At 36.7% G+C, this 72,089-nt stretch overlaps 4 protein-coding genes across 5 annotated transcripts in view; 1 reads left to right on the top strand and 3 right to left on the bottom strand.

The window, feature by feature from the left end:
- Positions 1-4,558: 4,558 nt before the first annotated feature.
- On the bottom strand, positions 4,559-21,257 carry LOC125660787 (receptor-type tyrosine-protein phosphatase mu-like). Of its 2 annotated transcripts, XM_056146742.1 has the most exons (19): positions 21,239-21,257; positions 20,827-20,938; positions 20,550-20,653; positions 20,055-20,248; positions 19,842-19,929; positions 18,950-19,026; positions 18,833-18,869; positions 18,468-18,565; positions 18,201-18,332; positions 17,560-17,702; positions 15,321-15,456; positions 15,056-15,205; positions 12,769-12,868; positions 12,000-12,073; positions 11,062-11,187; positions 10,703-10,825; positions 8,590-8,714; positions 6,703-6,838; positions 4,559-5,070 (listed from the first exon to the last, which is right to left on the bottom strand). In XM_056146742.1, the coding sequence occupies exons 2-19, from the start codon at positions 20,829-20,831 to the stop codon at positions 4,999-5,001; spliced, it is 1,920 nt and encodes a 639-aa protein (XP_056002717.1). In that variant the 5' UTR covers positions 20,832-20,938; positions 21,239-21,257; the 3' UTR covers positions 4,559-4,998. The 2 variants fall into 2 exon arrangements, with proteins under 2 accessions (XP_056002717.1, XP_056002716.1); XM_056146741.1 differs by lacking the exon at positions 21,239-21,257 and having other exon boundaries at positions 20,827-21,105.
- Positions 21,039-44,851, bottom strand: LOC125660806 (multiple epidermal growth factor-like domains protein 10). The gene is made up of 11 exons (XM_056146751.1): positions 44,780-44,851; positions 44,375-44,572; positions 31,099-31,326; positions 29,949-30,080; positions 24,668-24,802; positions 23,879-24,016; positions 23,419-23,550; positions 23,181-23,315; positions 22,405-22,539; positions 21,427-21,561; positions 21,039-21,342 (listed from the first exon to the last, which is right to left on the bottom strand). Exons 1-11 carry the CDS (start codon positions 44,835-44,837, stop codon positions 21,329-21,331), a joined length of 1,440 nt encoding a protein of 479 aa, XP_056002726.1. The 5' UTR covers positions 44,838-44,851; the 3' UTR covers positions 21,039-21,328.
- Positions 44,852-48,497: 3,646 nt separating this feature from the next.
- Positions 48,498-65,873, top strand: LOC125660807 (uncharacterized). Its single transcript, XM_056146752.1, has 3 exons — positions 48,498-49,022; positions 59,132-59,338; positions 65,007-65,873. Exons 1-3 carry the CDS (start codon positions 48,527-48,529, stop codon positions 65,642-65,644), a joined length of 1,341 nt encoding a protein of 446 aa, XP_056002727.1. The 5' UTR covers positions 48,498-48,526; the 3' UTR covers positions 65,645-65,873.
- A 5,591-nt stretch (positions 65,874-71,464) lies between these two features.
- The window catches only part of LOC125660819 (multiple epidermal growth factor-like domains protein 6), a 6,954-nt gene continuing 6,329 nt past the window's right edge, over positions 71,465-72,089 (bottom strand). Inside the window, exon 8 of the mRNA XM_048892642.2 lies at positions 71,465-72,036. Coding sequence (XP_048748599.2) covers positions 71,741-72,036 — 296 coding nt within the window. The 3' untranslated portion in view covers positions 71,465-71,740. The remainder of the gene's footprint in view (positions 72,037-72,089) is intronic.

A 72,089-nucleotide genomic window follows, 5' to 3' on the forward strand; every position in this document is an offset into this window, starting at 1 on the left:
GAAGCGACTTAATGGGGCAACACATTGTACGAGACCGCAAAATTCCAGGCCCTGTGTCAATGCAGGTGTGGCACGATAAAAGACACGTCCTGTTCAAATGCTGCAATAGCTCTCACTGGACCGCTGTGGATTAGAAATAATTATGAAGGTGTACACTGAAACCATTCCGCTCTATTGGTATGAAGAAATTCAAAATATTCTCCCTCTAGTTATTCATCAATGTTGTTCTGCCTTTTTTATACTTTCTATCTATCGCCTACTTTCTAAACACAGACTTCATAAGCATTTTTTTCCGATTTATATATCATTTTTTACCATTCCTTTCTCACAATTTCTATTGAAAATGTCCAAAGTTTGTCCCATGTTCTTTTCTTTAACAATAGTTTGCATTCTTCAACAGAACCCTGCTCATACCTCAGACATGCACGTAGAACCCAGCAATCGTTCTGTATAAATGTTTGATCAGTTTTCACCAATCATTCAGAAACATATATATCACTACGATTATTTAACATTTCCAGACTGAATGATGCAAGGTGAAGATAACGAACAGTGATCAATCTCATAACTCCTACAAGCAATACAAAATAGATAGTTGGGCAAACACGGACCCCTGGACACAACACAGGTGGGATCAGGTGCCTAGGAGGAGTAAGCATCCCCTGTTGACCAGTCACACCCGCCGTGAGCCCCATATCCTGATCAGGTAAACGGAGTTATCCGCAGTCAAATCAGTGTGCCAAGAACGGCTTAACAATCGGTATGAAACACGTCAGACAGCATTTGACCCAATGCGAGGTTGTATTGACGAACTAAATCGTTATAACGACCATAGAATTTGCGAAATGCTGACTTCAATCGAGACTGTTGAAATCCCTGTACCATCAACTTCTTTGACAGTAGCTTACCTCGATTTAAAAACTGACTATACCCAGAACAAGCTCTTGCATATCGAATGAGTTGAGGTATATAAACACCATATGCAGGTGATAATGGAATATTGCTACATAAATGTGGGAAGTTGACGATGGAGAAGCTGAAATCATCCCGTTTGTCATACAGTTGAGTTGTCAGTTTGCCGTTAATGTCTACTTTCAATAAAATATCTAAGTATGAAGCAGAAGTGGACGACTCTGTGGTGTCCTTTATTTCGAGCTCACAGGGATATATCAAATCGACATATGAATGAAAGCTATCATTGTTAATAGACAAAACGTCATCGATATATCTAAAAGTCGAATTGAAGGTCACAGCGAGAAATGTTTTCTTCTCACGTAGAAGTTTTTGAATAAATTCTGCTTCATATGAATATAAAAACAGGTTAGCTAACAAAGGAGCACAATTCGTGCCCATGGGAATTCCAACATACTGTTGGAAGACCTGATCACCAAAGACCACGGAGATATTGTCAATGAGGAACTCCAGCATATTTTTTATTTCAACTTCAGAGTACTTGTGCGTGGAATCAGAGTGGTGTTTAACAAAGTAAGTTTTTGAATGACTGATCACTAGATATGAATATTTCCGTTTTCCGTTTTTGTTGAAGAAGCAACTGTCTATGATGTCAAAAAGTCTAGTCTTTAATTTATCGTGAGGAATGGTCGTGTATAGTGTTGAAAAGTCATAGGTTTTAATGCTATTGATTTGGGAAGAAATCTGTGATTTCAAGTTTACTAAAAGTTCTTTAGAATTTTTTAGAATCCACATTTGATTAACACCACTTCTGGCATATGTAGTCGCACAGTAAGTTTGAAGTTTCTCCTTCACAGCTGTTAACATTTTCGTGAGGAGCAAAGATAGGGGATTGGTAGAGCACTTACTAGATCCAGCAATGTATATTTGTTTGTAAGGGTTTTTATGTAGTTTAGGAATCCAGTATAGGTACGGTAACTCATATTCATTCGACCCATTGACTGGAATATTAAATGTGTCTAAAACTGAAGCATGGTTTTGAAGAATTTCGTCTTTTGATACATCACCACATAAGTCGTTTGTCACTTGTTGATTCTTAAAGAAAGTTTGAATGGAAGCTACTACCACCCAGACAGAAGAGTAAACGGATTCTTACTGAAAACTGTTGCAAACTATATACACCTTAGATTATAAGTACATATACCCATGATGCTAACAACGTTTTCAAGAAGTCGCTGATTGGATTTATCTTTAAGAAATCATGATCATCTGGGGGAAAAAACTATAATCATCGATATTTGTTTTCCACTTTTATATGTACAACAGTTTTCATGAAGGCACATGTGTGAAATGGGATGCGTCATCATATGAAAAGGTGATCAACTTCAGCTATCTTATAAAGAATTTTGAATTTGTGAGTAGATAAACACTTGTACACGGCGGAGCATAGTGCAAGTGGAAGATAACGAAAAGAGATCAATCTCATAATTGTTATAAGCAATACACAATAGAAAATCGGAACCTGTGTAGAGTTATAGGTCTGTTACATGTACCATAAGCTTACATCAATGTCATGAACTCGTTATTTGTTAGATTGGGATTTGTCTTCATGATGGTATACAAGAGACACGTACAATCAACCCCTCCACGTTTTACAGTATTTATTCGAGTTTTACTGTACGAATGTTGAATATGTTTAAGGATGAATGGTACATCGTCATAATGATGTCATTCCTTTCCAAAATTCAATGACAATAACCAAGTATACTCCGCTCTTTCAGAGAGCACCAGTGATTCAAAATTATTTGTTTTATTTCTATTCTTACCATCCGTCATATATTTAATTTGAATTCAATTGAGATAAAAGAAATCAATTAACTTATATGGATCATTTAGATAGAAATAAAACACATCTATACATTTAAGAAACGTTGACTATAGGACAGTACCAATACTGTTGTTCATAAATTGACAGCATAAATAGTTTGGGGGTACCTAGAATACAGCCATATGTAAGGTGCTCCCTTACTGTCACAATTCGGTTCACTCTAGTGATCATTACATACATCTATTATGCTGTTTCAGACCGTCCTTGGGTCACATTCACCGCATGATTTTGAACAATTTGCCCATAGAGCCCGCCTTTACAAACTAAATAAAAATATAAAATCAGTAGTTTTAAGTCAACCCACTAATAATATGGAAGCCAGTGTCATTTCATATTTATTTCGAAGGAATCTGGACTACGCATGTTTGTGAAAGTGGCAAAGAAGGAAATAAGTATATCTAATACAAAGCACGTCAGACAACACTTGACCGAATGTAAGAACTGGTTATTCGTATGAAACAGATGCGTACGTAATATGAGTATGCATGACAAATATTATGAACCCCGACGATTTTCTGAGCTCCAAGCGAAAACATGAATTGACGTAAATGTCTCTTTCACAGTAAGAAGTAAAGGAACGTGAACTATTTTCATGATGCATGAATTCATGAACCTTGGGCGTTAGGGTTTGTTTTTTTTCGTATTTAAGAAATTCCAGAATATAAGCACACTAAAACTGTTTGAGATACCATCGTTACATTGGAGAGTCAACTTTTCGCAAATTCTATAGTCGTTAAAACGATCTAGTTTGCCAATACAAGGTATCATTGGGTGAAATGCTGTCTGGTGTGTTTCATGCCGATTGTTAGTTTACATGGATATATCTGATTTGATAGTCGAGAGCTTGTTTTGCCTATGGTCAGTTTTGAAATTGAAGCAGATTACTGACAAACAAGTTGATGGTGCAGGGGTTCCAACAATCTCGTCTATAATCAACACTTTGCAAATGATATGGTCGTTATAAGGAGGTATGTTGCCAGTATTGCCTATCATTGCGTCAAATTTTGTCTGACGTTTTTCATACCGATCGTTAGCCTGTTCTTGGCACATTGGTTTGGACTAAGGATAACTCCATTTACCTGATCAAGATATAGGGCTCACAGCGGGTGTGACCGGTCGACAGGGTATCCTTACTCCTCCTTAGCACCTGATCTCATATCTGGTATATTCAGGGTCCGTGTTTACCCAACCCTCTATTTTCGATTGCTTTGGGTTATTAGATTAATAACTGTTCGCTATCTTCACCTTTCATGTTTCATATCCAGGCATAAATGAAGGATTGTGTGATTTCTAATTCAGATAAAGGGTATCATTAGAAAATATTTATCGGGATGTAAACACGAAATGATCGCATAATCAAATCCCGTAAAGCCTGAAGGGATTCATGAAAAAATTGATTACGTACCATCCCAGGATTTACACCCCGATATATATTTTGAAATGATACCGTATAACTTTAATCTACATTTTTGGTGGAAGAACAATAAGAACTGGGCGACATTCGTCAGGTGTAGGCAAATCATTCATAGACAGGACAGAGGACGCAGATGAATCGCTCTGAGATCACAGATGAAATGCAAAAGTACATTTGGATTTGGATCTGTAGGCCTGATTCCCTAAATGCTTCTGATGACGCGATACATCTGTCTTATAGGTTTTCATCATCTAGCAGTATATACAATTCCGCATCACCAATATCAAAGTTGCCAAATTCAGTCATTGTTTACATTGTGTAGCATACGAAATTTTAGACATACATTGGTTTACATAAATGTTTTTATTATTGCTCGGAATACAAATAAAATCATAAATACGGTTTGTGATGTTGACTTCATCATATTGATAAACTTCTATAGTCAGTGGGAAAGATGGCTAGCCTAAATGTGTATTGCCTTAGTAAAAGTAGTACCTATAACCTACTTTTATTAAACATATATATGTACAGTTGACCCATATAGATATTCATACACTGATATATACGTTTTGCTCCTAATAGAGTTATATGAGAGAAAACGGTTGGAAATATGAATATATAGTAATAAATAAAACTAGTAAACGTTCATTAAAAAGTAAGGTGCATTACGTCCTGTCTGTTTTATGATTCCTTTCAAATGTACACATCATGGCGTGTTCTAAACAGCACTATATGATACGGTTCTGGTTTAAATCTACATAAGATGTTACTGTCTGTTTGCGTATCAAAGATTCACATAAATGTTTTCTGTAGTCACAGCATTCAATACGATCTCGAAACACCTGGTGTACTCATCCTGCAAAACGCAAGCTATATAATAAGACATATTCCCGATCATAAATGAATGAATTATGTGTACAAATCACACAATGTATAAGTGAAATTAAAAAAACGGTACATACGTGTTTTATTAATGAAAATTTTGTAAATAATCCCAGTTAAAATTATTTGAAACAAAGAGTTAGTCAGTATAAACGTAAGATACATCTGCAAATTTGCGAAATAGAACAATAATACATATGAGTAATGAACATTGAGCATATCTGAATAACACATGATAAAATGTTTCACATCAATCGGATGGATTTTACATGTGTTTGGTTTCTTTTACTTGATGTGTAACGCATTGAATGATGTCACATATTTTGGTAAATACTTTATTTTTGATGTCGTGACAGTGAGGGTTTAGTATATTTTTCTGTATTGTGTCGATGGCTATCACAACACTAAGTACCCGTATTAAGGTGAAATCCGAGATACACCTAACGCCCACTTCCTATGACAGGTGCTAATAAAAGGGACATTGTTATATCTTGTTAAACATGATGCGGCTTGGGAATCGAACATCGAACTGGTCAACCGTTTCCAGAGTAAGGCTTAAAATTACTAGGCATCGGTAACCAGTGAATAGAAAACATAATGTCATTTATATCTTATAGAGAACACTGTTTATTAGTGTAAGCAACGATTTTGTTAGCGATGTATCTTATGATTCATATTAAATTGAGACTAGAGGTCAACCTTAAATGGTTGAGACCGACTGTCCTGAAAAGGAAATGACTTCCCAAATATTTAGTTCAAAGGTGCTGTCCATCAGCAAAGATGCAAGTTCGACGGTTAAATGAATGGCGAAAATAATGAATAGTGATCAATATCATAACACCTATAATGTAAAACTTGTACGGTAGCAATTTTGATGCACCGGATGCGCATTTCGACAAATAATGTCTCTTCAGTAATGCTCAACCAAAATGTTTGAAATCCGAAATAGCAATGAAGTTTTAGAGCTAAATATAGCCAAAAACAGTGTGCCAGAAAGTGGAGTCAAATTCGTCTAAGAATAAGAGCTATGCATGAGGGAAATAATCCTTAATTTTGAAATGAATTTCTAAATTTTCTAACAACAATTAAATATACATCCGTATTTTCAAGCTAGTAGCAAAGTACTTAGCTACTGGGCTGTAGAGACCCTGTATAACGAATACAAAATAGAAAGATGGGCAAACACAGACTGCTGGACATACTAGAGGTGGGATTAGGTACCTAGGACGAGTAAGCATTCCCTGTCGACAGGGCACATCCGCCGTGAGCCCAATATCTTGATCAGATAAACGGAGCTATCCGTAATTAAAATCAGTGTGCCAAGAACGGTCTAACAATTTATATGGATATGGACACTAAACAAAAACATACGCCCCTACCCTTCATCATATACGGTTCAAACCCAACTTAGATAGTGTGTTGTACATTAAGATCTATTTATGAACATTGTATTTTTCGCGAAATTTTAGTAATGTTTTTCATTGGGTTTTATTTTGATATTACCATGTGAAGGACCATGTTTTTAAGACATTAAAAGTTCATATACATTGCATTACAAAAAAATGGTTGGTCTTAGTTTCAGTGCACCAAGGCTACAGTTTCTTACCAATTTGTCGATGGCTTCAGGCCTCCTGGTATGTATCTGTCGGACAATGGTGAACATATCAACTTCTTCATCTCTGCGCAGTTGCTCTAAGGCGTTATAGACTGCGCAAAATATCCCAGCAGGACCCGCACCGTTCCTGTAAAATGTTTATCACCAATCATCTTAATCTATGTATAGTTAATTATACGTTTGCCTTAAATTTATCATCGCTACATTTCTTTCAGATAAACAACTAAGTGTTTTGAAGTAATGAGATGAAAATCCGTTTAATCCCAAATACAATCGGAGTACAGGAAAGGCTATATATACTTTGGCAAAACTGCAATACAAATGATAAGGAAAAAGGAAACGAGCAGTTGTCGATCTCACGATTCTTATAAGGAATACAAGATAAAGAGTTGGGCAAACACGGACCCTGGACACACCAGAAATGGGATTAAGTCTCTAGGAGGAGTCCAATTTCCCCTTCGACTACTCACACCCACCTTGATCCATATCTTGATCAAGTAAACGGAATAATCTGTTGTGAAAATATGATTTGGCTTTCGTTTTGTTTGTATGGTTTTTTCTTCGTATTTATTAAAAGAAAAATGAAAAAGGTGAAGATATGATCAACCCCACAACTCTTATAAGGAATACGAAAAAGAAAGTTGGGCCAACACAAATCCCTGAATTTACTAGATGTGTAATCGTTTGCCCAGAAGATGTAAGCACCCTCTATCGACCGACAACAATGGTCGCGAGCCCTATATATTGATTAGGTAAACGGAGCAATCCGCAGTCAGAACAAAATATCCCCAGTACGGCCTAGCAATCGGTATGAAAAACTCCCGGGAGCATTTGATCCAATGGCAGGTTGTGGTGACAAACTAGATCGTTATAATGACCATAAGATTTGCGCTGCGTTGTAACCTCAACTTTTATTCTCCTTGATTTAAAAACGGATCATATGCCGAACGCAAACGTTTATCCAGCTTTCCAATTTAAAAGTGTTTCAAATTACATCCCCCTCTAATGAACTACATGATATGGGTTAGAACGCGTGAGTAAGAACATAAGCACTGGAAACTGCAATTTGTTCATTGAGGGAAAAGATTCGATATCGATTTGACCAATGCCATTGTTGTGTTTCATACAAAATAAGACTACCATGCTGCAGTACTAGTAGGAAAATGGTTGTGCCCCTGTATACGACAAAAAGCTATAACACACTCGTATATCATCTACTTTAAGATATGTAGGAATATACACGATACAAACATCATCAAATAATAAAATAAAGCATTGTAAAAAAAATCTTAAGCCTATGCAATAAGCCTAATGGAAGGTGAAGATAACGAACAGTGATCAATCTCATAACTCCTACAAGCAATACAAAATAGAGAGTTGGGCAAACACGGACCCCTGGACACACCAGAGGTGGGATCAGGTGCCTAGGAGGAGTAAGCATCCCCTGCTGACCGGTCACACCCGCCTAATGGAAGGTGAAGATAACGAACATTGATCAATCTCATAACTCCTATAAGGCATACAAAGTAAAGAGTTGGGTAACATAAATCCATATAGGATGAGGATGTCTTTTACACCTTTCAGCCCATTTTAGCTCCGCCATACAATTAACGATAACAATTGAATCTCTGTCCAGTCAATATGCACATTTGCAAATGGCAAAAAAACTGATCAAATGCAGCACATCATTTTGAATATCGTACCAGTTGTGATAGATAAATACCATGTTCTGGAGATGGTGAAATATTTATACAAAACGGTCAGATGAATTTCTTTTCAATTACCCGTTCCGTGTTTATGTTGTTACCTCTCTCAAATAATGAAAAACAGAATGTATATCGGTGTTATTCAGCATGCATTACATGTGAATGTACTCACCTGCTAACTACTACAGTGGTGAACTGGCTTGTTCTTGTTTTTTCCTGCAGTAGATCGATTGCTGTTGAAAACGCTGATGCATCATTAGATGGCAATTTGATGATTTCCAGGGGCTTCTGTTGATCCTGGAAAAAAATAGATTGATTTTACATTGTTAAATGTCCCTCTAGAGATTTTTTCACTTATATGGAGACGTCACTATTGCCGGCAAAGGACTGTAAAATTTAGGCTTATGTTCAACGCATACGCTCTTTGAGCAGGGAGGGGTCTTTAACGTGCTGTGACACGGGGCCTTGGTTTTTGCGGTCTCATCAGAAGGAACCCACCATTTAGTCGCCTCTTATAACAAGCAAGGTGTACGGAGGACCTATTCTAGCTTGGATCCCTAGCGATTGCTCAGTAGTAGGTACAGTTTCTATAGTCATATGGCCCAGAATATGGATTATATGACTTGGAGCTCAAACCCTGGCATTCAAATGAGGAATATATTAGCAAACCCAAAATGTGCTCAGTTTGATCAGCAAAACGATTTGTGTCATATGACGAAAGCTTGAAGTTGGCATAAAATTGCAAAATGCCATTTTCAATGAAAATATCCACAAATTCAGGTGGTTTTCCTTTCAGAAAACATACAGCGCATACGTCGAGCAAATTCATATTCAAGCATGTTTTTCATCTTAACATAATACACACTATATATCATTTTCATTTTACTCGTCCAATGCGCACATCTTTTCTTGAGCAATAAGTTGTATGATATTTGACAGTTTTCAGGCTTATTTTGAGAAAAAGGCGGGATATATTTTATTCATGATGTCATAATGCTATCCATTTCAGAATAGCATTCTGATTTTGTTGACATAATATACCTGGCATATATTTTACTTTCTTAAAACGCTGATTAAAGTTTATTCCAGACATATTTTATACAGAGAAATGTTGGGGCCTTTTGATGTATACAACCGTACCTTGCAAAATACAGGCATAGGTGCTAGGCATTATGTTTACACACAGAAGATTGAAAAAAGAATGTATGTACAACCTGTTCCCACAAATCTTTTGCACAGTTTGGGAATTGGAAACAAATCATCAGCATTTGAAAATAGTTCACAATGTTATCAATTCAAAGTGTCGCAAGTCTATGTAAACCTTGAAGGCGATGTTATGTCTTCTACTGTAATAAAAGCTTCACTTTTTATTTGATAAAAGCAGTGGATATGTACGAATAACACGAACGATAATCTATATAGTAAACATATCAAGACCTTATATGATGTATAAAACGCGCGTGTTTGATATCAAGTTTGGAACTCTTACAGAATCACGCCAGAAGTCTAATCATTTATGCTTTATACCCCACTGTATTTCACATTGCAGTGGAAAGAAACTGGTGCTGCAAAATCCCCATAGCTGAATTGGTTTAAACATACATAGGGCAGGGACAAGAACTAAAGTATTGTTCAATGGATTCTGATACTTTATAAAACAGTAACATAGAGGATACGAAATACAATATGTCCACATCATGTGAGGTTTCTTCGCATTGGGTCAAATGCTGTCTGACGTGTTTCATACCGATTGTTAAGCCGTTCTTGGCACACTGATTTTGACTGCGGATAACTCCGTTTACCTGATCAGGATATAGGGCTCACGGCGGGTGTGACCGGTCAACAGGGGATGCTTACTCCTCCTAGGCACCTGATCCCACCTCTGGTGTGTCCAGGGGTCCGTGTTTGACAAGATATCTATTTTGTATTGCTTGTAGGAGTTATGAGATTGATCACTGTTCGTTATCTTCACCTTGCATTGAACCGAGGTATGGGCATGATAATGTTGATTTGTGAATTCACACAAAGTAAAAGGCCTTGATATCATTTCAAGATTTTTGCTGTGTATTTTCACATTGTATATACCCAGGAATATAATCACTGAAACGTGGAAAGTTTCTACTCAATACCTTAATCTTACAGGTAGATGTGCTTTCATTGTATGGGAAAATTACCTTGTAAATGGAGGCGACCTTAATTTGAAGATCTTAACGATAAGTTAAATGCTTAACACCCTCCCCACACGTAAATAAGATAAATTTGAAAACTGAAATATAATAGCTTACTTCACTTGATATCAACATGGTATCCTGCGTTACAAGATCCGTCGTGCTTCCGGTTTTCTCGCATGATATTCTGTATGGGGAACACATCTTTGGTGATCCTCTTCGAGGAAGCCATGTGTCTTCCTTTGCAAAATAGAGGACGGATATAGTTATCTTTATTTTTCACAAATTGACGTCTTATCTGTCGACCCATCATTGTACAATCACTTACTTAAATTTTGAGTATAATCATCTTCATAACAAGTAGACACGCCCTGATTAAAGGTATTACACATTAATGTTTATGTCAAAAAAATCATTATGCACAGTGCAAAGCCACAATGATATGGAATTTTAACATTCATTTTTTCAATACTCACTGCAGCTTCTTCAATTAACATCACCACTGCATCAACATCATGGTCCAGGCACATCGTCCAGAGATCTACTTCCGTGTCTGGGAGGGGTGTCTGAGTTATAATGAATCCAGTTTTGTTCGTGAAACTCTACAATACATAACGGGTGTAACTGAGTTTGTTATATGTCTTCCTATCCATTGGAGAATAATAGAAGAAATTGTTTACATCTAATGGGGGTGTGTCTTCGTGGAGTTAATTACATTATCTTTCATCAATATAGAAAAGAAACGTGGATAAAACCTCCTCTAGTTCTTTATACAGCAACATCAATTCACTCATTTTGTCAAATTCACAAATGTTAAAAAAGAAGAAGAAAACCAGTTGATCAAATGTATGAGTGTCCTAACAATATACATGTAAGCAATAGCAAACATTCTATAACTTTGCCTAAAAGTTTAGATTTTGAATAATTGTAGTGATAAACTTTGATTGACCTTGACAATAGTTTTAAAACTCCCATATAGCATGGGATAAATATGAAATTTAATATATATGTTTAATAACAAATAATTTAATATTTATTATAATATTATATTTATTTATAATGTTATATTCATTTAAAATATAAATAAATAATTTATATAAATATGTAATAAATATCTCGAATTTCATCGCAATCATGCTGGCTATGTAATTTTGAATTATTGCCGAAACAATTAAACTGTATTTGTGTAACTTCAAATCAAAGCATTTCACTTTGACATTAATCATTGTCGTTTATGAAGGTTTCATCTTTCCTACGAATATGTAACATTAAAAGAAACTGGTGCATCTAACGTTTTCTTAAAAACAACAGAGTATAATGCTGTTGAAAATTCACTTTTCGGTAGGTGATGCTCGTACTAAGACACACAGACTAAGACTCCTGATTGGATGATTACTAAATCTTTATAACATACCGGGATAAACACAGCATTTATGTAATCGTTTCTTCCTTCCACGATCGTCATCAAATAGGGTCTATATTTGGACACTGAAAAAATGCAAGCAATCTAAATACAAATATTGTTTACGTATTAACATCCATCAAGTTACTGCTCCTGGTTAGGACGATCGCTTCACAATCAGTGGTAAAGAATTGTTTTCAGATAAAGTGCCGTGCCAAACATCCGGACCTTAACATAGTTCTATTGCCAAGAGTCCTCTATTGAGAGGAAATGTAACTTGTTATGGATGGGATTTCGAAAATGTGCGCTCTGTGTCAAGGTATAAGCTGATTCAGTGGACCTTCATTGCCACAGCCATAAGGGTTACACAAAGGTTAAAATCGATGACCTTTCACCCGACGCGGGTGTTTATATACGTGAAACATTTTGAAAGGGGAGAATATACAAACATCCCCTGAGTATTTCATAATATTTTTTTTTTCTTTATGGGTTTGTGTAAGGTGAAGATAACGAACAGTGATCAATCTCATAACTCCTATATTTTTTAACTTTTCTTTTTTCTATTTTTAAGGGAGGTGAGTATTTTCCCAGTTTGTCATTTTGATTTTCTTCTCTTCTTTGGTTGATGTTTGGTTTTTTTCCAACGTTTATCATCATAACGCAATATCTGCATATCAGGAGAATTTCAACTTCCATTTGTTAAATTCGTCTATTTTTTCAAATATTTGATGTATTGTAGAGTTATTGAAATGTTATCACTGCATTTATATCTTATTTTTACCTGGTAAAATTTCCACTATAGCGTTCTTCTTGAGATTCTCGGTTTTCCTTGCATCGCATTTGTCATCTTCGTCATAAGTTGGTCTTAACATGCAAAGCCTCTACAATCAGATCAGAGTATAAAAACGTCAAATGAACTGAAATAAAAAGTTACACAAAAAATTAAAATATTTCAATTTATTACGCATTATTATAAGTTAAAGTAGATCTAAGCAGTTATATGTAAAACTTATACGGTACCAATTTTGATCCACCGTATGCGCATTTCGACAAATAATGACTCTTCAGTGATGCTCAAACCGAAAAATTGTATATTTGTTTTCTAAGAGACGTGAACATGGAAACTATAAACAAAAATATGATAAAAGGGCGCCACAACGAAGATTGTATAATAATACAGCACGTGGCCCCGTACAATTCAACTAATACACAAAACGATGTATAAATGTAATAAAAAGGATAATTCATTATCTACTCATGTGAGATAGTGAAATGCCATAACTGGGCAAATTTTCGTCCTAGACTGGGAATGTTGTCCCAATGGACCACTTCTACAATGGGACATTTGTAATAATGAATAATACTTCAAGACCTACAATGCCAATAGTTCATTGATAGCATATCCTTTTATCACATACGTGAAACGGTAAATTTCGTGTTGTATTCTACGATTCTATGTGATAATTCGTTCCATGAGACAGACTAACATGTTGTACCTGATGTATAAAGTGTACACTTCTTACGGATATGTTATTCTGACTAATCAATAATCGTATTTACGTCAGCATTATAATTTTTACAAATATGAAGTATTTGCATCCATGCACAAAAGCCTAAAATTTGAGACATTTGATCCACACCTCGGGAAACAATCCGCTGTCTAGTAAATAGTATATCCTCCCATTGAAGGATTACATTTATCTCACGCCGTTCAAAATTGATTCATGATTTCAATTCCACACGGACAAAGTTGAATAGCGATGATCATTTAAGTTCAGTTACCATAACAGATTACTCTGCAAATCAAATGTATGTAAATCATCATTTAAATGAATGAATGAATGAATAGTATCATATCTAGTTCCATACCTTTTCCGCCTGTTTTTAAGTTAAATATATATGATTGATTGAATATTGTTTAACGTCCCGCTCGAGAATATTTCACTCATATGGAGACGTCACCACTGCCGGTGAAGGGCTGCAAAATTTAGACCTATGATCGGCGCTTATGGCCATTGATCGGGGAGGGATCTTTATCGTGCCACACATGCTGTAACACGGGACCTCGGTTTTTGCGGTCTCATTCGAAGGACCATCCCATTTAGTCACCTCTTACGACAAGCAAGGGGTACTGAGGACCTATTCTAACCCGAATCCCCACGGGAGAGTTACCTATATAAGAGTACTATGATCCTTTTTAGTGTGTGTTTCAGTTTTAGCCCAGTGGATAGAATGTAAACGTTTTTCGTCCTCAGCGCTGCTACAAATTTTTGATGTCCAATCTTGGTTTTGGGTGTTGTGGGCGAAGGCCAAACGTTCGAGATTACAAGCGAAAATCACCTGTCTTTTCGGTGTGTACTTAAAACAAAGAGTCTGATTCACAGATGGAGATGATACAATAGAGAACTATCACTGTTAAGATCATGGGTGCTATAGTTCTGTTCGGAACTTTACCCAAGTTGACAACGTCTCTATATTTGAATACGATATTAGATAATCTACTGTTGGTCACCTTTTTACACGCCATGTCAGAAATGGGAAAATAATCACAAAAGATGAACTAGCATTCGCTGACTATAATTATATAAGGGTGGTTTGTAACCTCTCCATATTTGTGCCCCTAAATGTTTTGTATCGATCATATTTTTATCTCCGAATCCACTTAGACTGTTCCTTGAACTAAAATGAATAGTGAATTGCCATTGAATGAACTAACGGAATCCCCGTACCATCGGACTTCGGCGTATCAAACCATCATACGTTCACGTAGCGTTTCTATATAGGAGAGAAGCCATCACAATTTGACGCAGAGCATCGCACTTCGTAATGACCCTTGTACTTTAGAGTATTACATATGTATAACATATCACCATCATATAGATGAATGATTCCTTGCAATATACCATTGCTGTCAAAGGTCCCGATTCGAAAAGATTGTTTATGCTGTCGTTGAGAGAGTTAATGGCTTTAATCATACGAAGCATCCCTTTGGGAATTTGATAAGTACGGTAAATGAACAATTCAACATCATCCGTTTATGTCTTCGTTATATTTACTCGCGCATTTACCTTGAACTCCTGGTATAAGGTGCTTTGGTTTTGTCGCGATATGTCATCGATGAGGTCTCTTGCTTTTCTGGAGAAATCATTTAACGCAAGAAGGGTATCCCTAGTCTGAAACCCATGCAATAGCGCCTTATGTAAGAACACGTACTGGTCCTGTAAAAATGATATTCAACAAAACTGGCATTCATTCATAAGTATGATATTTGTATGACGACGTATGAGATCAGCAAATCATACACTGATGTAATGAATTTAACTATAGTCTTACTCGAGTCTGAACCATTGTCATTCGATCGCCTCTCATCCGTTTCACAAAATTGAAAACGTCTATCTTTCCCTGTTCTGTTCCGTGCCGCAGTAATGAATCCAGACCAATGTACGTTCCCGTCCTCCCCACGCCGGCACTAGTAACATAAATATTGTCTACATATTCTATAATATCTTCACTCCGGCACTAGTAGCAGAAAAATTGTCTACATATTGTATGATATCTTCACCAATTCGTAATTTTCACTATTGTTAAACTAAAACATCTAATAGGTTGAAATAAAAGCGAACTTGATATCACGAAATTAAAAGACATATGCACCGTTACAGAACAAGTATATCACTGAAGAGACATTATTTGTCGAAATGCGCATCTGGTGCATCAAAATTGGTACCGTATAAGTTTTACATTATATATATGTATCATTCCTCAAATTATCGATACAACGAGAGAAGCAGGAGTTATATATGATTCATTGATATTATACTAATGATATTATTGATGTTTTTATCACTAAGCCAGCAATTTTTAAACTATAACATTTAGCGATTCTGCGGAGCATTGCATCATTGTATTTCTTTACTGTATATCAATACGTTAGAATGTATATCATATGCTACATAGAACAGCATCAGTTCCGTTTTTAAACATACCATTAGGCCACACCAATTTGTAAAATAGTTCTTCGAATTTTCAAACAAAAAAGTGAGGAGAGAGGGCGAAATTATTTTACAAATATTATTTTTTTATTTTAGAGGTAAGAATTATGAAGCGAGCGAATGCAAGAAATATAAATAATTGTAATTGAATCAAGTGTAATTTTAAAAAGCGAGCGCTCAAAAATAAAGATCTAAAATCATCAGATATCATTTGTTTACCACAACTTAACATTTTTCAGTGTGTTGATATAGTTTACTTTTAATATTTTTCAACATATAGTTTACAATAGATAAGAAGTATTTCAAAGACTTTATTTTCTTCATACCTTACTCATATACTTTGCAACATTAACTGATAAGGTCTTTTAAAGAATGTTATTTTTGTTTCATTTCTGTAACCTTTTGATTCCGTTCTACGCATATTGCTAGATACATGTCCAATTTTGAAATCTCCAATGTATCACTTGTAGCATTTTCTTGAGTTTTAATCACGTGGGGATCGGGGTTAGAATAGATCCTCAGTACCCCCTTGCTTGTCGTAGAAGGCGACTAAATGGGGCGGTCCTTCGGATGAGACCGCAAAAACATAGGTCCCGTGTCACAGCAGGTGTGGCACGGTAAAGATCCCTCCCTGCTCAATGACAATAAGCGCCGGGCATAGACCTATATTTTGCAGCCCTTCACCGACAGTGGTGACGTCTCCATATGAGTGAAATATCCTTGAGAGTGACGTTAAACAATATTCAATCAATCTAGAATTTTAATAGAACACACGGAATTAATAATCATCAAAAACCTTTTGTGAATTTATTGTTAACTGTCGGTCCTATTTAGAATAGTCCTTAGTACCCCTTGCTTGTCATAAGAGGCGAATAAATGGGGGCGGTCCTTCGGATGAGACAGCAAAAACTGTCAGAGACCTGTGTCACAGCAAGTGTGGCACGATACAGATATCTTCCTGCTCAATGGATATAAGCGCTGAGCATGAGGCCTAAATTTTACAACCCTTCACCGCCAATGGTAAAGTCTTCATGTCAGTGAAATATTCTCCAGAGAGACTTTAAACAATATATAATCAATCAATCGTACGCTGTCGATGTTCTCTAAATAGTAGCATCAAATAGCGCATTAAGATTTTCATCGACTTCCAGTTCGATTGCAGCATAATGAACAACTTCCAATCCGGTGTTATGAAGTATCGCACATATTAAGATAGACTTAATGAATACCTTAAAAATCCGTATCACACTATTAGGAGATTTCTCAAGAGCCCGCGATTCTGCAATTTGTCAGTCATATGCATCAAGGTTGTTTGTGCGCTTGTTGTAAAAAGTCAAAAATATTTTACGCAGATATTTTTGGTCACGCGGGCGGGTATTATTCTTTTTATATATAATATAATATAATGTAATTTGGATTTATTACAAATAGAAGCGGCGAATCCGACGAACTAGATTACAAATTGGCATGGCCCAAGGCTTATTAATATATATTATTCTCATTTTTAGTATATTAGCAAATATTCAAAAACAATTCTGTGTATTTGTTGTTGCATGATCTACATTTTCCGGGAGATTTACCTGCAATGTACCAGTAAGGGGTTGCCAGGACGGTATATTTTGTTGACCGCTCTGTGGAACTGAATCAGTCCCGCCTCTTCCGGTGTACCGTGGTCAGGCCAAGCAGTGTAATGGAACTGTGTGATTGCTCTTTTGTCAGATGTCTGGTAATATTGAAAATATAGAATGATAAATGTCATAAAACGTTACTACCAGAATAACGCAAACTTAATTTATTTTATGCCAAGAAATCAAAGTGGTTAAAAACGGTGAAGCTGTGTTTAAGTTAGATGATTATTCAACCTAAATGTGTTTGATTTAAAACTCGAAAGTGATTTACATTCCTTATTAATATCATTCCCCCTGTTCCTGGAAAATTAATTCATGATAGATTTCATGAAACGTTAATATCAGAATAAAACAAACTTCATTTATTTTAAGCCTTGGCAAATAAATCGAAATAGTTAGGAAATGAAGGAAAAATTGTGTTTAAATGCGATTTTTCAAAATAGATATGTTTCATCTAAAACTCTAAAGTGATTTAGATTCGTTTTCTTATATTGTTTATTGTGTTCCTGAATCGTGGATACTGTATCAACGATAACTTCATTTAGCAATATAACCAAATCAATATTCCGTTAAATACATAAAACCAAACTCACATCCTCCCTGTGAACGAGCAGGGATCGGATTATATATGCTGCATAAACGGTTTCTTTCGTCAATCGTACTGTACAAGGACCAACCTCAAAAACAGTACCTTCCTCTTCAGGCCAGTATCGGGAACATTTGTGCTAGACAATAAAACAAAAGCCATTACTAGCATATCATAGTTAACAACTCAATACCGGTTTGCATTGCCCATTAAATCTAGATGTGTGGTTTATGTTTGGGATCAGATATCTGGTTATTGTCCGGAAAACGCGTACCTTTCCTCCCTCGACAATATTTGTTAGCATCACGATTGTTCCGATATTTTCTTGCCATATCATTCTCCAAAAATCCGCCGTGGTGTTCTTCCTGGGACCTGTGTGATAACAAACGTTTGATGCATTGGCTTGTTAAGAATAAGAAATAGTCTATATATTGTATTATATTAGATTGATCACTGTTCGTTATCTTCACCTTTCATTGTTGTTGTGGGTCTTTTGTCTACTTTGCACGTCCCATGGGGATCCAAATAAAATTGGACTTCCTCTTCCAAAATACATATTGTAGACAACCAATACTTCACTACTAGAAGTACTATATTATATTACTAACATTTTCCAAACATTTACAATAGATATCATACCTTGCGATGCAATGTACCTCTCTTCATCCTTTACATCCTACAGAAAGATAACATTTATATTAAAGGAATCTACCAATCAGTTAACAATGAATGATATGCATTAATTTGTTTATATACCTTTATATAATTTGCATTGATGTAATCATTGTCCGATTCATTCCATGATTCTTTCAGAATAATTCGAGAGTGTTCATCTACAAGTAAATATCAGAGATAGGATGATCTCATTTCTGAACTAGAAAAAAAGGAAGAAAACCACACATCATGACATGCTTACTTTTACAGTTGTTTTTTTTTTTGTTTTTTTTTTTTACATATTATGATTACCCAATCGGGCTATACATTTCCTCCTTTAATGATTCTAACATGATTCCAGCATATCCACAACTTAGCATAGCAGAATTCAACTCGGCATACTTAAAGTTATGTCATAAGTCAAATATACTTATCGTGAGGATATTGTGCAGAATTTACAGGAATGTCATCATATCAGTGTTGTTGGCAATTTATAAAGCGTATGATGGGATAGACAAAGGGAAAGGGTAATATATGTGATCATTAGATATATGTGCTGAAAACAGATAAAGGCAAAACTTTGAAATAGTAGCTTGAATGATGAAAATGGAGTGTGATGGTTTGCTTGAAATTGATATAGTTCTATTCTTTGGTAATTTCCACCTGCCAGGTAAGATTACAGAAATTCTATTGGAGGATATGAAAGCGTTTTCATAGCAAAATTTCCCTATAAGAATGAGGATTATTTAGACAATCATACCACCGGTGTTCCTGTAAAGCGAAGATTATAAAACCTACACCATTTTTACATATATCTTTTATATGTTCACCTTAAATTTTTATTTCACATTCTACGATTCTCTCTCTCTCTCTCTCTCTCTCTCTCTCTCTCTCTCTCTCTCTCTCTCTCTCTCTCTATTTATCTATTTCTCTCTCAGTCTATTTCCCTCTCTCGTCATCTGACTACATATGTACATTCAAGACGACTATTTACATGGAAACGTCGTCTTAAACCGATTCTTCGTTACGTTCTCCTCTTTCTGTGCTGAGGTACAAATGTCAGTGTTTGCTGATGGCAATTCCTATAAAAACATATACAGAAATGTCTTCATATTTTCTTACAAAGAATTTCAGTTGATATGTTTACAAAATGATTTTTTTAGATTAAAGAAACAGATGAATAGAAAACAACTGTCATATGGCATGCCTGAAATTCTGCAATAAACATATTATTTTCTTTGTTGTTGGCCTTTTCTGTAATCAATCGGTGGAGGTTTTCGATTTTCATACAGGTGTCCTTTGGTGTAATGTTATAGTAACCGCCCTCTGATTGGTGTTCCTCTGTAACAGATACCTCGTTGACACAATTAGATATGTCGTCCCTATTTTGGTAATGGACTTCTGGAATTAGACGAAAATTACTAATACATATACATTAAAAGTTCCGTTTAACATTGCAGAGTGAAATTGTTTTGAAATGTTGATTCCCATTCAATATATTTCGACTATTGGCTTCAAACTCAGTTAATGTTTATCAAGTACAAAACGATGTTTGTCTATTAGCTTACGATTGTACCTCCTCTTAAACATATGCGCATTGTTTTATAAATGCTATTATGATGCAATGTGTTCAACAGGATATTGTTCCAATATTTTTTTTTTCTTTAAAGAAAAAAGTAAGAATGCAATTTGTTATCAATACCTTGTGAATAATCACATTTTCTTTTTCTCGTCTTTCTCGCATTTTTCGGAAGATTTTGGAATTCTTCTTCAGTCCTTGATTTTTCAGTTGCGTTATTTCTTCGTCTTTTAACAAAACAAACAAAGAATTTCCTTATACCGGTATGTATTTACAAATGTTTCCATTTATCTCGGAAACATATGCATATAACCAATATAAATCATATCTTTATCAAACTCACAAAATTGAATTTTGGAACAAAGATATGTGATTGGTTAAGAATTTATAGATTACTCACCTCATGATTACCAAAACAGCGATTATGCATATACAAATGAACAAAACACCACCGACAGATCCTCCGACTTTAACGCCAATACTATCTTCATTGTCTGCAGATTCTGCAATATCTACGGCATATTTCTCACACATTATTTCAATATAGTAATATTGTGAGTAAGGCTATTCCGAAATTACAAAATTAAACACTCTTTTGGAAGCTACATGGTCGTCACTTTGGAGCTTTATTGGTTATGTTATCTAAAATGCAAAGCAGATGTTGGTCATCAATATTATTTGATTGAAAAATGAATGCGTTTGTAATCGCTTATCTAAAACAAAACCATTTCAATTCCCAATCACAGAACTTGTTGTACAGCAAAATTACCCTGCAATATAACCATTCATTATCTTCATCTTTTTCATCTTACCGTTGATAAGCGATGTGTCCTTGGTACATTTGGACACTAAAGCATGGTCGGCACTGACAAAGTGCCTTTAAATTCTCAGTTACGTATGTTTCAGCAGCCAATTGCTGCAAACAGAATCCACCGCTTTTACACAGAGACGGGATTGATTTTCCTTCACACAGCAAATATCTACACGTAGTATCTGATACCTTTACATAGAGGTGGCTGTCCTGTTCCCTCACATCCACCAGTACAATTTCCTGTCATATGGTCACATGGTGCCTCATCTTTGCAAGTCCCACATTCTGCTGAACAGTCACGGTTGTAGAATCCATCAGCACACACTGAAATCGATAGATGAATGGTAATTATATATACTCTTTATCGTATGAAATTTAATTACTAAGGTTAGATTCAGAAAAGCTATGTTGAAAATAATTGATTTTGAATTGGTATTTCATTAAAGATTATACATTCATGTTTAACTTATATTTGTATTAGTCTCTTTTGCATTATCCCACCAGACCAATTTTACTTGATAGTGGAAATAATAAAACATGCTCCAGAAACATGCTAAAATCCCCAAATTCAACCCTTAGACATGAAATCGCCAATTTATTTTTCCGGCTTTCAAATAAGGATAAATGAAACCTGTTTGTTTATTTCTATGGAAAACATTATGGAAACTCACAAGTCTTAGTTTAACTGATCCTGCGAAGTTCATGCTTATGTTTCCTGAACATGATTGACCTTTATGGTATTCAACTTATGCCTATTCAGTGAGGTTAATATTATTTGCCTGAAAGACTTGATTGAATGCTCGATATTTATGTAAGGCAAACATTTGCTTTGTGTTTCCATATTCTTATGTTGCTATAGAATCTCTCAAAAGGAACCAGAAAAGGCTAGGATTGTGTTAATATAGGCCCCTGGAAATGGGATGAAACTCAGACATATCACAATGAACACTGTCTGTATCGTAGGAGGACACACATCATATACCTTATACAGCTTAGGTCTAAGGCGTTATGGTTCAGACTGATTTGTTTTATCCATGCATGCCATCACGAGTGTTTTAACATGAATTGCATATACGTTGTAGACTGTATCATCTTTTAACATATTTGTCCGATTCTTGCAGTTGATATTTTATCATGGTCTAAAAAGGAAACTGACACAATATATACCGTTGCATCTGGTCCCATTCCAGTTGTACTGACATCCGTCTGGACAGACACCAGTTGTTTTATTACACTGCATACCTGGTTTACAATGCCCGCATGCAGAAGTGCAGTTCTGATCAAAGTAATTGTTTTTACAGTCTACATCAAATAAGAAAAAAGAGAGTTATTTGAGCTACTCATTGTAGACTTAATTATAGATACAAAGTGTATAAAAACATCAGTACAATCTTGCAATAGTTATTATTTCTGCATTCTGCATTCAATAAAATACTAAAAAAGGTATATTATATCGTTATTCGTTCTTACATGGTCTTCAACACTCGTTTAAACGAGCATTTCGAAATCATGACCGCCATAACGATCTAATTTAGAAATACAACCTGTCATTACGTCAAATGCTGTCTGGCATGCTTGATACCAATTGTTAGATCGTTCTGTACATACTGCTTATGACTTTGGATAACTCTGTTTGTTCTATATCTTAATCGTCTTGATTATAATTAACAAAGATTAAAATGTACCATTAATCGCTGATTTCTTTGTAGGTTTGTACATTGTCCATTCATTTGTGGATTTCATATTTTGTTTCATATTTTGCACCGCAGGGATTCCTCACAGAAACGTTAATCACCAACAATATACTTAACATGAATATTCTCAATTACCATGCACTAAACTGCAAATGCACCACTGGCGGAAATCATTCATGGTCCTACTGATTGCGTATCTGTTTAAATTATGTCCAAAATGGGTTCAAACTTCAAATTGAAAGGACTCACCCGTACAATGGGGAGGATCCCAGTGTCCGGTACATCCCTGTGGACACTCTCCGCTAGCTTTGTCACAGGGTTTGTTATCAACGCAGTTACCACATGACATTGTACAATTCTCTCCATAGTAATGATCTTGGCACTCTAGATTAGTAAAATAATATCGAATACCATAAAGAAATCGAAAAACTCAAAGCAATGTAATTTATACGTACGTGGCGCTAATGGTTCACACACGGTTACTAACCTTTACATAGTGATGCTTGCCATTGCGGAAGACATCCCTTCTCACAAGTTCCGTTCTTTTTATTACAAGTCCCATTGAGGCAGTGTCCACATGTTTCATTACACCACTGTCCGTACTTACCGTCAGCACAAACTTTGGATACGAAAAAAATCAAAGGTTTATGTTGAAATACACGTAGGATACTCTCAACATGTGTAGATCATAATTGAATTATTAACATACCAATGAGATGCTTCATCTTCATTAACTGGAAATGGTGTTGGATATATGCTATTCTAGTATTACAAATTACTTTCATTACACTTGCACATAAGCTAGGTTGGTGGTTATTTGATTTCAAAACACGTTTGTTAAAAATTGTGTGGCATAATTTGCTCACATGGATGGGTGACATCAAATATGAATAGTGTATAATTTATATATTTCATCTATGCAATTGGAAAGGGTGTAAACATTTTACCATCACATTTATTTGTCGTCCAGTTCTCCTCACATCCATTGACACACACCCCTGTTCTATTGTTGCATGTTTTATTTCCACTACAATGTCCACATCTCTGACAGGTATCGTTGAACAAGTAATAATTAGGTCTACATTCTAAATAGAGGAATACGTAGTGCATAGTTTATATATCCAAGCATACAGAACATAGACTGATTCAAGATAACAAAGTATATGGCATGTCAGATTGATTAATTGAATATTGTTTAACGAGAATATTAATAGAATATTGCTCGAGGATATTTCACTCATATGGAGACGTCACCACTGCCGGTGAAGGGCTGCAAAATATAGGCCTATGCTCGGCACTTATGACCATTGAGAAGGGAGGGATCGTTATCGTGCCACACCTGCAATGACACGGGACCTCGGTTTTTGCTGTCTCACCCGAAGGACCGCCCCATCTAGTCGCCTCTTACGACAAGCAAGGGGTACTGAGGACCTATTCTAACCCGGATCCCCACGGGACTATGGCATCTCAGACGTATGCCTACAAATTATTCCAATTAATTAATAACATGTACAAATGAGTTCAATTTCAATAATTTCAATTGATTCTCACATCATCAGTAAGAACATTAAAATATTTCCTTGGTTTTTAAAAGATGAAATACCATGATGAAATGGCATACACTATCGTATACTCCCGCTTTATATCTTAAAAGGAAAATGAAAAAAAAATATCAAACGTGGATGTCATTCTGTCCTACCCATACATTGATTTAGTTCCAGTATGTTGTATATTACCTTTACACATTACGCCTGTCCAAAATCCTTCACAGCCAGTTGTGCATATCCCATTTGTTTTATCACATGGACTGTCTTTCATACAGTTTCCGCAGACGTTTTCACAGTTCATTCCATAATAGCCATCTTGACATTCTACATGTTAGATAGACATTCCGGAATTAAGCAGATGCCACGTTTACATTTCATGTTTTCATCCGGCACATCGAATATCCATTATCGTCAAACCTGATACGGTCCATATTTTCAACAATGATAAGAATAGTTCAGCTCAAAGTGCAGTCTACCCCACTTATATTGGAGTTACTTACTGGGTATATAAGAGTAAAAAATGCCGAATAAAATCATTTATACAGTTTAAATGGATATTAGCTGTCATTTTGTTACAACAACTTGAATTCAATGAAAATTACTTTATATGTCATATATTTCATTAATAGCAACAGTATCCACTTATTCTTTCAAACACTGTTTAACCTCAAAACAGGCACGTGAATAGGATTTTAGTGATTAGATAATTATTGTATTGCAAAACAACATCTTTCCCGTATATAAAAGGCGAAGATAACGAACAGCGACCGATCTCACAACTCCTATAAGCAATACAAAACATAGAGCTGGGCAAACACGGACCCCTGGACACACAAGAGATGGGAGCAGGTGCCCAGAAAGAGCAGATTGCTTTACATTAAAAACTAAGTTTTATCAAGTTCCACGTGGTGTTTTCCCCTCAAAATAAATGTTTAATTAGTCATTACAAATAATCCTATGTCATTGAGATATTTTGAGACAAAATGGTTATCATGACTTTCACAGTTTGTGTCTCTTTAACAACCGTTATATTGAATTTTTAATGCAGTGAAACATGTTACAACTACATTAAGCACACTTAAACTCAAACGCCTTGCTCTAAATCGTACTCGTACTCAAAAGTGAATGTTATAAAACTTTCATAAAATCATTATCTTAAGCGAAAGGAGTACATGGTGAAGATATTTCAAGTATAAGTTCAGACGAGTACAAAAAATAAACATTACTAAGTTTGAGTATGAGTACAGTAAAGGTTTTATAACGTGCATCAATCTTGATAAGGTTTATATCTTGTTTTACACCATGCTAGGCACCTGATCCCACCTCTGGTGTGCCCAGTGTCCGTGTTTGCCCAACTATCTATTTTGTATTGCTTATAGGAGTTATGCGATTGATCACTGTTCGTTATCTTCACCTTGCATCCAGTAAAGGATTGTTCACTGATGTTGAGACGTCAACAGTTATAGGGAAAGTATTATAAATTCAGACTTGGGACCTCCGTTTTTAATGTCGTATCCAAAAGACCCTTGATTCTCGCTTTTAAATGTTGGGCGTTTGGCGAATGAGCAATCAATATCAATGTTTATGTCTTAGGTATTTGACATAAGCGGGTCTCCGTGGCCGAGTGGTTAGAGCATCGCGCTCTAAATCACAAAGCCTCTCACCTCTGTCGGCGCGGGTTCGAATCCTGCTCGCGTCGGTAAGTGAGAAAGTTTCCCAGTTTACTTTCGGAAAGTCGGTGGTCAATTCCCAGGTACATTGTATCTGGGTTCTCTCTTCCATCAATAAAAACTGGGCGCCACCAAATAACTGAAAAATTCTTGAGTGTGGAGGAAAACATCAATTAATCAATCAAACTCACGACCTGCCGGTTAAGAAGCGAATGCAATATCACTGACCTACCGCGACCAGCAATGCATTCCATCATAATTCAATAAAATTTCGAGAAAAAAATGCTTTACGGAAGTGGAATCATAAAAGAAAAATGTCATATTTGCAAGTAAAATCCAGGTAGTATACGTATGGGCAACAAAATGACATAATATGAAAATTCGATGGATGCAAGGTGAAGATAACGAGCAGTGATCAATCTCATAACTCATAAGCAATACAAAATAGATATTAATTTAATTCCACCCTGGTTACTTATCATTTACTTGCGTATGAAAGGTGAATATAACGACCATTGATCAATCAATACAAAATAAATAGTTGGGCAAACATGAACCCCTGGCCACACCAGAGGTAGAATCAGGTGCCTAAAAGTAGTAAGCATCCCCTGTTGACCGGTCACACCCGCCGTGAACCCTATATCCTGATCAGGTAATCAGAGTATCCGTAGTCAAAATCAGTGTGCCAAGAACGGCCTAACAATCGGTATGAAACATGTCAGACAGCATTTGACCCGATGATAGGTTGTATTGACGGATTAGATCGTTATAACAACCATATAATTTGCGAAATGCTGACGTCAATTGAGACTGTTGAAACTCCTCTACAATCAAATTGTTCGTCAGTAGCTTGCCTCGATTTAAAAACTAACCATACGTAAAACAAGATCTAGCTTATCGAATTAGTTGAGAAATGTAAATACCATCTGCTGGTGATAATGGAACATTGCTACATAAATATGGGAAGTTGACGATGGAGAAGCTGCAATCATCCCGTTTATCATATAGTTGAGTTGTCAGTTTGCCATTAATGTCTACTTTCAATTAATTATCTAAGTATGAAGCAGAAGTGGACGACTCAGTGATGTTTGTTATTTCGAGCTCACAGGGATATATCGAATCGTCATATGAATAATATGAATGAAAGTTATTATTTTTAATAGACAAAACGTCGCCGATATATCAAAATGTCGAATTGAAGGCCACAGCAAGAAATTTTTTGTTCTCACATAGAAGTTTTTGAATAAATTCTGCTTCATATTAATATAGAAACAGGTTAGCTAGCAAAGGAACACACAACAGAGTTAAGGTGTCCCGAGTAAATTTAAAACAAACATCATAAAATGTACCTCGGTGCACTTCATACTATATGACGTCACAATATAGAAGTACGTCACGACGTACAAGTCTATAGTTGTATCGTGAGGAAAATGTCATTATATTTTCTCGCTATTTATTGCCGTTATCTAGTGTTCAAGCTGTATGTGTTTAAATCTGTTTGTCAGATGATTTCTCCCCCTAGTTTTCTTCGATAATATATGTATCACATTTTTATATATAGGATGTGCACGAAAGACTGTAAAGTAATCTTTACATCACTTTGTGACCTTGATATTACCCCGGGTGTGTATAGTCATTTGGAATAAAGAAACCAACTCATGTACATAACGACTCGGTACAGGTGAAAGATAACGATATTTTATTTCGATCAAGGCATATTCAGAAAGGTAACTCGTTGCAGATTTAGGATTTTGATACGGAAGGTACAATATTTTGCCTCGTTTAGATACGATTTGGATGTGAATGTGGAAAATGCCCAACATTTGAGTTAAAATTATGGAAATTGATATATTTGAGAGGATATTGTACCGATCCGTATCACTCTTTAAATTTACCATATCAATGTCGACAGATCAAGCCCAAATTGCAAATTATTTGAGTACATCTTTCACCTGTACCACGGTGATAAACAACTAAAAGTCTAGCGGATAAAAATAAATCTACGTCACTTGTATGACGACGTAATACTTAAGCAAAGGATTTTCCAACGTGATACGATGTTTGTTTAGGTATTGACAAAGGATTTTTACTAAAAATATGTGACGCTTGAACGAATTTTACTTTTATATGAATATGCTGTTATTACTTGTTATTTTACTCGGGGCTACTTAACCCCGCTGTGCACAGTTTGTGCTCATGGAGATTCCAACAGATTGTTGGAAGATCTGATCACCAAAAACCATGAAGATATTGTAAATGTGAAACTCTAGCATATTTTTTATTTCAACTTCAGAGTCCATGTGCGTGGAATCAGAGTGGTGTGTAACAAAGTATTTTTTTGATGACTGATCACTAGATATGGATATTTCCGTTTTCCATTTTAGTTGAAAACTGTCTATGATGTCAAAAACTCTAGTCTTTAATTTATCGTGAGGAATGGTCGTATAACGTGTTGAAAAGTCATAGGTTTTGATGTAACTGAGTTGGGAAAAGGTTTGCGATTTCAAGTTTACTAAATGTTCTTTAGAATTCTTTAGAATCCACATTTGATTAACACCACTTCTGGCATATGTAGTCACACAGTACGTTTGGAGTTTGTTTCTCATTCACAGCTGTTAATATTTTCGTATCAGTCGAATTTGGGTGATGAAACTACGTATGAGAAATTTACTGTGGATATTCACTTATGCAGCGATGAATACTTCTCCAACACCTGCATTTATATCAGTTGTTTTGCATCTTAATATGCACGGAAGTTCTTCAAAGCAAAATATTTATATTACAAATCGTATTTTCCTCTATGAACCAACCAATTTCAGCGCGCGACACAATCCGTTCACATTGACTATGAACGGATTATGAACTTGCTTAAAGCACGCGACTGAGAGAGCGTAATGGTTTGAAAAAAATAGGACAACTGTAACAAAGATATCGCAAGCCACACCTTTGGATTAAGATTGTAAACTTACGTGGATTATCATCTTAATCTTGCGGTCTCCTACCTCCAAAATACAGTGCACCTTGCAATGTTGATAAAAGGCAGGGTGAGACGAAATGTGACGTCATGTCTTTGTTGACATACGTCACAATAACTACCGTGACAGAGGCTAGGAGTTCGTTTTATGCAACAAAATAGAAGCAATGTAAACAAACGGTGTTTTAGTAAATGAATATAAATATAAGAAATGAACATCACTTTTGAGCTGTTCATGGTCAATATGAACGGATTTAGATTTGAGGCAAATTCTTAGTGAATCGCTAGCGCGATTTGCCTCAAATCTAAATCCGTTCATATTGACCATGAACAGCTCAAAAGGGATGTTCATTTCTTTAATAACTCGGACGCATATCGATTGATTGATTGAAAATTATTTAACGTCCCTCTTCAGAATATTTCACTCATATGGAGACGCCACCATTGCCGGCGAAGGACTGCAAAATGCAGGCCTATGCTCAGCGCTTCTGCCATTTGAGCAGGTTTATATATGTATCGTGCCATACCTGCTGTGACACGAAACCTCGTTTTTTATGGTCTCATCTGAAGGACCGCCCTATTTAGTCGCCCTTTACGACAAGCAAGGTGTATTGAGAAACTATTCCAACTCGAAGTCGGCGTATTGAACATATATTCCAGGTACGTGAATAACGTTAACATGTGAATGTTTTCCTGTGGTGAAGGGGGATTGTTGTAAGTCATATAATACTCTTTTCCCCGTAATCATATAGAGATGTTATATAGAGAGAAGTATAGAAGGTGATTTTCTAAATACAATTCAATTTCCCAAAAACTTTTATCTTACCGCTACAGTCCGGAACTTGCATATTCTTTTGACATCCATGTATGCATTTACCGTCAAATGCATCACAGTGCTTATCCTTGCATTTCGATGGACATTTAGTACTGCAATTGCCATATCCGTCTACTAAGCACCCTGTGTGTTTGAAGTTAAACACAATGGTACAATAGTTCACTTCCAATGCATGTTTTCTTAATGCTGTATATGTGGAGAGTTATGGACGCATCTTCGAATGTTGAAAATGACTTTTTACAGTTTACACTGAGTGTTGTAATTCTAACAATTTACATGCATAACAAATATTTTATTTTGATAAAATATCTATCAAAATCAGGAATAAATATTTCTGAAATATATTCTTAGTACCCAGCTACTAATGGTAGCAATCTCGTTACTGTGCAGTCGGCTTTAGTGACGTGATTCTGATGGCGTTGCTCTACAAAGAATCTTTACTTTTTAATAAAGTGTTTCAACATTTTGTCTGGATCTATTTGATGGTTATACCTACTATGGCTTGTTGTGGTGTGGGGTTTTTTTTTGTTTTTTTTTTTTGGCGGGGTGGGAGGTTGTTTTATCATTGATGAAATAAGTTGAACTCATGCATGAATGAAAGAAAGGAAGAATTGAATATATCTAAATACGACATACTGTGTACTAAATACCGTGGAATTGATTTCGTGGAAGTCAATTTTCGAGGATTTCATAGGAATCTGTATCTCAAAAATATCAAACCACCAGTAGATACACAATTCAAATATTGTTCCAATGCACTAAAATGATATATATGGACTTTTATCCTAATGGAAGTATAAAATCTTGATAAACCACAAAACTGTCCCTACGAATTTCAGTGATCCTACAATATCCCCGAAGTTACATAACACCCGCACAGTATAACAAAACAATTCAATGGAATGTTTGGCATTAAAAAAATCAACGATATTCGCAAAACATATCTAGCATATGATATGTGCTAATAAATTCAAACAATACCGGTCCAAGAAGAGGCAGATATTCTACCGTTTATCGCTATTGGTACACAAATATAAACTGAGGCTAGGCCAATGTGTTATTTATTTTTGTAGATTTCTATTTGAAAGCATCAAAGCAAAAACAAGGAAAAGCTATCAACAAGAGTGTTGCATATATTTACCTAAAATGTTAACCTCACAAAGCTCTAGTCCTGCAAGGTTTCCGTTTGTTGACTGGTTGTATATGAAGAATCCTCTATATGTATCGTTGACAGTTATATTTAGATTCCATGACGTCAATAGAGAGGAATCTTTCATTGGATAAAACAGCTTCCCATCCTGTTGTATTCTGTCTACATCTGACGTTGGATCATTGTATGCTTTTATTGTGATCGCAGTTTTCCATGAGACTGAATTTGAGAGATGTAGATAAAACATCTAAATATTGAAATCCATGAAAAAACCATTGACTGCAAAATACACCTATATGGAATGTAAAGATAAATAGCAGTGATCAATCTTATAACTCCTATAAGCAATGCAAAATAGAGAGTTGGGCAAACACGGACCTCTGGATATACCAAAAGTGGGATGTAAATAAGCTGCAAGTTATGCGCTTTAATTTTGCAGGGTAGAAGTGGGAGTATTCTTTTCAGCGGTGGATCCAAGATATGTTTAGGTGGGGAGTGGACTGGTGGTTTATAAACCATTTAAAGGCCCTCAGTGGGTCAAGGAGAAAGCTCTGGTAGGGACCCAGAGGGTAAAAAATCCGGAAGCTTAAGGGTTTTGAGACTTTTTCCACTGTTCAAAGATCCATTGGTTACTAAAGCCATATTTCATACATAACAAATTTAACAAGTAACAACAAATAATTGATTTTATCACAAAGGTCCCTATCTAAATCCATCATTTTTTTCTCCGTCCCTCGAGATCAGGATATAATCGATATAGCAACACCATAATATTGGAAATCAACTTGTCTATTAAACCCTTTGGATGTTTTGCAGTTGCTTTTTTATTGCACGCATGGTACGGGGCGCCAAATGAGACTATTAAGATTTTATACTCAAAATCCGATTTTGTGTGAACAAAAATAAATTTTGTTCAGCAAATATGGATTCAGGTTAATAGATCTATAACAAATCACAAAAATAAAGTGTGTCACCTGATATGTGGGTATAGTACCTATGGATATTCATCTTTATTGAATCAAATACGTACAGTAGACAGGGGATGCTTACTCCTCCTAGGCGCCTGATCCCACCTCTGGTGTGTCCAGGGGTCTGTGTTCCTCCAACTGTCTATTTTGTATTGCTTTTGGGAGTTGTGAGATTGATCATTGTTCGTTATCTTCACCTTTCATGTGCAAGTTTTGAAAGGAAGTGGATGTGAATTATAATGTGAATATCTAAAGACGTTAAAAAAACTGCCACCATGTGTAATATCAGTTGTCAATATATGATCTGATTACGTTTTATCCAATATAACAAAACTTGAATCATTTTTCGCGCCAAAATTAGTTCGTATAATATACCGCAAAACAAATAATTCCATGCAACTCAGCAGGCGTTTAGCTGCCTATACGCAAGTTCGCAACTGCGTACATATTATTTTCGAGAGAGTGAGAGATATCTTTGCCGCTAAAATATGTGTGCGTAAAAAATAACTGCATTATATAGTGTGTAGTGTTTGCCCACATCTTTATTGTGTATTGTTTATAGGAGTTATGAGATTGATCACTGTTCGTCATCTTTCCCTTTCATATTTCCGGTTTATAATTTAATTAGCATCATACTGTCCATTCAGTGAAATTTAACGTCAATTTTGAATTTCAAATCATTAGAATCAAGGCGAATATCACTTCAATGTGCATGCACATCATATATTTACATGTAGTAAGTGGATTAGGATATTCTTTGTTATCAGTAACATTTACCATAGATACCATGCAATCGAAAACAACGAGATAATATCGTTTAATGAATGTAAAGTCATTCCAAGTACACACGGCGAGTTAGCATAATAAAACACGTTAGAAAATAATTATGTGAATTCTTTTGGGTTTTAAAAATGACAAGAAATCCTGTTTATGTGCACAAAAATATGTGATTTCAATTGGAAAACCCAGGAGCGTCCGGGGGCTGGGTTCCCACCAGGGCTTTGTCCTGGGCCCACTGGGGCCTCAAGGCAGACCACAGACCCCTTACCATACTTTGCGTACACTTCATTTTCTTTCTGGCTACACGTCTGACTCGCTATGGGGACTGTATCAAAAACACATTTTACCGAATGGTGTGAATTGAAAAAAGTACAAATTTCTCTCTAAGTTTTAGCAAGATTCATTCTTGATTCCATATATATTAAAAGTACAACGTAAATAATAAGAAATAATGACAATGTCCCTGAATATGCAGTTTCAAACTCAGGACATACGGAATTCAAATATAGGATTTTTTAAATATTGATATCATGAATGATACACTGTGCACGACATCATTGTTGATACAATAAGATATAATAATATATCATATACATGCAACATATATGTATGTAAAACTTATACGGTGTCAATTTTGATGCACCAGATGCGCATTTCGACAAATAATGTCTCTTCAGTGATGCTCAACCGAAATTTTTGAAATCCGAAATAATAAACTTGTAAGAGCTATGTTAGGGAATAACAGAGTGCCAAAATCTGGAGTCAAATTCGTCTAAGGATAAGAGCTATGCATGAGGGAGATAATACTTAATTTTGACATGAATTTCTAAATTTTATCACAGCAATTAAGATATTTATATGTATATTAAGATATAGATTTATGTCTTAAAGATAATATGAAAATGTGACAGAAGTGATAGGTCGGCACTACAACGCAAGGATCTTAATTTTTTCATTCAAGCATAAAAAAGAAAGAGAAATGGGGTTTCAGATGAACTAAAATACATCAAAATGCGATTTATTCTGTTTAATGAGAGAGAGACACTCCAGTACATTTCATATTTAACACAGAGGAAAATCTTGAGTTATTGGGAGTTGATTTTATCAATTCCTCTATGAAATCACTCGGTTCAAGGTGGTGTGGACCTGAGCACTTCTTTACAAACAGATGTAATGTTCAGCGCTAGCAGCAAATAGTTCTTAAACCGTTTACGTATTACGTGTTTAAATGCATAATTTCTGTAAAATTTACTTTTCCACCGACGGTCAATTGAGTATGTACATTGACGAATGACCAAAATAACACTAGATATACAATCTAATGTCAACAGCGATATTTCACACTATTCAAAAAATTCCTACACGCAGACAGAATATCACCGATCATCATATACAGTACAGGTCAAAAACACGGGCCCCGCGGACTGAAAGTGAGCTTAGAAAAAAGTCGATGTCTTTGAAATTGCGCTTTCTGCGTATTATATAGCATATCCAAAGATACATGTACACACGTGTCCACAATCGGGAAAACAAACGATAGGCAATGACAGTGCTAGCGTTAAATTGAAGCGAACCGAAAATATCGTGAATCGTCACATGTATTTAATGCTGAATCAAATTAAATATTCATGCAAAAACCCAAATATTTTGTTGTTTTCAAGCAAATTTGTCATAAGTATGAAAATCAAACCACACGCCAGGGGTTTTAATACACATTTTTATACACATTTCTCCGTTTTGCGCGACCAAGTTCTTAACAACAAGCGTCAGCTGATTGACAGATAGAGCACGTGTACCTCGTGTGTAACAATAGAAATTAGAAAATCGGTACATGCAATGAATAAAATGTCAATTTAGTTTTCCTAGAGAGATTGAATTATTGTATTGCCATTCAGATGGTGAAAAAACTTTCCATTTAAAATAAATGCATATTTCCCCTTGGGCTGCGACCAAGTTCTTAAATGATTTTATTGCCTTTCCATGATATCTGATTAATCAACATTTAATTACACTTTTACATTACTAACTGTGTAGAATCAACCACACTTTTATTCTCTATGCACTTCTCTGTCGATTCACGTAATCTTCATTATTTATACACAAAGTTGAACCCATTATTTTTTTTAAAGTTAAAATCGCTCAATAAAAAGAGGGAATAAAAAAGAAAATAATTTCTTGATATTCTGTTCATCATGTCGAATGATATCAAAAAGTTTTATAGCTGTATGTATCATTTACTGAAAGTTTTGTTTTTCTATAAAGCCATTCACTTATCACATCTTAAAATACAAATTGGATTCTTTCTACGAATTAGATAGATAAAAATATATTGTTGCAGTCAACAATTTATCTGAAAACAAGGTCTTTCATGCAAATCAACAATTAGCTTCACGAAAATCGAAACGAGAATATCGTTAAATCATACACATGAACAGAGACCACGTAAAGGCGATTAACATGGCCAAAGAGATCATAATTTCATTATAACTGGCCAAGCCGGTTGAGGTAAGACAAATATGATTAAAATCTTAAGAGCATTTCACGGTTTGGTTTGAATGATTGATTAATTGATTGATGTTTTCCGCCCCACTCAACAATTTTTTCAATTATCTGGTGGCGCCCAGTTTTTATTGGTGGAAGAGAGAACCCAAATACAATGTACCTGGGAAGAGACCACCGACCTTCCGAAAGTAAACTGGGAAACTTTCTCACTTACCGGAGCGACCTATATAATATAGGTTTGTACATTAGTCAGATTGCAATTAACAATGCTTCACATAACATTCGTTTTTCAAAAGGTGCGACTCTATATAAAGAAAACTTTTCATCAAGCCCCTTTCATGTGTTCAGATCCAAATTCGATCATGAAAATGAAATATTTTTATTTTTTGGGGTAATTGATAATTAAGAAATGAAACTTATAATTCTTTATTTGATGCATGTATCAAACGGAAAATTGGACGGAAAACTTCATCAAATAAAGAATTATAAGTTTTATTTCTTATCATCTAATTATATTTTTGAAATAGAAAAACAAATAGTTTCGCTTATAAAAAAGCTTGAATTAACGTTTTTTGCAATGATGCGTAGGAATACCTATACGTAACAATGAAAACAACAACAAACCTGGCTGTGTGTTCGGGTGAGGTAGAGTTACTGTGCAGAATTAAATAGATTATTCGCCAAATTAAAGGCACAATGGTTAAAAGCTGAAATAGATATAAAGGAGGAGAACAAGTGGTGACTAGATGTATGTTGCATTGCATTCGGGTTATGTCGTTGGAACGGTGGAATGCAACTCTGCTCCATTTCAATATCGAGTAAAAAGTTCAACACCTCTTCATCTAAATTGCTCTCGTTGACTGAGCCCCATGTAACGCGGTAAAGTGATTTCCTATACACAAAGAACACCGGAAAAACACTTATAAACAGATATATTAACAAATAAGCAGGACAACTTACAAAGGGTCAACAAATACAAGGACTACAATGCTGCGTATTCCAAGACACGTCCCCTTGCCTAGAGTTCGCGGGTAAGAGAGAGAGCAAATCACGTGCAAACTCAGAGGACTCCGAGCCCGACCAGAAATACTAAAAATTCACCCACCCCCCAAAATCACTACACCCCCCCCCCCCCATTTTGAGGAGGAATGTCCAAATTCCGATAAGTTGAACCTGCAGCACTGTAGCTTACAATAGATACATACAATCTACAAATAAATGAATGAATTACACCTATGATTTACAGTATGATAAACTTTACTCTATAAAATCATAGCACTTTAGCAGTCCAAAAAGTTCACAACACAGGAAGTCACGGTCACACAACGCATCACAGAAAATCCAGTAACAGTTAAGTCACATTGCAGACTCACATACGGTCATAAACTTTCCACATGAAAACGCCACAGGACAGGTATCATCTCGGACATCGGACACGGCACATCACACCAAAGGACATCACACCTTTCAGGTCATCAGATCCAGAAACACCACAAGGAAATACCCCTGCCCGAGAACGGCTGGGTTACTGCAGCCTAATCTACCCTTCCCCGCATTTCGGGGTACTGTGCGCATGGAGGAGTTCACACCCCTCACATAACTCATGAACTTTCTTTCGTACCCCCTTGCGATGACCAAACCTGGGTTGTCACTGGTTCACTGTCAGTTGAACCTGGGATGCATAGCCACCACCCTGCGACCAATGGAAACTCGCGAAGCCACAAACAACAAACCCATCCCGTTCATTGCTTAGAAGTTTATCAGGAGGAAGCCTCTCAGTCAGGGAAGGAACACTACTATCCCACCAGGCCGAACCGGACAGAGTCACAAACCCCGCATCCGCGGGGTCATCTCCATGAGACGCAGACACAACACACCCTCCATCAGACCAACACACAATGGTACATTTGTCAGTTGCCTTGGGGACAGACTCCCCTGGGAACTGATAGGCCACTGCTTCAATCATGACTGGGGAATTTGTCATGATTAAACTATGCCGCTCAGCAACAGTCTCTAGCACTACAACTGACGCCTGCATGCTTTCACTATTGCATAAAATACCAACGCAGCTCTCATCACAAACCTTCGCGCATGCATCGATTCCAACCTGGAATAATCCAGACTCACTAACATGACACTCAACTGCATCCTCGCCCCCAGACTCGTCCTCTGCATCCGAGAACTGGCCATCAAGAGAATGCAAGACCAGAGCCCGTGCCACATCAGTTTCCCTCCGTCCAGCACTACTGGTCCAACCACTCAAACTCAGCTGATCATGAGCTGAGAGACATGAGATACCGATCACAACAGACCGTGCCTCAACCAGACACCCCGACTCGACTGTGGAAGGATCATCATCCACATCGCAGAACACATCAACAGCCATGTCAACATCAAAACCCAGAGAACACCCAGAGCTACCCCGAGAAGTCATATCACTATGGCAACCAACACTATCCTCGGTGTTCTCCAGCCCACCACCCTGGTGACTAACACCTGCCTCAGTGTCCTCCGGCCAACCACACAACTTCTCGTCTGCGCCTGGCAGCACCCCTGTCTGCGCCGATCATGTGTCCCTGACCCCTACTTCACTCCGGGCCCTCTGAACAACCACACCCGTCGACAACAAAACACTACTGCCCACCACAGACACACAACTACTCCATTTCCCTGGCATTCTGACCTCACGACATGCACTGTCGACTACTGACCTTGCTGTAATGGAGCTACCTAATAAGGGTTTACGGAGCACCTGCCCCGACCTATTTTGAGCCCCGGTCCTTGGGGACCAACCAACTAACACACACTGACTAGACAACTTGGGATCATCCCTACTAGCAGCCTTACAGTCTTCTGTACTGACATGCCTAACGAGTGGAGATCTCGACCTTGACCTGCTATGTCTAATCCCACGTCTGACTGGCGAGAGACCGAAACGCATACCCCTATCTGCATTGCCCATAGGCCTCACAGGCACCTCACTCGTCTGCAACTTCAACTGTGATGGACCAACTACTGACTGACCCTGCGAGATGCACTGATGACACTGATGACATGGGGGCCCTGAGGAACTCGTTTGCATAGATGGGCAAATGATGGGGAGACTGAGGTTGGTCATGACTACCACCACTACTAGTACGGCTAATGTAATAGGTGTTCTCCAAAGATACCGACCCATTACTGCTGAGGACTCTATGGCATGGCCCACCCACTACGCTGGGACAACCAACCTGCTCGTCCAATATAACTGGCAGAGTTGGTTCAGGGTACCTCCCCTACTTGACCTACGGACAAGGTATCCCAACCTGGATTTAAAGATGACACCCCCAAATCACCCCTGGGCAGTGGCCCTGGGGAAGAGTTGCCTACATTCCCAGGACACCCCCTAACTGCTGAGCCACTACTATGGAACTGTTGCCACCCCTACTGTTTCTCCTAGACATTACCTGACTGATCGTGTTAGTCAACTGTGCAATCTGATTCTCAAAAACCTCTTTCATGGCCCCTAATTGGGTCTATATCAGTAGAAGCCGACCTTCCAGCGCCTGTGACAGATTAACTGACCCAGTCCCATGTCCCTGACCTGAAGCTACGACAGAACCCATTCTATCTAGCTGGTAATTTTGGTCCGTTTCCAGTCCCCCATGTGGCCCCGCATTCCATCCTTGAATGCCCGTCACGCCCCGCGTAACATCACCCCCCCGGAATACCCCTGTCACCCGGCGACCCCGCATCCCCTACTTGGGTACCCGCCAAGATTTCCTGCCCGACTGCCTTACTCCCCGGGATGCCCCCGTCACCTATCCATCTCAGACTAACCTGACCAGAATACCAGGCCATCAGAATCACTGCCTAGCCACAAACCAGAATAATACAAGACAAGGCACAATAATTACATTTAACCATGTAAACTAATAAAATTAACTAAGAAATTCTAACATTTCAAAATGGCTCCCACCTGCGACCACGCGGCCCCCGCTATGATCCGAGGCGCAGGTGGGCAAAATATCCTGCCGGCGACGCCAATAAAGTGATTTCTTATACACAAAGAACACCGGAAAAACACTTATAAACAGATATATTAACAAATAAACAGGACAACTTATAAAGGGTCAACAAATACAACAACTACAATGCTGCGTATTCCAAGACACGTCCGCTTGCCTAGAGTTCGCGGGTAAGAGATAGAGCAAATCACGTGCAGGCTCAGAGGACTCCGAGCCCGACAAGAAATACTAAAAATCTCCCCCCCCCCCCCCCCCCAAAAAAAAAAATCACTACAGCGGTTCAATTTCATTAATTTTTGCCAGATCAAAAGTCGCTGCTTGCTCCGTCATGTTATCGAACAAGTAAAGCAGACGATACATAGCCTACCGTAATCTACTTCTACCAGTAAGTGCCCTACGTCATCAAGTTGACTATTCTGCCACGTCATCACTAGGTTTGGTAGCATCAAACGTATACATTTCGTTTATAATGCATGTATGGAAATCCCCGTTCTATAAAAGGCGTTAAAATTAGAACGGACGTATATGGGGAAGACGCATTCCAGAGAAAAGTAGTACTGCGTGCTTAGTGCAGGTGAACTCCGGACGATTTATTTTTTGGATACAGAAATCAAACGAATTTCCCATCCAATCAGCACCGTTGTTAAGTTATCACTTTAAAAGTTATTAAATGATAAAAGAATCAAAACTTTATGTTATAGCATGCCATCAAGAAGCACATGCGCATGCATCGCACACATGCGTGGTGTGCATAATGATGATGATGATAATAATAAACTACTAACATCTTCCGATTCCAAATCCCCATATCATTTTATATCATAATCAAATATTGTTCTGTTTTGATCTAACCTTCCAGTAGACATTTTGTCAACACCATTGTGCTCGAAATCATGATTAAGAGTCTACAAAGTTGAGATATTCAGATATGTTTCCAACGATTTTTCCAGACATTGGAAATCTATTTTTTTCTTCTTTTTGCATCCAAATCTAAATTACCATTTTCACTTAGAGAACCCCGCCCTATTTCACATGATATAAGTCTAACTTATCCGGCCGTTGTACACAATAAATAAGCGTCTTTTTACTATCATCGGTATCCTCTTACCTTTTCTTGCAGTTAATGGTATTCGTAAACCTTTTCACGGTTTTTTTTGTTGTCTTTGTTTAAAAAATAGTGGGCCGAGACAGAAATATATCAACATCACACTTCCCGTTCGTTGTAGGTGGTGAGGTTATAACGATGCAAAATGAACAGCGTGAAGAAATTATTGCGCACCAGATAGCGATGCATTTAATCAAAGAATCATCAGTAGATTTAGAATGAGATTTTTCTTAAGTTGGTAATTGCTCTTTCGATAGGATTTCTCAGCAAAGTGCAGCTGCTTTTCTTTTTAATGTCACAGGCTGAATAGCACATTTCATTCATTTCTAATGATCGTTGTTACGACATTTAAATTAAAACGATTTCTATGCGAGATTTGAGTATTCCATTAATGGCATTTATCAAGAATTGTATTCGGTAAATGCTTTTGACTCTGGGGCAGGCGCGGTAACTCTTGCAGCCTTGTTAACCTTTAGCCGCATAAAGTGCATTGCCTGTGCAATCAAAGCCTGAACCGAACCATATTTAATCATTAGCGGGATCAAGGAGGACGCCATAAACTCACTGCCATCGATCTTTTATTTACCACTCATCGAGCACCATGCCACCAAAAAGTAGAAAAAGGGGAACTTCAAATCAAGCTGAGCCGAGGGATAGGCGGCCAAAACGTCAGAAATCGGGGGAAAACAGAACTCAAAACGGGCTAGTCATGGCCGCCATGTTCAAACGGTATCAACAGGGCCGGGGCAATCTACGGACACAAGTGCTGCTGATTCGTTACCAACGCTGATGGGCCGGGAGTCACAGCCGTTACCTGAACAAACAGATCGTAACGTCTCTCGGAGCACGCCCCCAGTAAACTTAGGTATACTCGTTGATTTTGAACAGCACATAGTGGGCAACCCCCCTCAGGTTAATTCCGTTAATGCTGGAAATCGGTGGGAAGTAGGTATTGGGGAAACGGGTCAGTGCGTAGGGGGTCTCGGCGTTTGTGAACAAGTGCAAGTCAGCCGCCCAGCAGTAGCCACTAGCATTTATGACCCTATAGGTGTGCATGTGCCACGGGCCATGCATGAAAAAAATGTGGGCGGGATCTTTTATTGATTTCGCTTTGCTCCTAAAACAAGCTAGGGATCTACGAACTGATGCACATATCACTGGGGAAATAGTTATTTGAAAAAGTGGCCAACTCATGATAGAGAAACAGTATCTTATATCTATTTACAACACTACAGCTTTCATTTTATACATGTCCATTTATCTGGAGAAATTTCCAGGTAAAGCCCAAGAAATGCTCAAGTACATGCATAGCAAACGTTTAGCTGCCAGCAGAGTGGGTCACACGGGGTGGGCTAGTTATGATGCACAATATCGCCTTAAGAAGGAGCGCCACCCTTCATCATCCTGGCGTATTGTAAATTATGAATTGTAGGTGATGTACATTATTGTTTCGCCAAGTCAACCCCCCCCCCTCATCAGCTTGCAGGTTCTAACACAGCTGGTATTAACTCAGCATTTCGTGGGCCAGGCTCAAAGCCAGACTCTGGGGCAAACAGGGGGTTTAAACCAAGTGGTTGCTGTTTTGCATTCAACAAGGGATCCTGCTCCCACAACCCTTGCAAGTAAAGACACCGGTACATCTAGGGGGGGGGGGGGGGGGGGGGGGCATCCCCAAATCAACTGCCCTATAGGACAAAAATAAGGGCAATCCAATCTATATAGCCTTGTTACCACACCAATAAATTACAATAAATTATCATTTGAATTACAATCTTACCCTTACGAACAAGACAGACAACAACTTTTAAGTGGTTTTAAAATTGGTTTTTCTTTACAATATCCAGAGCCCAGGAAATTCATGGAATATAAAAATCTAAAATCTGCTCGGGACCCCCCCCCCCCCCCCCCCCCCCCCCTATCTAGTGGACGCTAATAAACTTGGATCAATATCCATTTATTTTGAAAACTTCTTAAACAATAACACACCTCAATCTTTGTTTTTAAAACAAATAACAAACTCTTTATAACTTGCTTCTGTCATGATGAATAACCTTATTTTTTTGTGAAACCTTCTAAACATATTAGCCTGTAGACTTCGATCATTTAAAGTGAAAAACAAAATTTTGTGGGAAATCGTGAATCAGTCCTTTACAAAAAACCCACTGAACTGACTGAAGTTTCATATTTTATCAAAAATACACCCAGAATATCATTCAAAAATACAAGGAGGGGGTGGGACATTGAGTCCTGTACACAATCACATGTATTTAAGTGATCAAGACATAGGGCTCACGACGGGTGTGACCGGTCGACTGGGGGTGCTTACTCCTCCTAGGCGCCAGGTCCAGCCTTTAATACATGTATATACATGACTCCGTGTTTGTCCAACTCTTAATTTTGTATTCCGTTTAGGATTGAAAAAATTGATCACTGTCCGTTATCTTCACCTTTTCACATGTGCAAAATTACGACTGAATGGCTATTTTTATAAATTGAATAAATTGTAGCAATTTTACTGCCTTTCGTTGATGCTTACGAAGTTATGTACATTGAGATTTTCCGAGATGATTTGCATAGAGCTCTGGGAATTGAATTTCAAATTTTAAGTAAGATCATACATAATTTTAAAGATAAAGGATACGTAAATAGCTTATATCATATCTAAGTACAAGTTCTTGCACTTCAAGCAATGGGGAATGTTTTAGCTGTGTAAGTCGTGTCAATCTTTAAGAGGAGTTGTAGAAGAAGAAAAAACAATGAAAAATTGGCATAAACCAAAGAATTATTAAGTTATGTATGGAGTTTTCAAACATGTTCTTGTGCTAGAATATTAGTGTAGTGACATATTTTGACAAAAATGAGCAATTTTAAGAGTGTTACTACATAATATGTTGGAATAGTAAAACATAATCTGAACAATGTGTTTAACTTACCAGTGTCTATATGTATGTAAACATGAATAATTGCACATTGATTGTTACAGAGATACACCATAAGTTCATGACTTCTGAGTGTATGTCTCTATTTTTTATGATTATTTTGGAATAATTCTCAATTCCAGAAGCATCTGGTGCAAACCTACATAAAATCAACTCCCATCAGTACTTTCAGTACTTTAATCTAAAATGTACATATACAACTGATAAAGATCGAAACTACTATCTAGACAACGGTTTTTTAAAAGTATACTTTGATCACGAGAGAGAGTGGGGTGTAATTTTTCAAAGGTTTATAAAATGCAGGTACCCCTTCATCACCATGTGATTTATTTGTCAGCCTTATCAGAAAAACAAATATTTGAATATACCATTTGAATAAATATGTGATATTTAAGTTCTTCTTAGGGTAGTAAGAGGTTAACAATAATTCATTTTGAGGTTATGGTATCTTCAAAATCAGAATGATGTCAATATTTTCTTCCTTTTTATAATTTTTTTTTTTTTTTTTTTTTTTTTTTTTAGAATTTCAGATTCTATATTGGGTTGCACTTGTAGGAATTTTGAGTATTTAAAGGTTAGTTTTGCATTTAGATATTGGGCCGGCAACGTGGTTAATACGCCAACACTTTAATTGCTTTTTTGGGATTAAGCATCTTAAGGTACGAGATGCAGAATAAAACATGCCATCCTCATGTCTCCTTTCAGCTAACTAAACAGGTTTTCTTTTGACTTGGAAATAAATGGGGACAATTTTGGATTACACCATTCCTATACCAATTTGCTGAAGGTTGGATGTAAAGTTGTGGGGTAGAATAATGTCATAAAAATGTTTAAGTATGTCCGCTTCAGAGGATGAAAGTAACAACATGTGCAGAGTATATACATTCATTATTTACATATAAAAATTATAAGAATTGTAGTTTGTAAACTTCAACATACAATGTACAGTGTATAACTCAAACTCACCAGGTGTGTTAGATTTAACAGTTATTGTTCCAACATTGGCGTCGTTACCAAGCCAGATTTTCAACCATTTCTCGTCATCGCTTAATTGTGTACAGGTATTCTCATCATTATCAATTACTTGTCGTATACGTGAAGTTTCAAAATCTTGATGTGTAGAAACTGTTGCTCTTGGGAACTGCTTGTTATTGGCTAGATTCACTTGTGGAATATATAAGAGAAACAAATAAAGGTCACCATTCCCTAAACATATCTGTATATTGTCTACTTTAAACCAATTAATTAAGTAACCTCCACAGAGATGACTCCAAAGTGAACAAATTTACAGATTCCATAAAGCTATACATATTTAACACTTGAGGAAAACAAAGGTTCTGATCATGATTATTTCTTCAAATTATACTTTACCAAACGAGTGAGCAGGAACTAGGAAGAACAACCCGGTGAAGAACGGATAGAACGCCATGATTGTCCACTTCCTGCTCCCAGCGAGATATTAGATCATCTAAACGTTTCTTATCAACATCTCAGCGTTGTCAAGATTTCAAACTGTTTAAAGTAGCTACCCTCTAATACTCTCACCAGGTGGGTGTATGTCATGATTGACTTTAACTTAAGAAAAGACTGGATTATTGAATTATCTCCATAAAGGTCATCCCGACGCGACAGACATATGTCCCTAAAAGTGTTGTATATTGTCATTATCATCATCATCACCACTATAATATCATCAATATTATTGATTCTTATGTCTAAAAAAATTACATTAATTGTTAGTATGTTACTGACACCTTGAATCTATAATCGTTGAATGTTCATTTTAGAAATCCAATTAGATTTGGAATTGGATTTGTGTGAGTTTGTTCGCTTACGCCTCTCTCTCTCTCTCTCTCTCTCTCTCAGGTGTGCAATTTAATACCTTGCCCTCTCCTGGATTCCGATTTTATCATTACATTCGCCGAAACAAACCTATTATCCGACACGGTTACGCTCAAAAATGACTTTCCTTATCATCCCTTCTTCGAAAGTCTAAACCCCCTCCCAATAAACCAACAAAGGACACATTTTAACGATATTTTGAACATTCCCAACAAGGCCTGGCTACCATGTCGTGGCATCACGAAATAATGTTCATCCTCGCACTAAATAAACTAACTCTACAAGATCAATCAAATTTACAAATAAATCTAGGTCAAATCAACAAGATAAAATGTTGTGATAGGGGGAAAAAATAAAGAAATTTGTTTATGTGTTGTTTGTTTAGATTCTGAATTAGTTAATATATGTACATGTACTACTTTGACTAACCCTTGTGCAGATTTGGTTTCCCTTTTTTATGGTTCGATGCATACTTGCTAGCCAAGAGTTTTCGGTCCATTCCGCTCCCCATGGAGTGAACCGAAATCCCTCGGCTAGCGAGTATTTAGAAATGGAAAAATTTCAAATGTACTCCATATAGTCATAAAAAAGGTAGTTATAGTTGAGATCGATCTGGGGGAAAAAATGAAGTCCCTGATGGACTTGAACCCACCACGTGTACCTACTGGATTATCCAGGTAGATGATTGGATCTAAAAGGAACATACATCAGGACCATAAATTAACCTTCAATTTGGAGGAGGCAGGAAATTAGGCGGGGGTCTGGGGGCCGCCCAGGCCCCCAGACGCTGAGCACATTTTGTGCACACTGAACACGTTTCGTGCAAAATCCTTGATTCTAGGGCCTTCTAAGATGTTACTTGACTAACTCATTCTAAAAGAAAGATTTGGAATGCTTTTTAAGGGAGGTATCATGTTCTTAGTTATTGGAAACAACATAAATTCTAATGAACTTTAAATTTTAATTTTTTTTGGCTCAAAAGTTGGAGGAGGCAGCTGCCTCCTCCGCCTCCATGTAATTTACGGCCCTGATACATGTACAGGCATTGTTTATATCTATGTTTTTGGTTCATTTCTAGGTAGTCAGTCATTATTTAAAGGGACTGATTCACGATTTAACACAAATTTTGTTTTTCACTGTAAATGATCAAAATCTACCATAATATGTTTAGAAGGTTTCACAAAAAAGTTAAGACAATATAGCATGACAGAAGCTCATTATGGAGAGTTTATATTTGTTTTGAAAACAAAGATTGAGGTGTGTTATTGTTTACGAGTTTTCAAAATAAATGAATATTGATTTAAGTTTATTATATTCATCACATCTCAAGTATACTTTAGGTAAAATGTGTCATTTAAAACTTATAATAACTTTGTGATTGTACAAAATGGAGATGCTTTAAAGTTAACGTTTCACTGGTTTGTGAATACACGAATCTTTGTTCACATAATAGACTGATTATACCTAAAACTATCATAGGCGTAGCTTGGGTTCGAATATTACCGAGGCAGGGGGTCTGGGGGGCGCAGCCCCCAAAAGCTATCGACATTTTAACAACGTAAAAGGTGGGTTTTTTTTTTTTTTACCGAGGCAGCTGCCTCGGTTGCCTCAATGGAAGTTACGCCACTGACTATTGCTCTTATCTTGCATTAAGACGGTCCAAATGTTGGTTGTCATCATTAAATGAGTTATAGTTTTAATTTTTAACATCAGAAATGAAAAATATTTCTTTCGAAAAACGCGAACCAGTCTCTTTAAGACAATGCACCGTATGTCACCTTAAAGTAGTATTGAAACCGTTTGAGCAACATTCGTTCGGTTTCACTGGTGTAGCATGGCTTAGAAACTCGCGCACCAAGTACAATGAGAGATGTTTCAAATGTACGCAGTACATGAACCTGCAGGTTAACGAAAAGAAAAATGTAAAGACCTGGGACCCGTTTTACAAAAGAACTTATGACAAGTCGCTAATCTTTTAAAAATTGTATTACACAGTTACTAGTTTGAATGAAGGGATTGAAACTTGTCTGAAACTTAATTTTCAACATTATTTTTTCATTTTTTTTTTTTTTTTTTTTTTTTTTACATTGGAGTGGATTATATTACAATAAGCGGGATAATTCCAAAATGTAAAGTTGGTCGTAAATCGTAAGTTCTTTTGTAAAATGCTCGACCTAAAATCGGGGGTGGTAAAGAAGAGGCGTAATTCCGATAACCCCCCCCCCGACCCCCACCCCACCCCCCACCCCCCGCTCCCAAAAAGAGAACCGCCACTGGGTCAGAAATACTCCTGGAAAATGTAGTACTGAATAGTAATCGAACAATCGGTACCTAACAAAATCGTGGCATTTGGCATACGCTGCAAGTGTATGGTATTGCATTCAGATTTCCACAGACACACAAAGTTTTTAAAATTAATGACATGTTGTTTTATATTTGCTTGTAACTATCAGAGTTTACAAGTTACACGTGGGGTGTTTAGATTTCTAACAAATCCAGTTTTAACGAGGTGATGGGAAATGATATGCAGGTAAGATATATTGAATTTACATCTCGTAGCTGGGGTGGAGGTGATGATAATGTTTTGTGCCAGCACGTGTAATACCGCTACATTTCATTGGATAAGCTGACTGAATAAATTTAGTCAATTTTATAGGCGGAAGGATCGATGCGTGAATCAAAAAAATAAATAAATAAATAAATAGATAAATAAAAATAAAACGAAAGAAAAAATAACAATCAATGAATAGTATGCCAGTTGATTGAAAGATCGACGCACCCAAGACTCGGGATTACGAAGTAGGGGTTCTAACTACCCCTCTATGAAGGGTTTTCTTTCTGTCTATTTTTCCCTTTGTTATCATCATTATAATAGTCGTTATTATCTAAAATTCATTATTGTTTTCTTGGTTCTTTATTATTTTTTTCTTCTTTTAATTGTCTTTATTTTTTTTCCCTTTTTGCGTATCAAGAATTGGAAGTCAACTTCTACCCCCCCCCCCCCCCCCCCCCCCCCTAACCTTTATAGGCCTAGGTATACGTCAAACACTTGATTTTTAATAGCTTTTTATTTTCCTAATACTGATGAATTATTGGCCTCTAGGTATATTTTGTGAAAAAACCTTTGAAAATAAAACAAAACAAACAAACAAAAATAAGAAAATCTAAAGAAATATGTTTTATTAGTGGTACAGCACTATTAAACTATCTAAGGATTTTTATGGTACCATAGAGCGAAACGTATGGGGAACAAAACAGCCAGATACCTAAATAGTAATGGCGCACTCCGTGAAGTTTAGGAAGGTTGGAAAGTTCGGGAGATTACTTGATCGCTTATTGGATACTTCAATGTTTCATGTGCAGTGCTGTTTGTCATCAAACCAAATCTACAAAGACGTGGCCCGGAGTTTGTTGGACCAGGGTCCCCACATAGAAGATGTCCGGTACGATTCCTATCGTCTTCGCTCCGCCTGTTTGGGAAGTCGATTTTCTGAGGCACATATTGAAGCCGTGCAGCTATTAATTGACCGAAACACCCGCAGTGTTGTAGAACCTGAACAAATATTTAATGGAGATGTTCCTAAAAGTTGTGTTCTTAAACCTAGTCAGTCCTTCAAAACTTTATACAGGAGAGGATTCACCTTCCTAGAGAGGGTCGGGGCCCTTGGATTAGGGGCTGTGACGTCAGAATCACCAGTGCCGGCTGAGGAAATAGATCGCGAACAGGCCTTTTTTGCATTGACAGCACTAACTCATTTTTTGGCAGATATCGGTGAGTCATTCTGATCATAAGACATACTGAGAGAATAAGATTAACTGGTTTGTATATTGTTTTTGTTTGTTTCATGAATTTGTAAGCCTATATCCCTCGTTATTGATTTTAGTTCACCAGAGCTAGGTGCGTGTGAAAAATATTGATATCTTAATCAAAGTCTCGTCTGTTAGCGTTTTATGCTACCCAGACTATTATTCCGAAATTCCTCTGCCTCCTACCCCCCCCCCCCCCCCCCCCCCCCCCCCATGTGTCAAAGGCGTGTTTTTGTTTTTGTAGTATGAAATCCACCTTACCAGCTGCTTACAGGCAGTTTAGTCTTAGTTGTTAGAGTGTTCGCTTCCTGACCGTGAGCTTGTGGGTTCATGTCAAAAGCCATGTCGGAACTAAAATGTCAAAATAGGTAGTGACAACTCTAAGGTGACCTTAAGGTTCCATGTCACGCATTAGTCCAAAATATCTGACGTTTTCCTGGCTTTTTTATGATTTTGATATTTACCGTGGCACATTAATAAGCTTCAATTTTCAAGCTTCAATTTATTTATTGATTCACCAAGCATGTTGGCATTACAATCATGTTACACAATATGAGATATATAATGACAATAAACTAATTACTAACAGTTCATTTATATATATATAAATACAAGTATATATTTGATATGTACCTGTGATACAGTGTGTGAAATTAACCATGGACTGACAGACAATGTCTATAGAAAATCAAGTTGGTCTATAATAATCAAAATAGCTATAGACCGACTTGTGTATAGGAATTCTGAGTAAAATTGGTTCCCCGCCGCTTATTAAACATATATGAGAAGTGGGACCACTTTATATGTAGTATGGCAATGTTTCTGTTCACCCCTTAGCTGTAATAAAATGTTCCACATTGTAATTACAAATCATTCGAATCAGATTATTCCACTTTAAACAGGGGAAGGGGGGGGGGGGGGGGGGGGGGGGGTCAATTTGATATTTACTACAAAGTACGCCGGCCATTTTCGTGCAAATTTGGAATGTCCCTTTTGAACGGTTTTAAAAATATGTGGAAAGGGGTGCACTAGTTTTCTGTAGAAACGAGGGGGTTATTTATATTCGGTCTTTCCTATCTCCCTCGTTTCTGGGCCTTTAAGTGTTTTACAAAATGAAATGACGCACGCGCTGAAGACATTGTTTATCATGGAGGCGAATTTGATAGCCAAAGGATGTAATTGTATACCCTTGTGGCAAAATCATTCATGAATTGATTTATGTCAGTTTTCGAACGATTTACATCAAATGTAAGCTGAAATAAATTCAAACCGAAGCGCTACTGATTTCCCACATACTTTATGAAGGCTTGGACAGAAACGAGGGGGATAGGAAAGACCGAATATAAATAACCCTCTCGTTTCCACAGAAACTAGGGGTGCGCGTACTTGAATGAAACAGAAAGCAACCAGTACAACAAGTTCCAACAAGGCTAAAGTCGCAGAAAATCATGAGAAAATGAAACGTAGTAAATGTGACTCTGATGAAGAATCAGGCAGTGAAACTGAGCTGGAACAAAATGAAAAAGAAAACAAAATTCTAATTGAAAAGCTTGATGTACATGAAATTGAAAAGGAATATAATTAAACTATGAACAAATTACCAAACCAAATTTGTGTCTATTATTTATTTTCAAATAACAATGAATATTGCATGATAAATTTCGGTCTATAGGAATTTGTTGTGGTCAATAGGAAATAAAATGACTATGGACCTAAAGTCTATAGGACTGTAAAGTTAGTTTCGCACACTGGTGATATTAGACTATGTATGCAATTTAGTATTGCATATTACAAAAATTAAATGTATTTTATAGTTCTAGCACTCTACTTTTGGTGCGCAATTCAAAACATTCATGTCAGTATTCACACAACCTTCTAGCATGAACTACATTGACAGGGTTGCATAGTACTTTACATTGGTTTTCCTTTGATATATCATCGTCTGAATTGTATATGTTCAAAGGGTAATATTTCTATACATGATTGAAGCAGTCATATAAAATCTTCAACAGTAGCTTTACACATGAATCTTCAACAGTAGTTTTACAAAACTGACAAAAACGACATTCTTTTGGAATGTACATGGTTTTCACTCTTGAATATCTACCAGTTTCAATTTCTAAAGGGTGGGCAGATATTCTTAGTTTTGTTAATCGAGAGCGTACTACTTTCGCAATTGGAAATTTCAAGTAGTCTTGTAATTCATAGTTCTTTCTAATTTTACTGTAAAATAGCAATTTTCCACGTTTAGAGAATTCGGAATTTTGCAGTTGCATGTTAATATTATCAATATAGTAATTCTTTAAGTAATTGTAGAATGTGCTTTTATCAATATCCAATGATGGAAGATTTAGCTTATTTCTTAACTTTAATTTTGTCCTTGCCAATTTTCCTGTATGTCAGTATTAGGCCAAGTAAAATTAATTAGTAGATTATCATTCCCGCCCGCCCCTCGAAAATCGCCCTGCCCCGATTTTTTTTATTTTTCAAAATTACGATTTCCGGATATTTTTATGTTGAAATCAGTGATCGCGAAATGTTGAAATGTTTTACAGGACATTCGGTCTGGTAAACACAGGAACATTACCAGACCGAATCATCAATAGGTTATATTAAGGTAACTCTATACTAACAGTTTTATCTGATACAAGTTTAAAATGTGTATTTATTTCGATTCATTAGAGTTAAAACTTAACAAATTATCAAATCAAATACATAAGGCCAAAATAAAAATATTGTTTGTTTCCCCTCGCCCGACCGAGTCTGAAAATTCACACCGACCCATAAGTTTTTATTACGCCATTCTGGTGAAGTTTTTTTTTTTAATTTTAAGAAAATTTCAAGGTCGTTTCTGGTGCAGATCAGTATTTTATAATGACAAAAATTTTCTATATCTTCTTTGGTTTCGATCCAAAATTAAAAAATAATAATACGAATACAGGAGGTGTTCTGGTCCGAAATCTAGAAATTTCGCCGCCTCCAGCTGGAGGTGGCATTCTCTGGCTGATTTCAACTTACAAGCCGAATTCAATTTTAAGCTCATAACTAATCAATAAAACGATTCTTCTTGTACTTACTAATATTGATTTTATGGGTTCTTTCATCACATAAACAGTCTCTTGAAAACATTTTATTAAACTGTCGAGCTTTGTTTTGAGTCACGAGACTCGTTTGCTCAAATGGCAGTGAAAATTCGGTTGACTACAACTGTTGGTTTCTGTTTAATATCGAATTTTGGATTGATATTTTCTTTTAATCGATATTAATAAGTACAAGAATCATGATTGTTTTATTGATTAGTTACAAGTGAGTTTAACATTGAATTCGGCTCGCAATTCGGACTAGTGATCTGCAAGATCGAGATGGAGAAATGTTGTCTATACGAGGAGCGAGGAAACAAGAGAATTCGGGGCATCCAGTGTGCAAGTTGTGTTCTTCAGTAGGGGAAAGTGTTGATATTTCGGACGGATGCGATATTTTTGACAGTCAATCAGAAGCATTCTCAATTTAACTTATTTCTGAACTAATGCTATATTTACAAACTGGAAAACACCTAATTATATGCACAATTGTGTAACTCAGCTCTGATTGGTTGATGTCAGCATCCATTTTGTTTGATCGGCAAAATCAAGTCCCGTTGAAACGTTTTCTGGTAAACTAGATCTACCGATATCATTTAAAAATATAATCAAAATCACTATCATATACAAATTAAAATAATGTGCAAAAAACAAAAGCATAAAATGTCAGTGAACCATAAATAAAAGACAGCAACCGAGTTTACCAATTTTATAACACCATGTGTCCAAAACTAACACCATTGTCCATAGTTGCAACATTCTCCCTAACTTTATTTAAGTGTTAGTATGTGGCATAAATAGCAGAGAAAATTCTGATGAAACCCAATGTTCGTCGAATCAACCAATATGTATACATGTAGTCCAATGCCTAAGTTTAGTGGTTAGATAATGAGCATTTCCAAAATACATGAAGTACTGTTCGAAATATCGACACCTTCCCTAATTGCAAAACGTGGCAATCAAAGCAGAATTTACGTGAGAACTGACTATACGAGTTTGATGAGGAAACATGGATGATGTGCTTCACGACGTTTGGTATCGGGCATTGTTAATGGTTATGGGAATTTCATAATAAATAAAATTCTGCTAGCTAAAAAAAAACAAAACTTTTTACCTACCTACCGACCTTCCTCTGAAATTTAGGGTCGGGAGAGGGGAAACAAACATATTTTTAAATGTGGCCTAGATCATCACACTTTTTAAGATGTGAGACGTACATAAACAGAATCATATATCACCGTCCGAAAATTGTGATTTCCTTAAACAGCGCGCGTTATCAAAATTCCATACAAACTGGTTATGACAATATAGTAGCATTCATAACAATTTCATGAAACTGTATCTTCACAAAAATATAAATCCAAGGAAATCTATCACATAATAGACTTGATAGAGAAATCACTAAAAACAGAGTTATTGCGCTTGGATTCAATATTTTAAAACATATCATTGATTATTCATCTATAACTTAGACTTTTGAAATAGTTTACTTTTTACAAGATTTTTTTATAATACCTATTGAAATAGACTCCAACAAAATTTATGTTCCTAGCTATCATACATATATCTAAATAAATCATTGCAGGGCTTTCAAAAGTAGCCGGTAGCCGACGGATTTCCACCGCCTATAGTAACATTAGGTGCCAGCTACTTTAGTGACAAAAATGTATGTCCAATGAAAAAAACTTTTATAAAACTTTAAACATCTTCCAAACTTTAGTAGACTCAGAAAACGTGTTTACTTGCGCTAAATTTAGTTCAGGTAAATACCGGCACCTGATTGGTCGTCTGTTGGTGTAGAAAATAATATGTCAATTGCAATAGTCGGAAAGCCTCGGATTTACCCAATTCGTGACAACACAGACGAGAAGTTCCGAAAGATAACAACAAGTCCTGAACGTATAAATCAATGATGTTGACGGAATGAAGAGAACAAATACCCTAGCTGTTCAGTTTCGGCTTTAAAATGGCCAGAAGTGAAAGTGACACAAGTATAATATACATCAACAATTTTAAAGCGAAAACAGAATTTAATCAGGAAAGATTTCAGAATTGCTATTCTTTTTAATTTGCAAATGCCCACGTGGTATTAAATAAAAACGAAGTAGAATTTTTCAGCACAAATTCGCTATGTTACCTACAAATCTGTAGCTGTTAACTTGAATTCGTGGAAAAATAAAATTATAGGTCATTTAAATGTTACTTATTAATTTGTAATAAAAATTGTTTGGGTTTTATTTAAAAAAATATTGGGGTGAGCAAAAATTAATTGATACAGCATTACAAAAAATAATTACAGTTATCTTGATGCACTTTATTTTTCATTTTGCATCAAAATTAGTACTTTGCAATGTTGAATTCTTTAAGTCTTTGCATGAACAGAAAATTCCACATATGAAACAATAAATTCATGGCAAAAGTAAAAATTTCAGGCAAAAAAATGACAATTGATTTTGCGTCATTTACCCCAGACCCCCGGCCGTAAGGGCGCCGAGCTGTGCGATACGGCTGTGCCGTTCGCATTGGATCGCCGCCTACTTTTTCATTTCAGCCTCCTACTTTTAAATTTGTTGAAAGCCCTGCATTGATTTTCTGATGACATCACAGGAGGATGTAATTACTTTAATTGATCGAGACAAAGTTGTTACACTTTTAATATAAAGGTTAAATGATAATATGATAATATTTGAATTTTCTGTTTAGACTCACTTTGTTTTAATTAGAAAGGTTAATCAGTGTTCACTCCAGAAAATTTAAAGGTGGGGTCAATGGCCCCCTTGACAGTAAAACAAGGTATGATTTTCAGAAAACAAGGGGTCAATAAGAGTCCCCTTAGCAGTAAAAATAGGGGGTCATTTTCAGATAACAGGAAGGAATCAAATGTATAAATTCGTTAATCTCAGGTTTGTATATACATGTATGTACTTTACTGTTTAATTTTCAGTGTAACTGGTATAAATGGTCTTTTTAGCATTGATACTTCCACGTGTCATAATGGCTGTAAATGCGTGGTGTTGTGGTCTGTTAAAGTGCGCCAGTTATGGCCCAATCACCTCCGACTTCAGCACTTAGGGTTTCTGTTAGGGTTACCTCTCCCTTAGCCTTTCTCATAAATGGGTATCCACAAGGCAGCAGAGCTATTTGACCCATAGCTGGGACAAGGCTGATGAGTACTAGGGCATATCCACACGCTGGTGGGCCTACACACTGCATCTCTGGGGCCCTTGCTGCTCCGAGATCCCCTTTTAATTTAGCCTGAGATACTAGATTCCAGTTGACGTGCATTGCCACGGGGAGGCATTGAAAGGAGTCTTGGTAGTGTAGAGGCTTTGTACTGGCAAGGCAAGATTTACGCACTCGACTCACCATTTCACCTACAAGTAAGCTAGCCAGCGGCAGCAGTAGATCTACAATTTTGATCCCCGCCACACTAGATGCATTTCACTACCCTGTGGTGAGACACCAACACACAGCATTGATACAAAGTTCACACTGCATATTGTTTTTATCAGAATCAAAAACCACCCATAGATCTATATTTTAGTTTTCTATTTCACTTGAAATTTTGTAGGTTCGCTGACTGTGCCTGTTTGTATTCCGTCTGTTGCGTGTTGTCAGCAAGGTCGGAGGAAACGGTCGTGTCCCCTGTGTCGTCTGCAGTTTCCTTTTATCATTTTGCCACATAATCCCATGGGGATCCAGATTAGAATAGGACCTCAGTACCCCTTGCTTGTCATAAGAGGCAACTAAATGGGGTGGTCCTTCAGATGACACCGCAAAAACTGAGGTCCAGTGTCACAGCAGGTGTGGCACGATGAAAGATCCCTCCTTGCTCAATGGCCATAAGCGCCGAGCATAGGCCTAAATTTTGCAGCCCTTCACCGGCAGTGGTGACCTCTCCATATGAGTGAAATATTTTCGAGAGGGACGTTAAACAATATTCAATCAGTCAATTCAATTCACACCATAAAAGTTTGACAGTGATCGTAGCTTGTGTTTCCCCGACATCAAGGTCATTAGCAGTGCTTCAGATTGGTGTCAACCATCGGCAGAATGGCCAATTGTTTTAAGCTCACCTGAGCTGATTGCCTGTTATCCGTCGTCTGTCTGTAAACATTTTACATTTTTGACTTCTTTTCCAGAAACACTGGGCCAATTTCAACCATACTTGGCAAAAAGCGTCCTTGGGTGAAGGGCTTTCAAGTTTGTTCAAATAAAGGGCCATACCCCTTTAAAGGGGAGATAATCACAAAAAAGCAAAAATTTTGTGGAGTCATTTAAAAATCTTCTTTTCAAGAATCACTGAACATGGCCAATTGGACCAGAAGAACTGAAGTTTACATGAAAGCTACCTGACATACTGTAGATTCATGTTTGGGAAAATCATGACCCCTTGGGTGTAGGATGGGACCACAATAGGGGATAAAAGTTTTACATGCAAATATATTGGTAAAATCTTCTCAAGAACCACTAGGTCAGAAAAACTGAGGTTTGCATGAAATCTTCCTGACATAGTGCAGATTCAAGTTTGTCAAAAGCATGGCCCCCAGGGGTAGGATGGGGCCATAATAGTGGATCAAATTTTATATCCAAATATTTCAGGAAAATCTTGAAAGATCTTCTCAAGAACCACAGGGCCAGAAAACTAGAAATTTACATGAAAGCTTCCTGAGATAGTGCAGATTCAAGTTTGTTAAAATCATGACACCTGGTGGTAGGATGGGGCCACAGTAGGGGATTAAAGTTTTCATACATGTATAAATATAATTAGGGAAAATCTTTAAAAATCTTCCTCTCAAGAGCCACTGGGCTAGGAGGGTACAAACTTACATGGAAGCTTCCTGACATAGTGCAGATTCAAGTTTGTTAAAATCTTGACCCCTGGGGGTAGATTGGGGCCAGAATAGGAGATCAACATTTTGGATACAAATATGTATACCTGAAAATCATTAAAAATCTTCTGATGAAGAATCACTGGGCTAAAAAAGTTTACATTTACATGAAATCTTCCTGACATATTGTAGATTTAAGTTTATTAAACTCATGGCCCCCAAAAGTAGGTTGGGGCCACAATAGGGGGATAAAATTTTACATGTGAATATATAAGGGAATCTTTAAATATGTGCCTATAGATGACTCGGGTGAGCACTGTGGCCCATGGACCTCTTGTTAGGTGTTTATCGAACATGAGAAAACAACCACCATCCATCTTGGTTCATCATGAAACTAGTACTCAATGGACCGTTTGTAAAGATTTAATTTGAATGGTTTTCAAAACACTTCTGTCCAATCAAAATTACTTTGAAAAAAAAATGATAAACCGGTACCCTTGTTGAGATCTTGGTTCTCTTGTTTTTGTATAGCACCTGTAGAGGTGAACCAGTTTAGAAAATAAAAATGGCTCTGAAGAAGAGAGTCTGACTTGATTATGGGCAACAAACCTTATTAAATGTTGGATTTTCTTGTCATGGTAGCTCAGTCCTTCGGAACTTGGAGATCATGAGTTCGAGTCCTACTCATGTAATGGCTGCGTAAAAGCTAATTAAGACATAAACATACGCATTAATTGTCCATTGCTAAACGCTCAGCATTAGATGTAGAAGTGAGAATCATGGGTCTTTTGAAACTCTTCAAATAAATATATTACTTATTTCTTGTCGACTAAGCCATTACAGAATGTGTAATGGACTACCGTCATTCTGACCGACTAATCATGTTAATCAGTTAACCATTTAAGGATTTCCTGATCCCAGTAGTCAATTACAAACTGTATAATATCACTATGAATGATAACTAACTGACTGTGATAGTAGTACAATATGATTAACCAATCACAATCCAGGAAGTAACGATGATGATTTCACTTGAAATTAATCAAAAATGAATTTAACAAATGGGTGCAATTACTCCCTTGGGATGGCATTACAGATTCTCCAAATTGATTAGGCCCCGAATGAAATATGGGATCCCTATAATAATCACATTGTCTGTCAGCCTGTGTGTGTCTTCGTCATTTTTGTTGTGCCTCAATAACTCAGTTTTCAAACTGTGCACATAAATACTCTACAATAAGAGGAAGACACCTGTACACTGTGGGTTCACATCACTGTGTCTGTCTGTATTTCAACATTTTTGTTGTGATTTTGTATCTTAGTATTGGATGTTGTCAAGGGGAGATAATTGAATTTTAATTTTAGAACTATAATAATGATATTAATTTAGAATATAGATAGTTTAATGAAAAAATGATTATAATACCCTGCAACATTGAGTATATATTCTATTTTAATGTTATATTTACGGAGATGTTTCAATCATCTCGTGTAGATTGAAACACAGGACTTAAATGTTCAAGATCTGAACTGTTAAAACTGATTTTCACTTTGAACTTAATATGAAACATTTGGCAAAGGAACAATGGCTACATGTTTTAAAGACTCGGATACTGTAAATGTACAGTATTATATTTAGCACATGTATGATACTTGGTGGAAATTGATATGGTACTTTCTTTATGTGCTATGTAATGATTATACACAAGACATTTAGTGATGCACTGCAGAAAATGCTAAAACAGAATACTCTGTGCCAAATGTAATATGTTTATAGTATGCTGAGGCCTGGGATGAAACCCGGTACCGCGCACACATAAAGAGCAGGTGCTCTACCAGCTTGGTTGGGATCTACCTGCTGGGCTGGGTTCTACCAGCTGGGCTGGGCTGTAGTAGATGGGCTGGACTCTACCTGCTGGGATGGGCTCTTAAGAATAAGCCAATGGGCTGGGCTCTAGCCGATGGGCTGGGCTCTAGCAGATGGGCTCGACTCTAACTGTTGGGCTGGGCTCTAGCCGGTGGGCTGGGTTCTACCCGCTGGGCAGTGACATCAGTTCTTCATCTAGGATATGAATTGCATATTGTTGTAAATGCTCAACAGTTCAAACAGATCTCACTGATCATGCTGATAAGTTACATTAATTTTCTATTGTGTTTTTCAGAAAGGCATGAAGAAAGTGTCAAGCAAACATTAAATGGCATGTTGAAAGAGGATGAAATCAGAGTTATCATGGCTAACCACTTGCTCGCCCAGCTGAGTTCCTCCAGACGATTTTTCATCTCTGAGGACGTGGAATACAAGAGTACTATGTGTCCGTGTCGCATGAAACATTGCAATGACATAACCGAATATCAACGAGCGGGATTGGGTAAGTTGATAAATTTACTAAGAGGGCTAGCTGAGTATGTGTATATATAAGTAAAAATAGCTGCGACTCTGAAAAAAAAAAGCATATGAAACTCAAAATTGTCAATAAATATGTATCACAATAGCTTCATATTATACTGCACTATATCAAATTCATGGAGGTCAGTGATGGAGTAATCAGGTTGTCTGTCTGTCTGTCTGTCTGTAGAGGATCTTCAGTAGTTTCTCTTTAGTTAGTTTTCTTCTAAAGTCCCATTGAGCCTCGATTCCGATTTCATCATTGTTTCATTAGTGTGTAAATTAACACTGTTATTACCGCTGTTGTCTGTTGTGCATCGTCCCTCATCCGTGGTTCATTAACAACTTCTTCCCAGTAACTTCTGGGCCCATCTTGTCCAAATTTGGTATGTAGCATCTGTAAATTGTAAATTTCATGACACCCCCCCTACCCACCCAAAAGGGCCTTAATTTTGGGGTGAAAACTAAAATTGATGTCTTTCTTTAAAATTCTTCTTCTTTACTCCTGGGCATATAGCAGAGAAAGTGAGTATACAGGAATGATGAGCAAGGAAGTTTTTACCAAAATTGTAAATTTCATGACTTCCGGGTAAGGGGTTCTGAATCCAGGGTTGGGCCAAACTTGGTATATAGTGTTTATATGTGAAATTTTTAACTTTTTCTTAATAACTACTATTCCAATTCCAATTCTTTTCAAATTTGGTATGAAGTAGCTTTGGGACAGGGGGGGGGGGGGGGGGGGGGCATATACTGTAAATTTCAGGACTTCCACACACCTGGGGCCTTAGGGGCAGGCAAAAACTGTCAAAAAATGACCAATCTTCAAAAGTTTCCTTCTCCACAACCAAATATGTTTAAGAAAAACAAATGCATAGCGATGTAGAGCAGGAAAGCCTGTACCACAATTGCAAACTTCATGATCCCCGAGGTAAGGGTTCTGACACCAGGGCAGGGCCAAACTTAGTATATAGTGTTCATGTGTAAAACACCTAGATAGCATCTTCTTTAATTAGTGTTATTGATACTAAATTGAATATACATGTAAATGGATATTTAGAAAGAGTAGGTAGTCCTTTACCAAAATTGTAACTTTGATGGTCCTTGGGTAGGGGTTCTGACCCCAGGGTAGGGCCAAACTTAGTATATAGTATTGATGTGTAAGTTTACTGATACTGTATAGAATGTAAATGCATACTTAGGAATAACAGAAAAGGATGTAGAAAAATTGGTGAATTTCACAACCCAAGGTTATGACTTTAGAATGGGTCCAAAGTAGTCATATCTTTTGATGTTTTAATGTTAATATACCTATTATGCAAGGTGAAGATAACGAACAGTGATCAATCTCACATATATTATTTAAAGCCTGTCATCGGTGTATGCACTTTTGAAGGCATTGAAGAACATGTTTTGTTTTATACTGTTGCTGAACATTAGTATTTAGCTTACCTATTCAGAACAGAACTTTTTTTGTGGATTTCTTAGGCCTTGGTTTGGGAGTAGTGTTACTTTTCACTAGTACTCAGGTGACCAGTAGGGCCTGTGGGTCTCTTGTTTATTATGGGTACATATATTGCCCTGATATTTAGTCAAAGTTTCCACATGGAGGAATATATGTTCAGTTTGCATCTCAGCTGGATTGTCCTATCCATGACCTACATTTGGGTTAAAGATAAATCAAACAGTTTTCCGGGCTTTTTCATTATGGATACAGATACTACCCTGATGTTTAATCAAAGGCTTCCTCTCGGAGGAATACAAAGTTGAGTTTGCATTTCAGCTGGATAGGCCCACCCTTGACCTATTTGGGGGCTAAAAATAGGTCAAACAGTTTTCCGGCTGTTTTGCTCACCTGAGTCGAAGGCTTAAGCGAGTTTTTCTGATCGAAATTTGTCTGTTGTCTGTCTCCGGCATTAACTTTTCACATTTTTATTTTCTCCAGAATCACCAGGTCAATTTCATCCAAACTTTGCACAAAACATCCTTGTGTAAAGGACTTTCAAGTTTGTTCAAATGAAAGGCCATGCCCCCTTCAAAGGGGAGATAATGACAAAAATGTAAAAATAGGGTGGGGTTATTTAAAGATCTTTTCTTCAAGTACCACTGGGTCAGAAGAGTAAACATTTGCATGAAAGCTTCCTGGCACAGTCTTCACCAAAACTCAGTGGTCTGAAGACCAAGGCCAGTTATATTTAAAGTTGGGTCAGTGAAAATAAAAAAATCAAGAAGTCCGATGGACTTGTTAACATTTTGTAAGTCACATTAAATATAATTTCGGAAGTAGATATTCTAAACGTCTTATCTGCATAAGTTTTCCATCAAAATAAAAATAAATCTATAAATAGCTCATATTTAGTAAGTGTTTGAACATTGTCATTGATTGTTGTTTCTTTATTTTTTAAAAGTTTTAAAACAATAACTATACTTGTAATACAGGACTTTCGAGATACGGATCCACTCTGACTTTTATTGCGCGATGAACGTAATTGTAGGGCATATCATTTCGGGATTACAATAACAATTAAGGAACGCCAAACTGATCAGTGTTCTAAAGGAAGACCCACGGATTTTGTCAGCTTGGATCTATAATGGCAAAATATTTGCCTTAGATAAGGACAACATCAGACACAAATTTGATATCCTGGACTCTGTGGACGACAAAGTGAAACGATAACTTTCAAATATTAGCGGAGCCAAATACAAGACTGTTTACATCGGGATCGTAAGGTGATCGGGATCGGGATGATCAAAATAATTTGTAACTTTCGTTTTTGTGTGTGTAAGTGTAGTGTGTGCAAGCGTGAGAATGATAGGTATGACAGGACAACTAGTTCATCAAAGGTTTTCTACCAATAATGCTGAACTAGTAGTGTGAAAGAGTGTGAGAATGTATAAAATGATTAATATGTATCGTCATTACTATTACTGATGATTATGTGAATATGAAAAAAGAATAATTATAATAAAAAGAAACAAAAAACAATTAAGTAAACAAACATGGAATATTTCAATTGCTATCAATTTCCTGCATTTAAATGCTATCTTTGAAAGAAAGGAATCACTACAACCATTTTATAGGAAAATACAATTGATTAAATTATGCGAGTCGGCGCAGGAAATAAACCTAGGGAATATTTTGAGTATATCGGTAAAACTTCATGCCTTGCATCCAATGGTACGCGTCTAAATGCGCCTTTTCCCTTCCATCTAATTTACACCCAGGTACTAAGCACCAATAACGACTTGGATCGTCATTGTGGGACTGTGCAGAGCTCTTTACGCAGTGCCACCATCTGTTAGAAAAGCACCATATCTATCGATGTCAACTTTGCCCTACAATTGGTTATTATCACGTGACCGTGGTGTATAAATGTCAAATATAATCGGTCGTTCCGGCATATCCCGAAAGTTCTGTATTGTCAAGGTAATTTTTACGTTTTTCTGGTATCCCATGAACAATGTCTTGGGTGGATATGAATATGAGTGATAATCATATTTGATAAAGTTTCAGTAAATTAATTGTACAGTTATACAATACATTCCATAATGTATTTGGTAGACATGCATTATGAACATTTGGGATAGTAGTATATTTTATTGTAGGCCAGTGAATTCATACAGTTCACTGGTCCTACTGGCCATCACGTTTTAAATGTTTTCGTGAAGACTTAACTTACAATCTAATTAAAATCAGACTTCTTAGATCTGCGCCGTTTTCTCTGCGTACGTAGATCTGATATAACCCGATTAGGGGTCATGTTCAGATGAACTTTATGTCAGCCAATCAGCGCGTCGTCTTTGAAATTGTCGGTGTTCACAATCCAAGGAAAATGGCTGCGATTGTTTGGTTTGAAAGAAAACACATTGTAGCTAGATGCGACGTCACAATGCACCGTTTACGTCAACTGGCGTTATATTCCTTGCGTTATTCAAGTAAACCATCTTGAAAACTATTCAAATCGTACATAAATCAGAATTCACAATTAATTTAATTTGGGTGTATTTCATATCGTACATTTTGTTGTTTGTGTGAACGGAATGAATTAGGCATTATTGCGAAAGTTTGAAATTCGTTATGCGAGAATATACAATTTTACAGTGTGGAATAAACTCCATGGGAGAGAGATATTACAGCAATTTGTTTACGAATTGCCAGGAACTGCCTAAATAGCCATCATTGTCTGTATGGCGCAATCTGACTGGCTGATATTTCTCATGATTATTCCAAATGGAAGATTATGCGGACATGATCCCCTATGGGGTTATGTCAAATTATATTGGAGTGATTGTGAGCATATTCTAGGATCTGATTTTAAATAAATTGGTTGGCATAGTGCAGGTTCAAGTTTGTTAAAGTAATTCCACTCTCATGTGATGTCATCAGATTTTGCAAAATCAATTATTTATTTAGATTTATGCATGATAGGAATATAAATTTTGTTGGAGTTTTTCCCCAATAGTTATTGTAAAAAATCTACGATAAATTTCAAAATGTTGAACCCAAGGGCAATAGCTCTGTTTTTATTGATTTCTTTATGAAGTGTATTACACGATAGATTTCCTTTATTTTTTTAACAGACATTTTGTATATTTTGTAAAGAAACAGTTTTATGAAATTGTTATGAATGCTATTATTCCGTTATGACCAGTTTTTAGGAAATTTTGATAACACTGTTTAAGGAAAATTGCAATTTTCTGACATTGATATATGATTCTGTGTATATGTATGTCTCGCATCTTAAGAAGTGTGATGACCTATATATTTTATTTGATCATTTGTTAGTTTTAGCTCTAATGAATGGAAATAAATACACTTTTTAAACTTGTATCAGATAAAACTGTGAGTATGGAGTTACCTTAATTACCACCTGTTTACAAAGTTCTAATCATTCTAATATCCATACACAAGACCCTGGGGGTAAGTCTTTCTTCTCAAGAACCATTGGGCCAGAGAAGTTTACATTCACAGGAAAGCTTCTTGACATAGTGCAGATTCAAGTTTGTTAACAACATGGCTCTTGAGGGTAAGGTGGGGCCACAATAGGGGATCAGAGTTTTACATGTAAGGAAAATCTTTAAACATTTTCTTCTCAAGAACCACTGAGCCAGAAAAGTATATATTTACATGAAAACTTACTGGCATAATACTGATACAAGTTTGTAAGGTGCAAGTTTGCATCCCCCCGAATAGGTTGGGGCTACAATAGGGATCAAATGTGAATATCTATAGGGAAGATTGTTAGATATGGGTCAAGGTGACTGAGGTAAGTGATCTGACCCATGGGGCTCTTATTTTACCTTGTGACCTTTTATGGTGATATCATGACCCTATGGATCTAGACTGGAACAATATAGGGTCAAAAAAATTTATAGCAATACAGATTGCATAAAATTTGTTAAAGTCACAGTAGTTAAACAATAACAGGACCAAGGTGATTCGTTTGAACAGTGGGTCTTTTGTTAAAAAACGGAAGTTTTTCAGCGTTTTGAATGGGGTTCAATTTTAGCCTTCTACAGACCCTAAAATAATCCATGAAATAATTATTGGACATGTATATGCTCTGTGAAACAACCTTTCTTTGAGTACCAGAATGACTATCAGTGACATTTTGGAGGAGTCAAAGTCTTATGTGTATTTGCTTTCATTTCAGGATCAGTTCATTTGTGGTATGGCTTTCCCGACCTTGTTCTGAACCCTACAGATAAACACAACATCAGCTGTCCTGTCATTTTTTCACAGAGTGCTCACGAACTTGAAATGGAAGCAGAAATAGAAGACATATGTGAGGAGGAGAGACAACAAAACAAATTTCGGTATTTGTCTCCTCAGTGTATAGCACAAGCTGTTACGTTCTCTGTGTATAAAAGTGTGAAATGTCGGAGTAAGTCCCCGATCTCAGACGTTACCTTAGTCCCTACAATCGCCATGACTCCTGAATGGTTTGATGTATGGCTGTATGACTCGAAGTACGACGTACTTCTCCGAAATAGCGGGGATCCGATTCCACTGTGGTGGCCATCACCAAGGGGCGTGTCGTTCGATAAACTGAGATTGTCGTCCGTGTTACAGTTATGGATGCTGTTGAACTATAACATATTTGGTACAAAGATTTCACTTAGAAATGAAGCTATCAATAGCTGTCAATTGCAGGAAAGAATCGGTAGAGAAAGAATGACGTTGATTTGTGAGGATATTGGTGTGAAGTCATCTTTCCGTGTACCAAGAGTTGACGAACTTAATGATGGTGATGTCGAACATGTTGATATATTGGAAGGTGGAGAATTGTGATACTCAAATAACTGTAGGGATAATTTTGATTATTTAAATGTTTTGCATGCCTCAGTCTACATGTGACCATGGACTGACAAAGGTGTACATTTACAGAACTCTGTCATCTGAACGAAATTGATAGTGAACAATTGTATCATGTTAGTGAGGCCGATCCACGTACTAAAGTATGAATGTTATAATTGCTTTATTTCATTTTTCTAAATCAATAATAAAATTCATCAAATAATGACTTTGTACAGTATGTTTAGTATGACAGTATCGGTATACAGCGTTTCCAATGTTTTCTTTTGATTTATTTTGCAAATAGTTGTTAAATATAACACTTATTGTCAAAATACAATAGCAGATAATTTCGAAATCAGCATGTGGTATCTCTAATTTGTTACATGTATTTAGTGCAGTGCATTTTGAAATCATGCAAAGTTTCAAGCTTTAAAAAGGGATATTCAATTCTTAATACAAATAAAAATATCTATGGACAATCATTCTGATTATGTAAACTCGAAATGAAATACACCTCAGTCTTCCATATCTGTTTCATATTTGGATGTTTTACTAAACATAGATGTCAATAGCAAACTAATTGAAACTAACAACACAGGTTTATGATTGATTGATGTTTTCCGCCACACTCAACAATTTTTCAGTTATCTAGTGGTGCCCAGGTTTTAAGTCACCTGAGTTTCCTCTGTTGCAATAGGTAGTCGTCCGTCGTCATTTGTGCGTGGTCCGTCATTCGTTAACAATGGAAATTTTCTAACTTCTTAATAACTAACAGACCAATTCTTTTCAAATTTAGTATGAAGCATCACTAAGACAAGGATGATATAAATTGTAAATTCCAGGACTCCAGCACCCCTGGGGCCCTAAGGGCGGGGCAAAAACTGCCCAAAATTGACCAATTTTCAAAAATCTTAACCTCAAGAACCACACGTGTAAGAAAAACTAAATGCAGTGATGTAGAGCAGGAAGGCCTCTACCAAAATTGAGATTTCATGATCCCCGGGGTAGGGGTTCTGACCCCAGGGCGAGACCAAACTTAGTATTTAGTGATCTGTAAAACACTTAAATAACATCTTTTTTAGTGCTATTGATATTTAATTGAAAGTAAATAGATAGAATAGGTAGGTTTTTTTTTAAATTTGATGACCCCAGGTGTAGGGTTTGTGGTATCAGGATAGGGCCAAAATAGTTAGTTATTAAATGTGTGAACAATATACATTTTTAACTTCTTGATAACTATCATTCCAATTCTTTTCAAATTTGGTATGAAACATATTTGGAACAAGGGGAACCTAAATTGTAAATTCCAGGATTCCTGCTCCTCTGGGTCCTTAGAGGCGGGGCAAAAACTGCACAAAATAGACCAATTATCAAAAATCTTCTGAAGAACCACACACATGTAAAAAAAAAAAAAAAAAAAAAATCTAAATGCATAGTGATATAGAGCAGGAAGGCCTCTACCAAAATTGTAGATTTCATGATCCCCGGGGTAGGAGTTTTGACTCCAGGGCGGGGCCAAACTTGATATATAGTGTTTATATATAAATCACTTAAATAACATCTTTTTTAGTGCTATTGATATTAGATTGAAAGTAAATAGATATTTAGAAAGAACAGGTAGTTTTTTACCAGAATTGTAAATTTGATGACACAAGGTGTAGGGCTTGTGGTATCAGGATGGGGCCAAAATAGTTAGTTATTAAATGTGTGAACAATATACATTTTTAACTTCTTGATAACTATCATTCCAATTCTTTTCGAATTTGGTATGAAACATTTGGAACAAGGGGAACCTAAATTGTAAATTCCAGGATTACTGCTCCTATGGGTCCTTAGAGGCGGGGCAAAAACTGCACAAAATAGACCAAATTTCAAAAATCTTTTGAAGAACCGCACACATGTAAAAAAAAAAAAATCTAAATGCATAGTGATATAGAGCAGGAAGGCCTCTACCAAAATTGTAGATTTCATGATCCCCGGGGTAGGAGTTTTGACTCCAGGGCGGGGCCAAACTTGATATATAGTGTTTATATATAAATCACTTAAATAACATCTTTTTTAGTGCTATTGATGCTAAATGGATAGAGCAGTTAGTCTGTGCCAAAAGAGGTGATGGGCCGTGTGATTTTGAGCGGGGTGCTCTAACCACTCGACCATGGAGGCCCTCACAACTTTATGAAAATCGAAATGACTTCAGCTTCCCTGCCATTAACTTCTCATACCTGTGCAGCAATATTCCATCATCACCTGTATATGGTATTTGTCTCTCAATTGATTCAGTATGTGAGAGCAATTTCTGTGTATGATCAATATGCGAATCGAGGCACTACCCCGACAACAAATTGATAGTACAGGGTTTAAACAACTTTCAAAATGAACTCATGACCACCTGCATATATGGTGTTTTATATATCTTAAACCATATGATACATAAAAGCATGTCTGTGTATGATTAATTTTTAGGTAACCTGACTAAACTCAGATGACCTATTGCACGTCATCGTGTGTTCACAATCATTTTTAACTTCTTTTTGAAAACTACTTTTCCAATTCTTTTCAAAGTTTGTATGAAGCATCTTCGGGACAAGGGGGGCATAACTTCTACATGCCAGGACTCCTGCACACCTGCGGCTCTAGGAGTGGGGCAAGAACTGCCCAAAATTGACCAATTTTCAAAAACCTTCTGTAGAACCGCACATGTATAAGAAAAACTAAATGCATAGCGATGTAGAGCAGAAAAGCCTCTACAAAATGATAAATTTCATGATCTCTAGGGTAGGGGTCCTGACCCCAGGGCGGGGCCAAACTTAATATATATTAAAATGTGTAAAACACCTGAATAACATCCTCTCTAGTGCTATTGATATTCAGTTGAAACTAATGGGATATTTGGAAAGAGCAGATATTCCTTTACGAAAATTGTAAATTAATTTGATGATCCCAGGGGTAGGGGTTTTTGTATTAAGGTGGAGCCAAAATGGTCAATCATTAAATGCATATCGACTGATTTGATATGCAAGATCTGGTTCTGCGTATAGTTAGTTTTTAAATCGAGGTAAGCTGCTGACAAGCAAGTTGATGGTGCAGGGCTTTCGACAATTTCGATTGAAGTCAATCTTTCGCAAATTCTATGGTCGTTATAACGATCTTGTTCGTCAATACAACCTATCATTGGGTCAAATGTTGTCTGATTTGTTTCATACCGATTGTTAAGCCGTTCTTGGCACACTGATTTTGACTGCAGATAACTCCGTTTACCTGATCAGGATATAGGGCTCGCGGCGGGTGTGATCGATCGACAGAGGATGCTTACTCCTCCTAGGCACCCGATCGCACCTCTGGTGTGTCCATTGATCAGTGTTTGCCCAACTATATATTTTGTATGGCTTTTAGGAGTTATGAAATTGATCACTGTTCGTTATCTTCACCTTTCATGTGTGTAGAATAGAGCACAAATGTCTCCGATAATGGCCAATTCCGAAGATGGCCAAGGTCACAAGGGCAAATATCTTGGTACCAGTAGAAAGATATTGTCAAAAGAAATGCCCATGTAAAATATTAAAGCTCTAACATTTACCATTTAGAAGTTATGACCAATGTAAAAAATAAATAAAAGTAGGTCAAATGTCAAGGTCAAAAGGAAACGGAAAGGTATTGTAACAAGGAATACTCATGTGAAATATCAAAGCTCTATATCTTATTGTTCAAAAGTTATTAGCAAGGTTAAAGTTTTCAAAAAGTAGGTCAAACTCCAAAGTCACGGGGTCAAAAATGTTGGTACCCACGGAAAGGTCTTGTCATAAGGAATACTCATGTGGAATATCAAAGCTTTATCACTTATTGTTCAAAAGTTATTAGCAAGGTTAAAGTTTTCAAAAGGTAGGTCAAACTCCAAGGTCACGGTGTAAAAGATGTTGGTACCCACGGAAATGTCTTGTCACAAGGAATACTCATGTGAAATATCAAAGCTCTATCATTTACTGTTCAAAAGTTATTAGCAAGGTTAAAGTTTCAGACAGAATGACAGTATTACAGAATGACAAAATGACAGATAGGACAAAAACAATATGCCCCCCGATCTTCGATCTCGGGGGTATAATTACCTTTTTGATAACTACCATTACAATCCTTTTCAAATTTAGTCCGAAGCATCTTTTGAACAGGGAGGGGATAAATTGCAAATTTCAGGATTCCTGCACCCCTTGGATCTTAGGGGTAGGGTAAAAACTGTCCAAGATTGTCAAATTTTCAAAAACATTTTCTTTATAAGCACATCGGTTTAAGAAAAACTAAATGCATAATAATTTAGAGCAGGGAGGGCTTTACCAGATCCCCGAGGTAGGTGCTCTGACCCCAGGGTGGGGCCAAACTTACTATATAGTGTTTATGTGTAAAACATCTACTTTAGTGCTATTGATACTCAATTGAAACTAATTGGATATTTAAAAAGAGCAGGTTGTCCTTTACTAAATTTGTAAATTTAATTATCCCGGGGGTAGGGGTTTTAGCGAAGGGCCAAACTGGTCAGTTATTAAATGTGTGAACAATAGACATTTTTAAGTTCTTGATTAATACTTTTCCAGTTCTTTTCAAATTTGGTATCAAGCATTTTATACACGAATAACATAAATTGCAAATTTTAGGATTCCCACACCCCTGGGGCCTTGGCGGTTGGACAAAACTGTCAAGAATTAATCATTTTTCAAAACTCGTCTCTAGAACCGCAGATGATTAAGAAAAACTAAATGCATAATAATGTAGAGGAGGAAATTGTAAATTTCATGATCTCCGGGGGTAGGAGTTCTGACCCCAGAATGCGGTCAAAATTAGTATATAGTGCTTATATGTAAGTTTGTTCATTCAGTAAAAATATGACAGCATACTTAGAAATAGCAGAACAAGGATGTACACAACTGGTGAATTTCATAATCCAGGATTTTAACTCTAGGATGGGTCCAAAATAGTCACATCTTTTAATGTTTTAAAGTTAATACACCTATTGTATTACGTAAAGATTCTCATCACTGTATGTACTTTTGAAGGCATTATAGAACGATTTTTAACAATACCTCTTGTTCTATGCTGTTGTTGAACATGCGAATTCAGCTTAGATAGCCAGAACTGATTTTTTTTCTACATTTTATAGCCCTTGGAAGTAGTAATACATTTTCACTAGTACTCAGGTGACCGATAGGACATGTGAGCCTCTTGTTAAATTGAGGTAAGCTATTGACAACTAAGATGAAATTCAGAGGTTTCTATAATTTTGTTTAAAGTCAGCATTTTGTAAATGGTATGGTCGTTATAACAATTTAGTTTGCCATTACAACGTCATGGCAATCTAATTTACAAATTAAACTTATCATTAGGTCGAACGCTGTCATTGCGTGTTTCACACCAATTGGCAAGCCGTTCCTTCTATATCAATTTGGATTACAGAGTACTCTGTTTATGTAATTAAGATCCTGAGTTGACGGAGGGTGTGACCGGTCAGCAGGGGATGTTTACTTCTCCCAGGCACCCTTACCTCACATCTGGTATATCCAGGGGTCCATGTTTACTCTTAATGTTATATTCTTTATAAAATGAAATTGATTGCTTTAATTTTTAATTACTTTTTTTCATACAAATCTGAAATTTCTGAAAGTAACGTGATACTATAGATTACCTGTCGTTCGGAATTTTGACTAAATATTTTGCATGCACCAAACAATGCGATCCAATAAGAATCATTTCCACAGTAAGTATCATGTTCATGTATTCTACACAACTCTAAGGATATTTTTTTTCAATTGATATTTACAAGTTCACGAGTCCAACATTACATATTTTATTATTCAATTGGCAAGAAATTTGGTCATTTTGTTTGATATGTTATTAACTAATTTTTACATCATTTTTTTTATGAATTGGCCCTCTTCCTTTAACGACTTCGAAGGACTTTGATATGTAGCATTTTTCCATAAACGTGCTGCACATATTTCTTCATTGGTAGAAAGAAGACTTTCCTCTGAGTATGCATTTGCCTATGTTAAACAGTTTTTATTTAAATTATATACAATTTGCATAATTTGAATTGTTGCAGTATTATCATCTTAATGTTTCGTTTACATAGTTGGAACCACTGTCTCGGGGAGTTTTATCATTGCCAGCAGTAATCTCCATGTACTCGTCAGTTTGGCGGACCCCTAGTTTGTCATAATCCTGTGGTTCCATCATTTGACTATGGCCTACAGGTGGTTCTGGTTGGCTAATATACCGTTGTGAAGGACACTGTCTCTGTTTTTGGTTTACATACACTAGAACAACGATCACAGACACAGCTACACCAAGGAGTGTTGTAATAACACCTATAACCACGTATAATCCACTGGAGGGACTTCTGTCTGGAAAGAGTAGTGACTTTCAAGTAATTCTTTTTTCAAATATTCCCTGATAA

Source organism: Ostrea edulis, chromosome 8 (genome assembly GCF_947568905.1).
Source record: "Ostrea edulis chromosome 8, xbOstEdul1.1, whole genome shotgun sequence".
NCBI classification, from domain to species: domain Eukaryota; kingdom Metazoa; phylum Mollusca; class Bivalvia; order Ostreida; family Ostreidae; genus Ostrea; species Ostrea edulis.

Bases quoted from the DNA above. Each gene is read 5' to 3' on its own strand.
- LOC125660787 (XM_056146741.1), bottom strand. From the start codon at position 20,960: ATGTGTGAGAAATATGCCGTAGATATTGCAGAATCTGCAGACAATGAA. The intron at 8,715-10,702 runs GTAAGCTATTAT...ATTTTTTTCCAG, and splicing joins CCATGTTGATATCAAGTGAA to GATCAACAGAAGCCCCTGGA. The intron at 5,071-6,702 runs GTAAGAAACTGT...TGCGTTTTGCAG, and splicing joins CTGAAGCCATCGACAAATTG to GATGAGTACACCAGGTGTTT.
- LOC125660806 (XM_056146751.1), bottom strand. From the start codon at position 44,837: ATGGCGTTCTATCCGTTCTTCACCGGGTTGTTCTTCCTAGTTCCTGCT. The intron at 44,573-44,779 runs GTAAAGTATAAT...ATATTCCACAAG, and splicing joins AGTTCCTGCTCACTCGTTTG to TGAATCTAGCCAATAACAAG. The intron at 23,316-23,418 runs GTTAGTAACCGT...TTACTAATCTAG, and splicing joins GCAAGCATCACTATGTAAAG to AGTGCCAAGATCATTACTAT.
- LOC125660807 (XM_056146752.1), top strand. From the start codon at position 48,527: ATGGCGCACTCCGTGAAGTTTAGGAAGGTTGGAAAGTTCGGGAGATTA. The intron at 49,023-59,131 runs GTGAGTCATTCT...TGTGTTTTTCAG, and splicing joins TCATTTTTTGGCAGATATCG to AAAGGCATGAAGAAAGTGTC. The intron at 59,339-65,006 runs GTAAGTTGATAA...CTTTCATTTCAG, and splicing joins ATATCAACGAGCGGGATTGG to GATCAGTTCATTTGTGGTAT.